The sequence below is a fragment of the Thunnus maccoyii genome, chromosome 17, assembly GCF_910596095.1.
Source record: "Thunnus maccoyii chromosome 17, fThuMac1.1, whole genome shotgun sequence".
Taxonomy (NCBI): domain Eukaryota; kingdom Metazoa; phylum Chordata; class Actinopteri; order Scombriformes; family Scombridae; genus Thunnus; species Thunnus maccoyii.
In genome coordinates, this window is record NC_056549.1 from 1246368 (window position 1) to 1307315 (window position 60948).

Sequence of the window (60948 nt, forward strand, 5' to 3'; positions counted from 1 at the left end):
AGCTGAACATCAACGTGGAACAACAACAACAAAAAGACCAAAACAGCTGATTTACGAAGGCTTCACATCATTTATTTGTCTCGTTGAATTAAATTATTATAAAATGAGATGTTTGCCTTGAGAGTCTGAACGCCTTTTTAAATTTAACTCATCTTCAGTTTATCAGTAAAGTAAATGAGTTTCTTCTTGATAATGAGAGAGTCTCTTAAAAATAATAATCAGACTTCAGAACATTTTTAGAGAAAACTGGTGGAAGTTTTTTTGTTTTTTTTCTGTAAAATGAAATAAATCTGAAGATGAATTATAACAAAGTTCAGTCTGCAGTTTGTTTCTGGATTAAAGCCACACTGATAATCAGCTGATATTCAAATTTTAAACAAACATATAAAAAATATTGTTAACAATAAGAATTTGAGCCTAATTGATTTCGTGGTTCAGATGTAACTTCAGTATCAGTTCTGAGTGTTTTCATGTTTCCTGCATGAAGCTGCATGTTGATGTTGATGTTGATGTTGTTTGATAGTTTGTGTCTCAGTGCTCGTTAACATCTTCGATCGTTAAACTCGTCATCTGCTGTCGTTCACTGAAACGAATAAACTGGATGTTAAACGTTGAAGCTGCTTCCTGACTCTTTTTTTCAATCTGATCACATTTAATGATCTAGACGGATGATGTCATCACGTTCATAACCACGGTGTAAAAGTAGTACAGAAGTATTATCACCAAAGTAGAAGTACTCATTAAGCACAGTGGTCTGTGTATTATCTCACTGTTGATGTATTAACATGTAAACAGTATTTTACTGCTGGAGCTCATTTAATTATTAATCATAAGTTTTATATGTTTGGAAGTTTAATCTATGAATTATAAATCTGAGTTTTTGAGAATAAAGTTCAAATATTGTTAGAAAATAAATATTTTGAGAAGTTTATCAAAGAATCAGTTGAGTTTTACTGTTGTGTGCATTTAAACACCACTAGTGCATTTCAATACAAAACCATTATACATCTATTTGATTTAATATCTATTAAACTATGTTGATTATGTAAATACTCCGTTATAGTGAACATGTGAGAGCGTTCTGTCAGTTATGTGTCAATCAAATCAAATCTCAGTGATTATCGAGGTCATATTTTAATAAAGAGTTTTTCATGTCAGAATGAGGCTCTAAAGATGGAGGAACTGTTGTAAATGATATTAAAGCCTCCGGAGGAGAATTTCTACAGTAATTAAATAAAAAACTTCAAAGTTCTGCTCCAGACATGAAGATACATATAAATACTCTGCTTTTAATAATTTGTGACTGATATTATTTTTTTACAAATAAAGTTCAATTATCTTATTAAAACTCTAAAAACGTCATCTCCTCCTTCTCCTTCATGTAAAAACCCAGAATCCGTCTGTAAATATTGTTGATTGTAAAGTTTTCCTGCTGGACACCAGACGTCTCCTCCTTCACTGTAAATGTAGGATACTACATATACTACATACTAGTATATTTAGGGACGCAGCCAATATTTCAAAGACCACAATCAGTCAACAGCAACAGCTGCCTGTATTTGTTATGTAAGAACTGGCTGGAAAAACAGCTGAAAATGTTCGATACACTAAAAAAATACTCTACACTTGGAATAATATGTGTATATTTAACATTTTCCTAAAAAAAAAGTACAATTAACTTATTAAAAACTATTAAAACCCGTAGAGCTCAGAGAAACTTTGAAAACAAACTCTACACAGAGAAGAAAAACAAACATGTTTTATGACTTTAAACTTCTTCCATAAAAACATATTTTAATGTTGACAGACTTTCACCGCCAGGAGGCGCCAACTCATCACCGTCTGAGACGAGAGGAGGATTTAACTAATCTGATGGAGCTGAAATAAAGATAATAACAAAAACCTCTTTAATGACAAAACAATCTCAACTCAAGGTTCGTTTACTCTCTGTGGTTCCGGAGCTTTTGACCATCTCACACACTCACAAACGTCCTCCAGACACGTGGGAACTTTGAGTGTCTGTATTTTACATGATGGAGACCGTGTGATCGCGGGTCGAAAGCTGCTGAAAGAGTGAGTAAGTGAACCTTGATCTGAGATAGTTTCAACTACTGATCACAAGAATAATATGAAAACTCTGGAAAACTGGAATTCTGAATCGTTCGTCCTTCAGTTTCTTACATCCGGTTCATGTTCTGACTTCTATTTCTCGTAATGAGTCTTTATACCAAATCTGTTTTTCATTCATAAACACCGTCATTCATTATTAAACTGAAGCTCTTAGAAAGCAGAGAGTTTATTATTTATCTGTTTATGGAGTTATTGTCCTTCACAGGGAGGCTGAAGATTTCATATTTTGGAGCTTTCAGACAGTTTCAGCTTTTCTTTGATACCATTTGGATTAAATCAGTTTTGTTTTCGAGACTAAAATCGAATCATTGATGCAAAAATGTCAAACGTACAAACACAGATTCAAATCGCAATGAAGCTGAAAGAACATGTGAGATGTTGAATGTGAGGTAAAATATAAATTTATAAAATGATAAATTAAAAAGTCGACAGTTTCATGTTTTAACATAATTTAGTGTATAAAAGTAAAGTTTACAACAGAGTTCAGTTTTTCTGGACAATGTAAGAACAGAAACTTTTTATAATCAAAACTTTCATCAGGACAGGAAACGCATTCTGCGACCTGTCACAATAAAGGTCAGGTAAGTGCTGTGTTTTCAGAATAAGAGTTTGTCTGCAGGAAAATTACTGAAGAGCAAACAGCTGCACTTCCAGCAGGCTTTTCAAAACAATAACAGATGCATCAACATTCAGCTAACGTTGAGGAAACATTGAGGGAACGGATGATTCTGCCACAACAAACAGGAAGTTTCTACTACCTGTCAAAATAAAAGTGTGTGTTTGGTTTTGCAGAATGAGTTTTATTATTGTTTGTATTATTTATTATCATAAATCACCTGCTGTAACGGCCAAAAAAAGCCTCATTAGAAAATTTTAAAAAACATGTTACAGATTTCAAACAAGGCACCATTTCTCCAGACTTTTACTTTGAAGAGGCAAAGTAGTGCATGTTTCCTCATCTTGTGGTGGCAGCGTTCAAATCTTTGAAGAGCTACTGCACACTAAAACGTGTGTTTTGAGCTGTAAACTAAATGATATGACTGTACTGTTAATATTGACACTGACACCAAATTAATAAAAATCTGCATTTCATGAGAAATTCATTTTGAAACAGCTCAACGTGTCATCTGCTGTAAAATCAGCCCTGAAAAGGCGGGAACGATGCTAACGTAGAGTTGACCGTTTGAGAGGGTGAAAATAAAGCAAGTTAAACACAAACAGGATCATTTAAAGACAACTTCTGGCTTGTTTAAATATCGTCACACTGTTTGTCTTCATCTTATTATTATTATTATTATTATTATCATTATCATCATTCTTCTCTGGCCAGCGGACGTCACTGAGCAGCTCCTGTCCCCCCCAGCAGGTGGTGTTAAGCTCAGACCTGGAGGTGAAGTTACACATTAAAATGTGAGCTGAAAACAGTTTTATCGTCAGACGTCATGTTAGACGAGCAGAAGAGTTTCATTTACATGCACTGATGTTTGGCTTTTATTATGACAGTTCTGCAGGAAGTGCTGCTGTGCTGGAGTCTGTCAAAATAAAATCTCAGGTGCAGAAGTCACGACGTTCAGCTCTAAACTGATGTAAGAACAATGACTCAGCAGATTCTAGCTGCAACGTTTCCTCGAGGAGTTTAACACTTATGAGTCTTTATCAGGACACTGATGATGTGATGAAGACCACCGTAGAGACCCTGATGGTTTCCTGTCGATCTTCACTGTCGCCTGTCAGAAAAGGTAAAAAACACCAAAACAAAACAAACATCCTGATGAAGAAAAATAATCCCAACGTGCTGTTTTAGTCTCGTCAGGTCTAAATGAAGACGTTTCTTCTTCATCAACTCATCAGCTGTTACAGTTGGAGTCGTCCGTGTTGATGCTTTAGGATGAACAAATCCTCCAGCTGGTTGCAGGAAACACAGTCGTCTCCACAGCGAGACAAATAAAACAGTCCGGTCGTCTGCTCCTGCAGCAAGTTTAAAGAAAGAAAAAAAGTCAAACAGAAGAAGAATTCAGTGACGAAGACGGTGGAAACATTCAGAATGAATCTGCAGCCTGAATTTTAGTAGAAACCATCGCTGTGAGGATATTTCTGCTGGTCCTCACTTCAGAGGTTTGAGGTTCAGACTCTGTTTTAATCAATCAATCAATCAATCAATCAATCAATCTTTATTTATATAGCGCCAGATTAAAGGACGACTTCATAATTATTCCAGTGTGTTAAAGCAGCAGTCAGGTGTCTGTAATCATTCCTCCTGTTCATACTGGATATTAAAAGATCCTTCAAATGTGCTTTCAATGGAAGTGATGGAGGATAAAATCCACAGTTTGTCCACACAGTCATTTAAAAGTCTGTGTGAAGCTTCTATTCAGCTTCATCAGTCTGAGTTAGTCATATCAAGTGGATATCTGACACATTTACAGTCTTTTTAGCATCAAATTCCCTCTTTGTGTTTCCTCGGACAGTGTTTCCCTGTTGAGCTGCAGGTGGAAGTATAGTAACAAAAAGAGGAACTTTGGCACTAAAAAGACTGTAACGTTGAAAGATATCTACTTGATTTGACTCATTTGGACGCTGAAGCTTCATATTAGCTTCAGACTGTGGATTTTGTCCTCCATCACTTCCATTGTAAGGTCATTATGAAGGGATCTTCTAATGGTCAGTATGAACAGGAGGAATGATTACAGCAAGAAACACAGGTTTCATGTTCATTTTGGTTCCTGACTGTTGGGTTAAGACTCACTTGAAAAATTTTGAAACTTTTATGGTCGAGAGAATCAGGAATGAATTATGTCATTGAAGGTCCTCACAAGTACAGAAAGACAAACGTGCGTGTGTGTGTGTGTGTTCTCACCTCATTAGTGCAGCAGAGTTCGTCTCTCTTCGTCCTCTGAGTCTTTTTTGTGGAAATCGTTGGACTGAGGAGACAGAAAGAGTCGTGAGGTCAATAAATCCTGCAGTTAATCAACAAGGAGATTATCAATCAATATTTCCTGAAGCAGAGCTCAGACCTCCGTCTCTCTTTAACCTGCTGGAGTCTCAGTTCACACATCAAAGTTTTAGTTTTCTTTACGTGACTGAATAAATATGTAACGTTTATTTCATAGATCAGCATTTTCTCACAGACATTTAATAATAATAATTTTATTTATTTCAAGCAAACACACAAAATGCTTTCCAGGTAAGAAGGAACATTAGAGCTCCTGTATCAAGCAGCACTGAGCTCATAAAACACATGAGAATTCAAACTCAAAGTAAAAGAAATAATCAAACATATAAACAAATAAGATGCAAATAAAAGAGAGGAGCTCATGTAAAGCAGATTAAGTGCCAGTAAAAGAACAAACAACAAATATAAAAACGTGCAAAATATGTGGAAGTGCATATATGACACTAAATAAAAGCACAATTACAATTGTAATGACAATAAAATTAAATAAAACACCATAAAATAATAATATAAACAGGAAATATAGAAGTGATGAGGAGGCGTTTCAGCCAGAGCTGTGATGACAAATATAGTGATACATAGTGATAATTATAGTGATGTTATAGTGATACCTATAGTGATACATAGTGATAATTAAAGTGATGTTATAGTGATGTTATTGTGAAATAGAGTGAGAGTTGTAGTGATATGCAGTGATAGTTATGGTGATATATAGTGATGGTCACAGTGATATATATAGTGATAGCTATAGTGATATATAGTGATAGTCATAGTGATGTATAGTGATAGTTATAGCGATATATAGTGATAGTTATAGTGATATATAGTGATAGCTATAGTGATATATAGTGATGTTATAGCGATATATAGTGATAGCTATAGTGATATATAGTGATAGTCATAGTGATGTATAGTGATAGTTATAGCGATATATAGTGATAGTCATAGTGATATATGGTGATAGTTATAGTGATATATAGTGATAGTTATAGTGATATATAGTGATAGTTATGGTGACATATAGTGATAGTCATAGTGATATATATAGTGACAGTCATAGTGATATATAGTGATAGTCATAGTGATGTATAGTGATAGCTGTAGTGATATTTATAGTGATATATAGTGATATATAGTGACATATAGTGATAGTCATAGTGATATATAGTGATAGTTATAGTGATAGTCATAGTGATAGCTAAATTGATAGTTATAGTGATATATAGTGATAGTTATAGCGATATATGAGTTTCCAGTGTAAGTTAACAGAAAGTTTCTCTGCTGATTGATCACTGAACACCAGAACAAATCCAGTTTCAGATTTGTGAAAACAGGAAAAAAAAAGAGGTTTTACAGTTTTTTCCTCCGACAAAAACCATCAGATCCAAACTGAATATACTGTATATATCATAATATCATGACTATTACCTATATATCATCAATAATCATAATCATCATCATCATCATCATCATCATCAAACCAACAAAAACTGAACACAGAAATTTAAAAACTAAATCCTGATTATTAACTGAAGCTTTGAAAACTACTGGAAACTTTTTGCTTTTAATAAAATAAAAATACACACATACACAGAGACCTCGAGACCAAATCAGCTATCAATACCTGATCAATACTCAGACATAGCGGAGTTGTCACACTGTCTCCTACCTGGCAGGTGAGGAAGTTGCTCCCGGGGCTCCGGCCGCTGTGTGGCCGCTGCAGGCGCTGCTGTAGCCGGTCACAGCTCCTCTCCTCCTCCCGCTGCTCCCCGCGGGCTCCGGCCGGGCAGGAGGAGTCCAGCTCGGTCTGCAGGTCCAGGATATAGTCGATGACGTGCTGCAGGATCTCCACCCTGCTGGCGGTCCGTCCGGCCTGCAGACCGGGCACCAGCTGCCGCAGCAGCCGGTAACACAGGTCCATGTCCCGCAGCAGGAGCACCGGGACCCGCGGCTGCGCCTCCGCCGCCGCCGGGTTCTTGTTCCGGGGGAAGCTCCGTCTCCTGCCCGCACACAGCGCAGGGCTCGCGGCTCTCATGTCGCCTGATGGACGCTGAACTGCAGCTTCACATGAGAAAAGCGTCCTCCGCCCGCCCGGTAAACACCGACCCGACAGCAGCAGATATCCCGGGACAGACTTCACACATCTTCTGCAGAGATCTTCAGTAACAGCTCCACACGCTGACTGAGCTTCTTATAGAGCTGCTGCAGGCTGAGCTGCACGCTCATTGGCTCCCACCTGACGTCACTCACCTGTTCACGCGAGCTGAGGTGGATTCTTGTCTAAAGAAACATGTTGGACTCATTTCAATCAAAACAAACAAGAAAAAACAAGAATATTTCTCTAAATCTCTTTGTGAGACAGACTCAGCTCTACAGTCTGATCGATCCTTTACTCCAGTAAAAGCAGCAACAACTCAACGTAAAAATCCTTCTTTATACTTTAATGTAAGACTTTAATCCAACTAATTAGATTAATATATAAATGTAGTGAATTATTAGTAGCATGAAATGTAAATACTCAAGTTAAGTACAAGTGAAAATTGCAGTTATGTGCAGCAGTAGTGGAAGAAGTATTCAGATCCTTTACTGCAGTAAAAGTATCAATACAGCAAAGTAAAAATACTATGTAATACTACTAAGTATTATGAGCTTGATGTAGTTTAAGTATTGCAGTAAAAGTACATAAGTATTATGAGCTTGATGTAGTTAAAGTATTGCAGTAAAAGTACATAAGTATTATGAGCTTGATGTAGTTAAAGTATTGCAGTAAAAGTACATAAGTATTATGAGCTTGATGTAGTTAAAGTATTGCAGTAAAAGTACATAAGTATTATGAGCTTGATGTAGTTAAAGTATTGCAGTAAAAGTACATAAGTATTATGAGCTTGATGTAGTTAAAGTATTGCAGTAAAAGTACATAAGTATTATGAGCTTGATGTAGTTAAAGTATTGCAGTAAAAGTACATAAGTATTATGAGCTTGATGTAGTTAAAGTATTGCAGTAAAAGTAGTGGTTTGGTCCCTCTGACTGATATATTATTATATATGACATCATTAGATTATTAATAGTGAAGCATCAGTGTTAGAGCAGCATGTTACTGTTGTAGCTGCTGGAGGTGGAGCTAGTTTACACTACTTTATATACAGTTAGCTGGTTTAGTCCAGTGGTTATCATCATAAAAATACCCAGTTTTAGTTTAGTCCATATATCGTCCTTTACTCTCAACAAACACAGATTCTCTAAACAAACAAATGTTGAGCTTTTCATAATTGTAAAAACTTCACCAAACCAAGAGATACAGAACAACATGCACACATCTTCAGACTTAGAACCGATTGTTTTTTAATTTTTTTTACTTTCTTCCAGCTACAATATCTTCCAACGAGCCTCACGTGTTCCCGTCCATGAACATTCCACCGCTGTAGTTGAGATATATTTAAATGTAATCAACACTCAGCTGCTGTTTTATTTCTGACATGTTGCTGCAGTTTGATTTCAGAATCATGCAGCTCTCAGGGAAACATGTAATTTACTCTTTTACAGTCTGACTCGTAAATTTCTCAGAGGAAGGCAGCGTTCCTCCACCTGCTGCGTGTCGTCATGCTGCTGAATGAGACTGTTGTCACATTAATTGCTGCAAACCAACTGCGTGTCGCTCTTCATCACCACATTCTTGTCTTTTATCATCCACGTTCGTCTGTGGATTCACAGCTAATAAAGTTCTTTCATTCAAACTGAATACATGTTTGTAATTGTCCACACTTGCATACTATTTATACTGAGTTCAACTTTACTGCGAAGTAGGAGCAAGTATTTACTGCAAATTCACTGGAAGTATTTTACTGCGACACAGCTGGAAGTATTTTACTGCGATGCAGCTGGAGGGGTACTGTACATTTACAGCTGTTTGAATTAGCCTTAGATGCTAACTTGTTGCTTAATTTCTATGACACCATCTTTCGTATTAATTTCCAACATTTTCATCTGCAAAACACATTTTAAATTTAAATTCAGATTGCAGAGTTGAAAGCTGTCAGACAGGAAGGTTTTAAGGGAATTAAAAAGTACCTTTATGTCTTTTTTCCTCAGTGTTTGTCTCATTTCATGTATTTATTAGCCAGAGGAGGTCAGAGGTCACCTCCTCCTGTATTCACCGTCACTTGTTTTCCATGTAAATCAGCTCATCTCAAGAACTGAGTATAATCACTGATTTTCATATGAATGATGATAAAACACAAAGTGGAGTCATCATCAGCTTGTGAGAGAACAGCTGGACTGATGCTGAAGAGCTCTTCAGCTGTAATGAATCAGCCTCTCACCGTCCAATCAGACGACACTCTGACCTTTCCCTCAACACGTCTGATGTACCGCTCTGTCCCGGGTTAAACAATAAAGTAAAATGAATAAACTCCTTTTTTTTTTAAAAAATATATAGCATCACTGAGGAATCTGATAAGTGGCTGAATTCATTTTAGCCATCCTAATATTTTTGTTCTTATTTAACTTCCATACCATTGTTACCTAGTTTATGCTGTATATACTCCATACTAACTGCATCTAGTATTGTTACTGTAACACCTATCATTTATTTATTTATACACAGGTTTATCTACTGTAATACTGTGAATTCTTTCTCTGCTGTAGTTTTTGTTGTTATTCTTACATTGTATTATTCCTGCGTTACTGTCCGGAGCCTCATCTGAAGCATATCGTTCTACAGATTAACATGTTTTTCTACACAAATGACAAATAAAGTTGAACTTTCTGGAAGTTTTTATGTTCAAGTCTAGACTGCAAAAGAGGTTCCGACCTCAATTGAACTTATGTGGTTAAATTTCAAAAAAACTAAATATAAAACAAGATGCTTTACATGAGCAAAGCAAAATTATGATGTAACAATGAGACAAGTAAAATCAGGTGATTCATTGATCAGTCAAGCTACAGAAAATTAATAACTAACCATTTTGATATTTGATTAATAGTTTAAATAATTTTTTAATGCAAAAATGCCAAAAAATTCTCAGCAGCAGCTTCTCACATGTGAATATTTACTAGTTTTCCAGTTTAGTAAACTCAACATCTCTGTGTTTGTGACAAAACGAGTCATCTGAATATGTTCACTTGGGCTTCAGAGAATAATGATCAGCACTGATCAATCAATGGATTATTAAAGAAAATAATGACCGTATTCCTATGATGGAATAATACGACGTGTCTCTCAGTTTGATAAAAACACAACTTTACAACTAATGAGCTCAGAAACTAAAACTATTAAAACAGAGTCGCTCCTCAACACCAGGACCAGGAGTTCAGACTGGACTGGTTCATCAGATGATGAAGAGCTAAATGATCTGGAGTCACCAGACTGAACCAGTCTGTTCTTTTACTTGACACTGTTCAGATTATTTGTTTTCCTCTGATAAACTGTATCTGTGCTGCTGTTTGTGCTCTCCGTGTGACAGACAGCAGCTTCCTCCTCCTGTTTCTACAACCTCACAGCCTGATAACCTCATTCACGGAGATCTCAAACTTGTGTGTGAAAAACTGAACGGAAACACTAAAAAAATTCAAAAACACAACTAAATATTTGAAATACATTTTGTCTCTTGACTGAGGTGGGAAAGCAGATGCATAAAGAAAAGATTCTGAGTGACTGAGCAGAGTTTGTTATGTTTTCTAATCAGACAGTCTGGGTGGAACCAGCCAGCCGGAGGAGGATTTCCCTCTGATGTTTGGGTTTGAGCAGCACTGTCAAAACATGACTTCAATCCTTTGACATGAACAACAATGACAAGTTGTTCGGCCCTACAAAAAGCATTTAAAGCAAAACATGTAAATCAAGTTCGTCTCTCGTTTTTATATCTTTGAATCTTTATCTGTGATTCATTACAAAGACAGAAAGTCTTATTGACTCGTGTTCTTTAGTACAGCAGCGTAATGCTGCCACCATGACAAACGTATTTAATTAGTTTCTCTATATGATGATAAATGTTCTGATTTGAAGATGCATCGTAGGACCCCAGGTCTCGCTCAGGCGGCCCCACCAGCGTTGATCAGACCCGGCAGCCCACGGATCACTCCCTCTCTGCAGCCTCCATGGTGGACTTCATGGTTTTCCTTTTAGCACCAGTGATGCCGAGTAGAGTGTAGACCTTCCACAGTGAGCAGCCAGCAAAGCCTCGACACCCCACTTCAGTCAGCTCCAGCATCTCCTGCAGCTCTGATCCACCAGCTCTGATCCACCAGCTCTGATCCACCAGCTCTGATCCACCAGCTCTGATCCACCAGCTCCTGCTACTTGAACCGCTTCTGCTCATTTGCCTCCTCCATGCAGGGAACCATCAGCTGTATGAGGAACACCTGCTTCAAAGAGGCTGAGTATCATATCTGGCCTCAACAAAGTTGTCAGAACCAGAGGTCTGCCTGAATAAACAAATAAATAAACAAATAAATAAACAAATAAATAAACTGTAAAATTAAAGGCCACAATATAATCATGCACAAACTGTCCCAGAAATCACATGAATGTAACTTAAAGTGCACAAGTCACAACAAGCAAACAGTGAATAAACTACAGCATTCACTCCCAACCAAGGAACCTTTAATATAATCTGGAACTTATCTTGTCCTTCTCCCACTCAGGCCAGTATAAACAAACAGGGAAAAAGTCTGAGGGCAACTGGTGGAGAACGAGGCACACAGAGCCAGACTGTGACAGGATCAGGACACGACCCGCCTGAAAAATCTGATATTTTGCAGGTACAGAGTTTTCAGAGCTGATTTAATAAAAGTGTTCTAGTTTTCTTGCTCGGTTTGTTCCTTCTCAGCTCGTTCTGCAGAAAGCTGCCGACCTGCTCGTCGCCTGGAGCCTCGTCTGCAGCAGTTCAGTCTGCAGCGTCTCAGTGGGAGTTGAACCTGAACTCCGGCAGCGGTGGCGCGTTGCTTCAGCAGCCGGCTGTCTGAGTGTGTTCAGCAGTTTCTCTGCTGTAAGAAGCAGAAACAGTCAAGACAGAAGAACAAGAACTTTTCCATCTTGCAGCTTCAGTATGTCTCTGTAGTAAAAGTCTGAAGCTGGAGGACCTGAGTGTTTCTATCAGGTGCAGACAGAGAGCTGTGGAGCTGCTGCTAAATCAATATAAAGTGTCAGTAATAAGCAGGTGAATGAGCGAGAGTCTAGACACATTAATGTGTTGCAATTAGTGTAATTACAGCTTTGCTTTTTAATTGTGAGCCTTCAGGTCGTTTCTGTAAGAGAAAAAAGATAATTCTGCAAAACACCTGTTGCCTCTTTATGTAGCATTAAAGTTTACAGCACAATATTGTATAATATTATAATATTTGAATTCAGTCTCATAGTTTTCTTATTGTAAACATGCACAAACTCAAACCACCATGTTTCCTCCTTCCTTCCTCTGTCTGTGTCTTTCAGCTCGAAGCTCATTGGTTCCTACTAAAGAAAACACCTCACAAATGTATATATATAGTTATAGTTATAGTTATATATAGTTTGACCTGCTTTTGGGGTATACCAGGGTCCAAACAGCTGACACAACTCAGAACCAGAGACTCAAGCTGAAAGCATTTTAATTGTTGTATAAATGAACTCCTGCTAGTTTAATAACTGATGTAGGCTATAAAAAGTTGAGTTGGGAGTGGATTTTAAAGTATAAACATATACTTTCTGATTCCTCTACCTTGTGATGGTGTGTACTGCATTGAGATTTTAAAATTGATTAGAGAATAAATCAATGAAACGATGAATCTGATCAGACATTGGATGTCAGCTATCAGTCCTTCAGTAGTCAGTATACAAACACATTTAAGTCAGAACCAAAAAAGTATTAAAGTTTGATATTTTGTATTGTGTGGAGCTTTGTATTTGGTATTTTGTATAATGTGTTCTGTGTGTGTTTTTTGCTTTGTACTGTTAGTTGTTGTGCTGTTGTATGTTTTGATTGTGGGATACAGATGTAAATTAGCTTTGAGCTAACTCTGGAGCAGTGCATCATTTATGTCCTGATAAATAAATACAATCAACAAATGAAGACTTTCTCATTGGAAAATGGTGCAGCTGTGTTTTAAAAGTGTAAACTGCAGTATCTTTACAGATGATTACATTCAGTATAAACTGTGAAATACAGTATGTGAGCAGTAATAAACCCTTTAACCTCTCTGGCAGCCTGTGTGCAGTTAGAGCAGCTGGACTCCTGCAGGAACTCTCACAGCCTCAACATTTGCAAGACAAACAACAAAAGCCGGCTGTGCTGCGGGGAGCAGACTGTGTTCTCTGTTATGAAAATGCTTGTGAGGCCTAACAGTAAAACACCTCTGTGGCTCTGTGGATTTGAATATGTTACCCGGAGCTCAGCGGCGGCTGCAGGCCGTGTTTTGCATGTTCCAGCTGTGTGTTGGTGGATCAGAGCGACGCTGAGACCCGCTGAGCTGCAGGCAGACGCTGATCAGAGATGACGATAAGATGCAAAGTCTTTTATGCAGCTGAAATGATGTCAGAGCTGCTTCACCTGCAGACACACCAGAGATTAAAGCTGCAGTCAAATAACAGATGAATGTGACACCTGTCTGCAACCAGCATGTGATACAGTGATGAGTTATAAAGGTAACTGTAAGACCAGGATGAGAAGAGGAAGGATAACCATCATGAAATTAGGGATGTCGCTACGATTGTAAAAATATTACAATAAACAGTATTATCACAATATTCATCAGTGTCTCCTGAAATCCTGCTGTTCACACCATGATCACCTTGGATTTTATTCATGAACGTCGTTCTGTATGTTGCAGCTTTGTTGGACTCTGCAACAAAATAACAAAAGCAGGTTGTTCAAAGTTTAAAACAATTGTCTAGAAGTCACTTTAAATGTATCTCAGTGTCTTTCATCATGTCTTTGTGTCGAGCTCGAAGGCTCCACAAGTTGTCGTGGTGTTTGGTTGTTTGTCTTTTTTTTTGTCTCAATTTTTGTAACTAGGCGCTGGCTGCCTAGAAAACCTTAAGAAAACCTTAAATACCCCCCCCCCCCCCCCAGTTTATCTTGCAGCTCAGTGGGCTGCAAGATAAACTGAGACATGCAAACTTTTCAAGTCCAAAACACAGAACTCTTCCAGAACCCAGAAGCTGATACATCACCACTTTAAGTGTGAATTGCATGAAAAGCATCAAACCTGCAGCTCAGAGAAACTTAATCTCAAAACAATCTGGTCATAAAAACAAACAAACATTCTCTTTCTTAACCAGGCAAAGGCAAAAGGAAGTTCAGAGGTTGTGATATTTAGTACAACGAGCTAGCAAAGAACCTTATAGCAACACATTAGAGATAAGAGATAAGAGACAAAGCAAAAAAATAAATAAAACAAACCCAGAGAAAATGCTAATACCTTGTCAAAGAATAGTTTCATGTGAATAACAAAAATGTCAGATAGAACCTGATCATTCTACAATTTATGTTTGTATATTAATCAGGTAGAGGTCATCAATAATCCCACCAGGCTTCCTTCTTCTCCCTGCACAGACATTCTCTTGTTTTTTGTGTGTGTTTGTTTGATTTTAAACTGTGCAAATAAATAATCTCTTAATGAACAGTGGTTAAACTGTTTAACAGACTGACAGCCAATCAGAGAGCAGTATTATCTGACCTTGGATTGACTGTATATTTATTTAATCTGAAGTTCACGGTCCTGCTGTGTGTGTGTGTGTGTGTGTGTGCAGATGTTGCAGATGGATGGTTGCAGTGCTGCGACGCTCGGCCCCAGCTGGTGGAGCAGGCAGCTCCTTGATTGGCTGGTTGTAAGCAGGACTCTGTGCTCCATCAGGTAGCCTCCAACTCGCCGGAGGAGGAGGGGGGCGGTGCTTGGGGGCTGAAAGGCGGCCACACAGAAGTCCTTCCTGCTGGGCTTCACTGCACCAGCCAGGAAACGTCATATTCAGCAGCTGTCATGTATTCCTATAGCTGACTATAATGACTTTATGAGCTTCTTTAATGATAAAATTCTAACTATCAGAGACAAAATTAACCACCTCCTACCCTCATCAGGCACCGTTCTCTCCCCAAACACAGGCACCTTAGAAACAGCTGTAAATCCTGACATATATTTGGACTGTTTTTCTCCAGTCGACTTTCCTGAACTAACTTCAATGATTTGTTCAGCTAAACCATCAACCTGTCTCTTAGACCCCATCCCAACTAGGTTGCTTAAGGAAGCCTTACCCTTAGTGAGCACTTCTTTACTAGATATGATCAATTTGTCTTTAGTAACAGGCTATGTACCACAGTCCTTTAAAGTAGCTGTAATTAAACCTCTTCTTAAGAAGCCTACTCTTGATTCAGGTGTTTTAGCCAATTATAGACCTATATCTAACCTTCCATTTCTATCTAAGATCCTTGAGAAAGCAGTCTCTTATCAGTTATGTGACTTTCTACATAACAATAGTTTATTTGAGGATTTTCAGTCAGGATTTAGAGGCATCATAGCACAGAAACAGCACTGGTGAAAGTCACTAATGACCTCCTAACTGCATCGGACAAAGGATTTGTCTCTATACTTGTCCTGTTAGATCTTAGTGCTGCATTCGACACAATTGACCATCAAATCCTTTTGCAGAGACTGGAACATTTAATTGGTATTAAAGGAACTGCATTAAGCTGGTTTAAGTCCTATTTATCAGACCGATTTCAGTTTGTACATGTTAATGATGAATCCTCCGTGAAGGCAAAATTTAGACACGGAGTTCCACAAGGTTCTGTACTTGGACCAATTCTATTCACCTTGTATATGCTTCCTTTAGGTAATATTATTAGGAAACACTCCATAAATTTTCATTGTTATACAGATGATACCCAATTATATTTATCAATGAAGCCTGATGAAACCAGTCAGTTAAACAAACTCCAAGCATGCCTTAACGACATAAAGACCTGGATGACCTGCAATTTTCTACTACTAAACTTAGATAAAGTTATTGTTCTTGGCCCTAAACACCTTAGAAACACATTATCTAATGATATAGCTACTCTGGATGGCATTACCCTGGCCTCCAGCACCACCGTAAGGAATCTGGGAGTTATCTTTGATCAGGATATGTCCTTTAACTCCCACATAAATCAAATCTCAAGGACTGCCTTTTTTCACTTACGTAATATCGCAAAAATCAAGCACATCCTGTCCCTAAAAGATGCAGAAAAACTAGTTCACGCATTTGTTACTTCTAGGCTGGATTATTGCAATTCCTTATTATCAGGCTGCTCTAACAAGTCTCTAAAGACTCTCCAGCTGGTCCAGAATGCAGCTGCTTGTGTATTGACTAAAACTAGAAAAAGAGATCACATTTCTCCCATTTTAGCTTCGCTACATTGGCGTCCTGTAAAATCTAGAATAGAATTTAAAATCCTTCTCCTAACTTACAAAGCCCTTAATAGTCAGGCACCATCATATCTTGAAGAGCTCATAGTACCGTATTACCCCACTAGAACACTGCGCTCCCAGTATGCAGCTTACTGGTGGTTCCTACAGTCTTTAAAAGTAGAATGGGAGGCAGAGCCTTCAGCTATCAGGCTCCTCTCCTGTGGAACCATCTTCCAGATTCAGTCCGGGGTGCAGACACCCTCTCTATGTTAAAGAGTAGGCTTAAAACTTTCCTTTTTGATAAAGCTTATAGTTAGGGCCGACCAGGCTCGCCTTGGATCAGCCCTTAGTTATGCTGCTATAGGCCTAGACTGCTGGGGGACTTCCCATGATGCACTGGGCTCCTCTCTCCTCCTCCTCTCCATCTGTTTGCATTCATGTAACATCAATGCATGTCACTAACTTTGCTTCTTCCCCTGAGTTTTTTTAATGCTTTCTCATCTCACAGGAAACCCTGGGTGCTGGGCCGAGCCTTCACGGTCCTTCACAGTCCTGTTGGCATCCTTCCCTGGCTGTTGCTGTTGCTGATACTGTTGTCGTTATGATTGTTGTTCTTCTGTCCACCCTCCCCCTTTCCCTCTCTCTTTCTCTCTCTCAACCCAACCGGTCAAAGCAGATGGCCGCCCACCAAGAGCCGGGGTCTGCGTGAGGTTTCTACCCGTTAAAGGGGAGTTTTTCCTTACCGCTGTCGCAAAGTGCTGCTCATGAGGGAATTATTGGGTCTCTGTAAATGAAAGAGTTCGGTCTTGACCTGCTCTATGTGAAAAGTGCCCTGAGATTACTTTTGTTGTGATTTGGCGCTATATAAATAAAAATTGATTGATTGATTGATTGATAGCAGCTTTGTGATGCCCTTTGAGTTTGTCAACTATGTTACAGACAAACTATGTGCCATTACAGACTTTAATAAGTCCTACACTTGTAACATATGATTTTAAGGGCTCTTGTGTCTATTCTGTTATATGCACAATTATTTTTAAAAAGGATTGTAATTTTTTTTTTGCAGATATACATGTAATCTGTTCAGTGCTGTCATTAAGGCCAGGAACTTATTTTTTAAAATCATAAATCTGCCATACAAGTCATTTTGATAGCATTAAGAGACAGAAGTGTGAGAGCAGACACATGACGGGAGCTGAACTACTGTGATCTGAACATTTCTGTAAGATCCTGTATCACTCAGAGGAAAAATGTTTTTAATGCAGTCTAATTTAAAGCAGTTGTTACACTTGTCTCAGTAACAACATGGTTAATGCAGATAAACAGGTCTGAATTTAAAACAGACACACCGTGTTTCTGTCTTCAACCTCAGGACCACAGACGTCACAATATCTATCCTCCTGCAGCCAAAGTACCAGCAAGGTCACCTTGACAACCAGAGCTCCTCATCAACCCCCCAGAAAGCCTTTTATCTGAACAATCTACATGATGGAGCCCATTTGTGTGTCTTTTTAAACATGTGATTCAGAGGAGCCAAATGGTTTTCTGTCTGATCAACATTAAAGCAATGCAAGCTATGAAGAAGATGGATATGCACGTTAAAAAAAGAGCCATCAGTCTCTTCAGATAACAGTATATACAAGTAGTCCAGTGGCTAAGATGGTGATTTAAGATGTTGCCACTTTATCGTCCCTTTTAGATCCCAAAGTTGTGAGTTTGATCCCAGTTAAAGGCAGCGTTCACGCAGAAACATACAGGTGCTCCCAGTCTGCTGACTGAGGCTGCATAGACTGTCCTTCTGATAAGACCCTCTCTTTCTCTGTTTTTAGTCACCTCAAACCTTCAGGTTTCATTCACAATTCAAAACTGTCTTTGTCAACAATACATACAAAAACAACATAACATACTGGCAACAACACAAACAAACCTTTTCACCTGTTCTACTCCAGCTCCCTTTCATATTATAAATATGTCAGTTGTGCAAGCCTTACTTACTGAACAATTTAAATTCAACATCTGAAAGCCTGATCATGCTGATGTTTTTCTCAGTCATGAGTCATGATAGTTCAGGCTTAACTCTGCTGTCTATCAAACAGCAGCTCATTAGTTTGATCTCACCTGTGGGCAACTTTAATCTTGGTAGAATCAAAACAATTCAGATTCCAGCATTTTTTCAGTAATCCAACACGATTGCTTTTAATTAACTAGTTAGAGACTGACTCTGAAGTTATGAGGATGTGATGTCATCCTCAGATCAAATGCACACAGAGGAACAGAGTGAAGGGCCCTGCCTGGGATCTGAGGCTCTTTAGATAATTGGACGGTCAGTTAGGACCATCTAGTGGACAGATAGCAGAACTACACCAACTGATGTGTGATTTTTCTGACACAGACTGGTTAAGACTAGTTTTCACATCAGTCTGATGTTGTCATAGAAATGGACCGTGAAGTTATGAGGAAGTGACGGCATCCTCAGCTCAAACCCACACAGACACCAGGACTGACGAGGGAGAACGAGCAGCTTCTTCTCTCCTGATGTTTCCTTGACACATGAAGGTGGAAAGTGTCTGTAAGTTGACCTGAAGTGAGTTCAGCAGGTGAGAATCATACCAGAGAAATCTGTAAATGTCAGATGAACACGATCACTTTGATCACATTGTGTTGTGTCACTGTTTGACTGAACAGCTGAAATGTTTCTTAATGTTGATCGGCTGTTTCAAAAATGTTTATTTGATGCTTGCAGGTATAAATATTTTTAAGTTTTCCATCTAAGTTAAACTATATTTTGACAATGATTTAAATGTATCACTGTTAGTGATTAACAGGTAAAATCCGCAGCAGCTTGACTTTAATCGCCATCATCAGTGAAAAATGCAGGAAGTGTCAGAACTGGTTGGACAGTTTTTATCAACTTGACTGAGGTTCAACAGTCATTTTATATAGGGGTTTCAAATCAGGGTATATTAAAGATGTTCACACCAAACGCTGAGGCGAGAGAGAGGAGCAGACAACCAACGGGAGTTTATTTCATTACAAACGAACATACACAACTCAGAAAATCACCAATGCAGCCACACCCAATCCCAGATGTTTCCTGTTTGTCTGGCAGCTGGACATTTTTTGAGTGTGTCAATGTCCGGCTTTGCTTCCTCAGAGATTGTAGCTGGACCTTTCAAAAACAAATACAATAGTACAATTCCATACGCTATCACATTTCTTCGCTTCTACACTTACAACACTGAGACTGACTCTGTTTATCTGAAGCTCATTTTAAACAGTCCATGTCTCAACTGTTCCAAAGGCTGCAGAATCATTTCTAGACGGACCAGATCCAGCCCAGACTGGAAGAACTTAGAGGCTGCTTAGGGCCCCTCAGCCATCAGGGGCCCCAAACTAACAGAAAATGTGAACTATCCTTTGGTTTCTCCGTTCAACTTTTGTCATAATTTAAATATAAGACAAATGTAAAGATTTAAAACCTTCATTTTCTCTTGGTGCTAACTAACACACTTAAATCCCAACATTGCCTTTTATTGGATCGGGATATAAATGAGCACAAATTTAGAGCAAATTTGGACATTATAACAATTTTTGAAGATTTTAACAAATAACAGTTTTGAAGGGCACATTATGTTTTTGGGATTGTAACTAAAAAATGTGAAGGCTCTTTAGCAAAATTTAGGATTATGAATTTTGGGATTGGAAAAATATATTTTGGACATAGAAATTCCAACTTTTGGAAATAGAATAATGACATTTTTTGGGTGTACTATGACAAATTTTAAGAAATAAATGTGGTCCTTATGTCATTTTGTACTTTGGGGTTGTGTAACAAATTCTCAGATTAATCTCTTTTTAGTGCCTCACCAATGTTCAGATCGCCCCTGAATATTTGTGACATGTTATTGAGATGAATAAGCACTAATGTGTGGGTCTGTGATGTGCAGCTTGTTGTAATGAATGAGCTTGTTGTTGTGTTTGTGTGAAGGTGTTTCTCTGCTATGGATCAGTGTGAGGACAGAGAGGAGGGAGTCCCTCCCTCTAAAAGCTCTCTGTGTGGGGAACATGACAGCCAGACCAAAGCTCAGAGGTGAGATGAGGATCTCTAACTGTCCATCACTGTTCTCCACTCACATCACTGCACCATCATTATTCACACTCAAAGCTCTGTGTGTGTTGTGTTGAAGCCCAGACCAGCAGCACAGACCAGACTCTGCAGGACCTGGACCTGGACCTGAACCTGAACCCAGCTGTGTGTCCATGAAGAGTGACCGGTCTATGGATCGGCCTGTTTACTTCACACATGGACCCCGGTCCGATGATCAAAGCTACATTTTTTAAACTGAAAAGTTTTTCATTATTATTATTGTGTTTTGTTTCCATCAGGATTCAACAGAAGAGACCAGACTACCCTGAACCAAGCTGTGTGTCCATGAAGAGTGACTGGTCTATGAAACAGCCACTTCACTTCAAAAGTGGACAACAGTCTACTGATCACACGTAAGTGTTTTAAACTGAAAGTGATTTATCTATTATTTATTCATTCATTTTTTAAATATTTGTATGAAATAAATATTTGTAAAAAAAACCCCCCACTATTCATGCTTTTTCAAATAACATATTCGGATTCGGGTACACTTCGTTTTTGTGATAGATTTGTTCCAAACAGGCATGTTTGGTGTCATGGTGGCGTTTTGCATTCCCACTCTTCATTATGGCCACTGTTTGATTGCAATTCAAGCACAATGGTCTCATATTTCTCTCAGGCAAAATGAACTTGTGTTTTTCAGTCCAGTCGTCCTTAAATGCATGTTTTTCACTGTCAACATCTTTTTTTCTTTTTGGTATCGGCTACTTTTCAACAAGAAATTTTATGTTATCACCTGCAGCTCCTACAGACGTTCCATTTAGAATATTTAACACAGAAGAAGTATGATGTCTTTGCTATTAACATGTTGACAATAAAACATTCTTTGTCTAAGAAGAATTATATTGAACATGTGCATTTATCAGTGTTTTGTTTCCATCAGGACCCATCAGAAAAGACAAAGTTACCCTGAACCCAGCTGTGTGTCCATGAAGAGTGACTGGTCCATGGATCGACCTATTTACTTCAGACATGAACATCAGTCTGCTGATCAGAGGTCAGACTGTAAAATGTTTTCTGTTATTATCCAACTCTCCTAATAAGTTTGATTGATTGTGGAGATTAATTCTTGACCTTAGTGACTAATGTTTTTACACACAATGTTCTCATAAATACAAACACACACACACACCCTACATACACTTTTCAAAAACCACAAACTTTATCTGTATAACAGTTTTTAAAACAGAGGTACAAAGTCTTTACAGAGACAAATGATCAGAGGTAAGACAGAACAGCCGAGTGTTTTATGTGGATCCACTGTGATAGAACACAACACCTTTAACACTGATGCCATTATTTATTCTAAGACTTCATCTTTTCTTCACAGAGTTCATCAGCAGAGCTCAGAGGTTCTCAGTGGTCAGTCTGTCCAGCAGCATCAAACACACCTGGACTCCATATTTATGGTGTGTAAATGTAAAGCACAGCTACTACTGCTAACTACAACAGCCACAGACTAAATACTAAACTACCATTCTGGTCCTAACAGTCTCCATGCTGCACTCTGTAGACCAGCAGGTTTTCAGTCTGTCACAGATGATCTAATGTTGACTTCTACCAGTTAAATTTACATTTTATTCTGTTCCAGCTGCTGGAAGAGAACATTGTCAGTTTTGTGAAGAACGAGATGAAGAAGATGCAGAAGGTTTTGAGTCCAGATTACCCAGAATGCTTAGAGAGTCAGAGGGAGGATGAGGAGATGTTGGATGGTGAGGATGAAGAGCGGAGGAGGAGCAGCAGAGAGGCATTTCTGAAGATCACACTGCACTTCCTGAGGAGAATGAAGCAGGAGGAGCTGGCTGACCGTCTGCAGAGCAGTAAGAGGATTTTAACAGATTTAACATGATGGAGAGGAAATGGAGGCAACATGGGAGAGGTTTATATTTCAAACTCTGCTGTTAATATGATGCACACATCTGCATCAGATCTATGAATTCTTCTGAGCTGAAAACAGTCAGAAACTGTTTGTCAACAACTGATGAGCTGAATAGATTTCATAGTGGAGGAAAATATAAACATCTGCAGTTTAATGTTTACATTCTACCAATTTACTGTAAAATCATCTGAACGATTTAATTTGTTTGTTCATTCAGGAAGTCACGCTCCAGAGTGTCAACGTAAACTCAAGTCTAACCTGAAGGAGAAGTTCCAGTGTGTGTTTGAGGGGATTGCTAAAGCAGGAAACCCAACCCTTCTGAATCAGATCTACACAGAGCTCTACATCACAGAGGGAGGCACTGCAGAGGTCAATGATGAACATGAGGTCAGACAGATTGAAACAGCATCCAGAAAACCAGACAGACCAGAAACAACTATCAGACAAGAAGACATCTTTAAAGCCTTACCTGGACGAGATGAAACAATCAGAACAGTGATGACAAAGGGAGTTGCTGGCATTGGGAAAACAGTCTTAACACAGAAGTTCACTCTGGACTGGGCTGAAGACAAAGCCAACCAGGACATACAGTTCACATTTCCATTCACTTTCAGAGAGCTGAATGTGCTGAAAGAGAAAAAGTACAGCTTGGTGGAACTTGTTCATCACTTCTTTACTGAAACCAAAGAAGCAGGAATCTGCATGTTTGAAGAGTTCCAGGTTGTGTTCATCTTTGACGGTCTGGATGAGTGTCGACTTCCTCTGGACTTCCACAACAATGAGATCCTGACTGATGTTACAGAGTCCACCTCAGTGGATGTGCTGCTGACAAACCTCATCAGGGGGAAACTGCTTCCCTCTGCTCGCCTGTGGATAACCACACGACCTGCAGCAGCCAATCAGATCCCTCCTGAGTGTGTTGGCATTGTGACAGAGGTCAGAGGGTTCACTGACCCACAGAAGGAGGAGTACTTCAGGAAGAGATTCAGAGATGAGAAGCAGGCCAGCACAATGATCTCCCACATCAAGACATCACGAAGCCTCCACATCATGTGCCACATGCCAGTCTTCTGTTGGATCACTGCCACAGTTCTGGAGGATTTGTTGAAAAGCAGAGGGGGAGGAAAGCTGCCCAAGACCCTGACTGAGATGTACATCCATTTCCTGGTGGTTCAGTTGAAACTGAAGAATGTCAAGTATGATGGAGGAGCTGAGACAGATCCACACTGGAATCCAGAGAGCAAGAAGATGATTGTGTCTCTGGGAAAACTGGCTTTTGAGCAGCTGCAGAAAGGCAACCTGATCTTCTATGAATCAGACCTTACAGAGTGTGGCATCAATATCAGAGCAGCCTCAGTGTACTCAGGAGTGTTCACACAGGTCTTTAAAGAAGAGAAAGGGCTGTACCAGGACACGGTGTTCTGCTTCGTCCATCTGAGCGTTCAGGAGTTCCTGGCTGCTCTTCATATCCATCTGACATTCATCAACTCTGATGCCAATCTGCTGGAAGAAGAACAAACAACAACCCAGTCTTCTAAAGTCTTTAAAAACCAACATACACTAAAACATCTCTACCGGAGTGCTGTGGATGAGACCTTACAGAGTTCAAACGGACACTTGGACTTGTTCCTCCGCTTCCTCCTGGGTCTTTCACTGCAGACCAATCAGACTCTCCTACGAGGTCTGCTGACACAGACAGAAAGTAGCTCACAGACCAATCAGAAAACAGTCGAGTACATCAAGAAGAAGATCAATGAAAATCTGTCTGCAGAGAGAAGCATCAATCTGTTCCACTGTCTGAATGAGCTGAATGATCGTTCTCTAGTGGAGGAGATCCAACAGTCCCTGAGATCAGGAAGTCTCTCCACAGATAAACTGTCTCCTGCTCAGTGGTCAGCTCTGGTCTTCATCTTACTGTCATCAGAAAAAGATCTGGACGTGTTTGACCTGAAGAAATACTCTGCTTCAGAGGAGGCTCTTCTGAGGCTGCTGCCAGTGGTCAAAGCTTCAAATAAAGCTCTGTAAGTGGATGGATGACTAGAAAAGTACTTATACACTATTTGATTATAAACAAGACTAGTCCTAGTATATGGATGGACTGTGTATGGTCAATGTGTGAAACTGTGGCCAATTTTTTTTACAGTCATAGTCAGTGGTAGTGTCTATAATGTGAATTCCTGGATATTAAATGTCCATCTGCAATTTTCTGTGGTGGTCCCAGTAATATTTGTTGTTAAAGTGTACTGAAGTAGCATATCACATGACATGATTAAGCTACATTTGAGTAAAAAAAAAGGTATAAATGCAGTTGTAAGAACATTACTTTCCACTCATATCTTGGGATGTTTCATTTGAAAAATAACTTATTTTAACATCAATTGTAACTATTCTAATTATTTTTATTTCACTTTCATCTGTTTCAATCTTCGGATGTCTGTAAACATATGGTCTTATTCATATGTTAATGTAGGATTAGCATGCTAAGCTAACAGTCTATCATCTTGTGACTTCCACTGTGACGTCTTTCAGAGCACAAAAACACTGTAAACACACCTGTCACCTACCCAGCACAGTGCTGTCAAACTATAAACGTCACTGCAACAACTTATCTTTATACAGTCTATAGGCTACACACACACACAGCACGACACAGCTATGCTAACAATGCTAGGCATGCTAATTAGCTGCTAGCTGCAGTGCAGGCTGGTAAAATGGATCTACTGCATTTGTTTGTATCCATGGGTTTGTGCTCCTGTCAGTGTCAGAGCCTCCATGTGAGGTGCTTGGTAAATGTGTGTTTTTAAAACTTATTTTGGGGCTGTGCTGAGAATGACATGTGACTGCTACTTCATCACTCAGTCAGTGAGTCAGTGATAGACATTCTGGGTTATAGGGCTGGTCCATGGCAGGTCCAGCCAAAAATATCAACAAACCTTTAATATTTTATGGAAGGGAAATAACATTTCTTTATCATGTTAATCACTAATTCTTCTTCAGGCTGAGTGGCTGTAACCTCTCAGAGAGAAGCTGTGCAGCTCTGTTCTCAGTTCTCAGCTCCCAGTCCTCTAGTCTGAGAGAGCTTGATCTGAGTAACAACAACTTGCAAAATTCAGGAGTCAAGCTGTTGTCTGCTGGACTGGAGAGTCCACACTGTACACTGGAAACTCTCAGGTCAGGATACAGCATCTATAATTTTGTTATCTTGAACAATGAGAATAAAGCTGACTCTGAGAGAGATTTTAACAGTTGATCATTTGCATGCTGCTTTATATTCAGATCAATGTCAATTATTCTGCACAACATCTGTAGGACTCTGATACTTATGATTAAAAAACACTGTGTTATCAATCTTTTTATATTTCAAGTCTGTCAGGATGTCTGGTCACAGAGGAAGGCTGTGCTTCTCTGGCCTCAGCTCTGAACTCCAACCCCTCCCATCTGAGAGAGCTGGATGTGAGCTACAATCATCTAGGAAATTCAGGACAGAAACTTCTGTCTGCTGGACTGAAGGATCCACACTGGAGACTGGACACTCTCAGGTATGGACAGACGGGTGGACACTCTCAGGTATGGACAGATAGGTGGATACTCTCAGGTAAAGAACTTTTATGCTGAACATAAAAGTTCATTCTTGATCATGGATGTAATAGTTTGAAGGTCATGTAATGTGAGTGAAACCTCTGGAAAAAGCTAGTAAGTCGACATAAAGTTATTCCTTTTTTAAACTTTCATGTTCTCATGGTGTTGTAGGAGCGTTAATACTTTATTAATGAATTACCTCGTCATTAGGGCACCACCTCCTTTTTGGTTAGGATTTATTAGTGCCAGGAGGAAGCACTAACCCTTGTTCAGTTTAATCAGTGAATCAGTCTTACAGTCGTAAGTTCTTGTCCCAATCAGTGACCTCTGTTTACTGCAGCTCAAAGAAACAACCAAACACTTTTAGGATAAATGAAGACATTTATTAATAGCTAAACGTCTTGAGGATACATGATAAAGCATAGATAATATAATACATACAGATAATATACAGAACATTATAAATAAAAAGAAAGTAAAATAAATAAGCCTAAGAATGATAAAAATTAATAAAGAAAATTATTCAGTTAGAGTGACTCGAGGCTTAACGTGTTGTACCGGGGAATGCTGAGGGGAAAAGCTAATTCAACTTCTCTAAATAAATTCTTTCATTTTAACGTTATTCGACATCAACCCTTGATCACAAAGCCATGTTATGCCTTACTATTGAGGTGTGTCGTCGTGGTAGAGGCGTCATCTTGGCAGGTCCAGCGTTGTTGGTGCAGCATCATCAGCGGTGTTGCAGTGGTGCAGCTGTGGGCTGTGGTGCATCTCAGTGGATGCAGAGGTGTTGAATGCCGGTAAAGAATCAAGCTGTTTCAGGCTGCTCTGAAAGAGTCTTTAGGCCGGCTTCACTTCTGGTTTTCAATATTGCTCTCAGAGAGCAGGTTCAGTATCAAGCCTTCTTCTTCTTCTTCTTCTTCTTCTTCTTCTTCTTCTTCTTCTTCTTCTTCTTCTTCTTCTTCTTCGGGAGCTTACGTTCAGGCTCTATTTGGCTTGTAGTAACTTGAGTTAAGTCTGACTACGCTAAAGTCTTCAGCGGCGTCTACTTCAAAATAAAATACTGTACGTGTTTACTTCAAATTAAATTACTATACGTGGAAATACGAGACTTAATGTTACTAATAAAACAAAACAAATTAACTTGTTGCGATAAAAGATTAAATTCGGATACATTTGATTGAAAAACAAATAAAAGAGATGTCTTAAGAATTTTCTTGAGTTCTTGGAGGCCAGCTCAAAGAGGAATCTCTTTGAGGCTGTTTTTATAAGTTAGAATAAGATGGGAGGAGTTTTGGGGATGTTCTAAAGGGGTTCGCGCCGAACTATTGATGAATATTCAATTTCTTTGTACTAGGGGCTTTAGGTGTGGCTGGTGATCTGCAGCCTGCGTCTCCTGAAGTAAAGGAATTTGGGAAAATCTAATTCTGAGTTTTTACACGCAAAAACGCACACTTTAAGTCACTGTTGCCTATTATTTCACATTAAGCTGTAAACACATTCCTGTTATAATGTCCAAGCATTCATGATATTTCTGATTAATAACGGTCCTGTCAGCTTGTATCATATTTATAAAACCATTAAAGAAACAGCTGAGCAGTTCACGCAATTCATGATAAGTCATTTGTTCTAATAACAAACATTGACCTTCATATTAACACTTCATGATGTCTAAGCATACAACCTTCACTAGGTCAACTTTCTCAAACTATCTACACATCTTAAACCATCTACTGAAATAAAGTTTAATACTAAAGTGATTAGATTAGATTTTCAGAAACATATTTAAATATAAGTTGACATAACTCCTACTTCATAATATAAAAACATTCAACGTGACTATTGTTTAACAATAAAAGAAAACTTCAAACTCAAATCCTTCAAATATTATCTTTACATTTCTATTATTTTAGAAACTTCAATCTTTGAGCCAAACTTCTCGTCTAATTTAACTACTAAAATATGATTGTCTATGAGGTTAATAGATCACAAGTTAAACACTTAAAATACAAATACATGGTTATTAAACATTCATGAACTCTTCACATAAGGAAATTTAACTCTTGTCAATAGAGGGCAGTGTTGTTACCTGTAGTCTTACCTGAAGTCTTAGATCTCTTTAGTAGATAGTCATACATATATAAAAGTTATACCATTCTTCTTGTATTTACACGACAAATAACATGATATAAGTTGCATAATGATTAGACATTTAATTTACATGAATGTCAGGTTTGCCTCAGATTTGCAAAGGGGGCTTCACAAAGTCCTCAGGGATGTGGATTAGTTTATGGCTTTGTTGATAAGAGCCTGTCTTCCATCTATAAGGTGGGAGTTGTTTTCCTCTGGTCCAAGTGGCCTTTAGGGTCATTTCATGCTTTTGGTTCGTGTCATAATTCAACATATCGAAATGGTTTCAAGGAGGTCTTCCTGTGCCTATAGGCATCACTGATCGAACCCCCACTTGGAGGGTTACAAAGGTCAGTTCTGTAGGCCAAGGGTCCGCTCTTACAAACTTAGGAATCCAGAGAGTCTGTCTCTTATCAGTAGTGTTTTCTCCCAGAAGCCAAAGGAAGCCAGTAGACTGCAGTTGTCATTTCAATAAAAACACTTCGTTTTAACAGTTTTGGTTATTCTGTGCTGTTGTTGTCATCTCTTCCCCATTTCTCATTGAGTATTTTACAATGAGTGAAACAGCGCCCCTCTAAATGTTATGTGGTGAATGTGTGGTTAAACACTATATTGCACTTCTACTGTAGATTAATATCATGTCCGTGGGGAGGCCAGACTGAAATTGGCATCCCTTGGTGAAAAAAAATTGAAGGATTAACCAATCAGATGAGGCTACCCTCATGCCACTGCCAATCTGTGACTAGTCAGGACTATACCAAGGGAAGCCAGCCAACCTTTGGCCTCTCACCAATCAAATCATAGCATGTTATCAACGTCATTGAAGGGGGGATAACCGTTAGCCATTTGATATCACTGGTAGCAACATTAGCAAGTGTAGTGATGGAGGGTGGAGATTTGGAGTTTTTAGTAAAAAACAATTTTACTAAACTACCACTACAGCAGCAACTCAAAATTATATCTGACGGCAGGCCAACACCCAAACTAGGGCTGCATATGGAGAGGAAAAAAGGAGGGATTCAGACATTCAATGAAGAAAATTATGTTCGCAAGGAGTGGCTAGCTGGTAGCACTAAACTTCAGCGGTTATTTTGCTGGCTGTGTCTTTTCGACAAGGATTCGTGCTCACTGAATAATCCATGGGCCACTACAGGATTCATGGACCTTGCCAACCTGTCACAGCAATTGAGAGGCACTGTAAATCAAAGAGTCACATAGATTGTGCCGTGAAATTGAAGCTTTTTGGGCGCGTCAGGATTGACGAGGCTCTGGACTTGGTGAGAACCATTAGCACAAAGAAGCACAATGAACAGGTGAAGAAGAACCGGGATATTCTGATGAGACTCATTGTTGCAGCCTTGTACCTTGCGCGCCAAGAACAAGCATTCAGGGCAATGAGGCCGCTGGCAGCTCAAACGGGGGCAATTTTGTGGAGCTGGTACATACATTTGCAGAGTTTGACACTACACTTTCAGAGCACTTGGGATCGCCTTCCTCTTCAAATAGGGTGAGTGAAATGCACACCCCCTTCTCCCTCTATGGCTTTACTGTTGACTGAACTGCCCATGTACCTATGTGTGCAGTTTTTGATGTGGTCATATTGCTTAATGTGCCATGCTTGCCTGGGTTTAGCTGAATGTGTTAGTGAGTCCGTGGAAATAGACTGAAGTTTTATTGTGGTTGTTAACGCATATAAAATCAGCACCACGGACAGCACTCATAGGGCCAGGTTACCTGAATAGAAGCTATTTGTTTTGATTGTTTATGGCCTCTGCAGGTCTGTTACTGGGTTGTTATGTGTTTTAGGTCATGTTGTATAATGAACATTTGGTCTAGTTTTAAATGATAAGGGAGTATGGAGAGTATTTGTGTATTTCAAGCACATACAACGGGGCTTATAAGTCATGTGTTTGATACATGTAGACTACTGATACTTTATGATGTAGCCTAAAAAAAAAACTTTAAACGTCTCCTGATTTAATTTGTGAATGAATGCTTCTTTTATCCATTATCGGATCTGTACTGTGCATTAAGCGGCCGGTTATGCATTTAGTGGGGGAGGGAGGGGGGGGGACATAAATTAATAAGAACATGCATAAATTGTTAAGATGTTTAGGACTGTGTGTTTGAGAGAGAGAGAGAGAGAGAGAGAGAGAGAGAGAGAGAGAGAGAGAGAGCGAGAGAGCGAGCATGTCAGTAAACGCAAGTGTCGGCTGTTGTGTGTGTGTGTGTGAGTGTGTGTGTGTGTGTGTGTGTGTGTGCGCCGGGGCGCGTGTCGGTGATACAATTTGATACAGTTTTGTGTAAAATGACAGCGGCGTGCTAATAGCTCATCTGGTTACATTACACTGGCTGTTAAAGCAGCAACGTAGTCTTTCATGTCTCTCTTGTCTCACTTGGCTTCCTCAAAAGTTTTCCCCGCGCCACTGTCTCTTATTTTCCTTAAGAATCAAAGATTGGTTACCAGAATTAAAGAACAAGCGGTTGTCCTCCTACAGTGTCCCTGAACTCATCAGAGGAGAGTCCATCTATTATTTTATTAAACATGTATTTGTTGTTCATTCTAAAGAAGTTCACGTGTATCATTTAGAACTTTCTAACTTGTTGTTGTTGTTTCTTATTGTGTCTTTCAACTATTATTGTTATTATAATTATTATATATTCAAACCAAATAAATGAACAGCCTTAAAGGTTCATTTATTCTCTGACTCCGACATTACACCTTAATATTCATCTTGATATTGAATTATTGAAGTCAAGTCAGTTTTATTTATTCAGCCCCAAATCACAGATTTCCTGTTTGACTCCCTCAGAGCCTCAAGTTGGATTAAATGACAAATTACAAATTGAATTTTGTAGTTTGACTGATCTGTTAAGAGGTTACTGTAGTTATGCAGTGATGTTTAAAAGAACTTTATTACTTGTCACTGATGTTTTATTTAGATATTATTATTATTATTATTATTATTATTATTATTATTATTATTATTATTGTTATTGTTATTATTATATTTTTTATAATTGCATTAAAATGTTTTGCTGTCTTATAGCTGCATTTATTCTCTGATAACTTAATTTTCACCTTGAAGTAAAGTCTCCTTTAATATTGAAGTCATGACAGGCTCTATCCTCAGCACAACATGCAGAGGTCAATATTTAATATTCTGATTCATCATGTCTGAGGACATATTTGTACATCACATCTTCTTCTTCACGTCTTTTCCTCTCAGACTTCAGTGAAAGAATCCAGCAGACAGTTGAGACAGATGAGTTGCAGCCTGTTTCTGTGTCACTCTGACAAACTGAGGAACACTGCTTCATGTTGAACAGCAGTTAGGACTCATGTTGGATAGAAAATCATTCTGACTGTGTTTCTTCCTCCAGGTTGGACCATGGTGGAGAGCAGTGGTTAAAACCTGGTGTGAAGAAGTGTAAGTGTGGATTTAATTTGATTCATGACAACTAAACAGCACACAGTCAGTTTCTCTTTAAATACAAAGTTGGTCTTTGTGGTTTTTATTCATTAAAACATTACTGACAAAATGTGTCATTAAACTTTATAGAAATGAACAACAGATCAGAACTTAATCAGAGAATAAATCCATCAGGTGTGTCAGATGATAAACTGCTGCTGTGTTGTTTCTTCTTCTCTTCATCAGATTTCTGTGAACTCACACTGGACACAAACACAGTAAACAGAAACCTCAAACTGTCTGACAACAACAGGAAGGTGACATGTGTGAGAAAGAATCAGTCATATCCTGATCATCCAGACAGATTTGACTGCTACTGTCAGCTGCTGTGTAGAAATGGTCTGACTGGTCGCTGTTACTGGGAGGTCGAGTGTAGAGGAAGAGTTCATATATCAGTGACTTACAGAAGAATCAGCAGGAAAGGAAACAGTAATGACTGTTTGTTTGGATTTAATGATCAGTCCTGGAGTCTGTTCTGCTCTGATGTTTATGGTTACTCTGTCCGTCACAATAAGATCAAAACATCCATCCCCTCCTCTTCCTCCTCCTCCTCCTCTTCCTCCTCCTCTGTCTCTAACAGAGTAGCAGTGTATGTGGACTGTCCTGCTGGCACTCTGTCCTTCTACAGAGTCTCCTCTGACACACTGATCCACCTCCACACCTTCAACACCACATTCACTCAGCCTCTGTGTGCTGGGTTTGGGCTCTGGTCTCTTGGTTCCTCAGTGTCTCTGTGTCCTCTGTCTGAGGAAGAGTCTCCTCCTGTGTAGACAAACAGTCACACTGCTGACTGAAGACAGCTGCTGAAATCACTGTTCACTCTGTTCACCAGTGAACAACAGAAACTGGAAGTGACAGCAGCTTCCTGTGTTTAAATGTTGATGGTGGACGAGGTTTCACTCTGGTTTCATTTGGATCACTGACTGTGCTTTAATGTCAGAATATTGTTTCTCTTAGAAGTAGTGAAATGATCTCCTCTGGGCTGAATTGATGTGTAAAAACTGTGTTGACTCTGATTGACTTCAGTAAAGTTTTCTTGGAGCAGCATCTAGTAGCTGTTAGTGGCTGTTAGTTATTCCATTTTATCAGGATCTTAAAGTGAAGTTTTTCCTGAAAATGTCCAGCAGACATCCCAGTCTGTTTGACATCAGCTCAGTTTGTGTTAAATCATGAACATCAACGTATGTTTCTATCTGATGTAATGTGTCTGACATGTATGTATATAATAACATGTATGGGTTGCTTTCCTTTAGTTTTTCTTGCCTCTGCAGGTGATGTAAATATTGTCTTGTAAGCTCATGTTTGCTGGGCAGCTTTGGCTGTTTTACACTTGAATAAAAATATTCATTCACTACTTATTCAGAGAACATCACTTGTTTTTTACATGGATGTGTAATGTTATACTACTTCTACTTCTACTACACTACTTGTGTTTTTCTCTCATTAGAACATTTATGACAGAATGAATTCTGGGAATTCACGATCTCACAACAAAACAGCAACACTCCTCTTCCTCCTCCTTCACCTTCTCCTCTTCTTCCACCTCCTCCTCCTCTCTCCTGTGTCCCCCTTCTCTTTCTCCTCCTCTTCCCCTTCTTACTCCTCTCTCCTCCTCTTCCTCCCCCTGCTCCTCGTCCTCTATCCCCCCTCCTACTTAACCTCTTCCTCCTCCTCCTACTTCACCTCTTCCTCCTCTTCCTCATCCTTCTCCTCCTCCTCCTCCTCCTCCTCCTTTTCTTCCTCCTCCTCCTCCTTTTCTTCCTCCTCCTCCTCCTCCTCCTCCTCCTCCTCCCCCTCCTCTCAGCAGCTGGTGATCACAGAGTGTAAATAGTAAACACTCCTCTGCTCTCTGTAATGCAGATAAACAGTGTTTGTTTGGTTCTGAGCTGCAGCTGATGATGAAAACTCCGACGCTCCCTGAAGAGACCTGCAGGCTGAGCGGCTGTCAGTCAGTCACAGCTGGACAGATGTTGCTTTGTTCCCGACATCTGAAACCTTATTCATCTGAAATTATTTCTCAATGAAAACATAAAACTAACTTCCTTGTTAGTGCCACAGAAACAGAAACAAACAGTTTCCCTCTGAGCAGTAAACAGCTGTTGAAGCAGTTTTCCTCTCAGTTCTGGATTATGGAGATGTTATATATCAACATGCTGCTGCCTCCAACACACATCACAATCATAACTGGTGACAAATATGCAAAAATATAATAAATTCTCAGTGTCACTTAACACCCAAACCCAGTTAATACAGTACAAATTCCTGCACATCACCACAGAAAAACTTTATTTAGAGTTCTCTTAACTTTTTATACATTTCCTGGAACTTTCCTGAGTAATTTGCAGGTATGTAACTGTACATTTTAGGACATTTTACAGAAGGTGGTGAAAATTTAGTACAAATTATAAGAAAATATATTAAGTTGGTAAGTAGCCACTCATTATATTTGGGCAGTGATGGAGGAATTATTAAGATAATTTACTTAATTCACATTTAAGAAGCTGGAATCAGAGAATTTGGACATTTTCTTCTTAAAAAATGACTAAAAATCATGAACCAATTATCAAAATAGATTAATTTTATCCTTGGCAACTAATCAATTAATCGACTAATCATTGCAGCTCTGCTATACGGTATACTCTAAACATAAATAGCAACTAGAAAGTCTTTTGAGACACAAATTATCACAAACAAAATGAGGAGATAAAGTTGGAATAATTAATTAAACATTGAAAGTGTATCTGAGGGAACAGAACTTATGTACTTTTACTTCAGAGAGGATGATGGGAGATTGAGTCAGTCCTGGTATTATCAGGACATCTGGTGGCTGAAACAGTTTCTCACATCATGTGATCAAACAGACTGTAATGTGGAAAAGTCTCCACCAGGTAGAGTCACAGACCAGCTGACATCCAGGTGTGTGTGTGTGTGTGTGTGTGTGTGTGTATGTTCTGGTATTACTCATGTTGTGAGGACTCGCCTCCCTTTTGAGCACAAAACCATAATAAAAATTATTAAATTTTAGGGTGAAAACAGGTTAAATTATTTAAGAGCTTTTTTGGGGATTTTTAAAACTTTTGTGAATTACTATATATTTTACAGTTTCCTGTATTTTGTTTGGTTTTTGTCTGTTTTTTTTTTCTTACTTTGATGCCTTGTGTCATTTGTCTTTTCAGCCTCAGCCGAAAAAAATGGTCACATTGCCAAGTGCATGGTTCAAAAGGGTTGTACTTAGTCTCTTAATTAATCCTGGGTATGTTTTGGGCATAACATGCAATAAACCAATCAGAGTGTCATCTCCCATTCCCTATAAAAACCAGGTGCACTTGCACTTTGGTGGACTGCTATTATAATGGTGGATTTAGCCAAAGCCTTTATGGGACCCTAAATAGAATTTGTCTCTGGACCCCAACACTATATACTAATTTTATTAGTTGTAGCTGTGTTGCTTACATCATACCAGTGTCAGCCTGGCATGTTTTTACCCTTCTATGGTTTCTTAAATTTTAAGATTTAAAACCATTGAGGTGGTCTTCTTCTTTGGATTTCTTGGGTTTGTCATCTCGTTTCTGCTTCTTATCTGAGATTTTGACACATTATAGTCCAGGTAGCCTGCAAGACAAGAGAAAATGAATATTAGCTTTGAGTTGGATCTTATTTTTGTACACTTACACAAGTACTGTACTGAGATACAATTTAGAGGTACTTGTACTTTACTTGAGTATTTTCATTTTCTGCTGCTTTATATCTGTGCCACATTTTAGAGGGAATTATTGAACCTTTTACTTCACTGAATTTATTTGCCAGTTTAAATTACTAAGGATTTTACAGATCAATATTTTACATCTAAAACATGGAATCAATTTATTAAATATTATCACTTTACAGATTAAATTACCCAACAGTACATATTAGATATTAGTACATATTACATCAGAATGCTTCTTACATGTTCATGCAACAGTAATGATAACATTAAGAGCAAACATTCAATTGTATTTCAGAGTATTTTTACTTTTAATACTTGATTTTGCTGATAATACCTCTGTACTTCAGTAAGATTTTGAAAGCAGGACTTTTACATGTACTGGAGTGTTTTTGCATCCTTGTATCGTTTCTTCTACTTGAGAAAAGATCTGAATACTTCTTCCAACACTGCTTGTAACTAACTTAGCAAGCTAATAACAGTGAGCTGCTGTAGCTTCCTCAGGTTACCTTGGGTGCTGCCCGGATTTGACAACTTGTTTCCCTGACTCGTTCATTTTGTTCTTCTTATTCTTCCCCATGTTATTGCAGGTTATTTCACTACTTTACGTGTTATATTAACAAAACAATAACACATATGGAGCAGCATGTATAGGTTTTAACCTATAAACCTCAAACTCAGAAGAGAGGATGTTTCACTTGTAAATGCCTCTGGTTGGGGACATCAAGCTCACAGATGTATTTTCATAAGTCTTTCAAGCTGCCATTTTAATGTCCATCACCCAGTGATGCTTAAATCTGTCTCACCCTCTTGTGGGACATTTCAAACGCTCTTGGAGGCCCTCTGGTGGCCCTCTGGTGGCCATGGGCGAACTTAGCAGGCTTTGTTTGCTTACTTTGTTTATCATACTGGCTCTGATTTCAATGAGGTTTTCCTGGTTAAACAGAGTTTAATGTTTGTCTCCAGTGTGTCTGAGGACACAGATGTTATAATAATGAATCACAACAATGAAGAACAGAAAGAACAATTTATTTGTCTGTTTTGCACATATCACAGAGATACAACAGACTGCATTAATGCATCTCAACACTTTTTATTTCCTTGTTGGAATAAAAGTCAAACATCAGACTTTATGATCCAACTGATAAGGATTTATACTGTTAATATTTAACTTTTGTTGCAGGTTTTTCGTTCCAAAGTTCAGAGCTGCTGTTCTGTTATCAGATTTCCTTAAAGATCACTTCAGGTTAAAGATTAATACAGAGAGTTGAGACTGTTTGTGAATCAAAAGACCTTAAAAACTTCCTGCTGTCAGTTACATGTTTGTTCTTCTTCTGGTTGGTTTCCTGTTGAAGCTGCTGATTAATTTCATCTTCACTCATCAGCTTCATTCAGATTATTTTCAGCATCTAAAGGTAACGTAACCAACAGTTTTCATCATGTTTGTGTTAAAATGATCTGATAACAGTAGAGATGGTTGTTATAGTGATGAGTTATGTTGATTTGTTCGCTGCATTGGTCAAATGAACGAAACTCCAGAAGAAATAAGAAAAGCATCATTTTGCCAAAACTGAAATTCAACCTTCAAATGTTTCTTTAATTCTGTGGTTCATGTTGAGGCTCCACTTTGTGTTGGTTTATTATTTGTCTAACTAGATTATTTTCTCTGCCTATTTTACGTAGAATATAGAGGAAAATAATATTAGAAACACCTGTACAATAAAATACAGTCCAGTACATCAACACTATGAACCTAAAAAATGTCAACATTGTCAACAAATTCACATTCACAAAGGTTGGATTAATTAGACGACTGTTAATAACACTGATTCATTGTTGGATTTAGTCTCTTAAAACATTAAGATACATTAATGATATTATTTAATGTATTTTTGGGTCACTAATTTTTTTGGTCAGTTACAACATAAGAGATAATAATATACGTCAATGTGAATATTATCTCTTTACCTCCCGCTGTTCCACTCTTCACCGCTCCAGCTCAGACTACTAGTTTGATGAAGAGTTACATGAATATGAACATGTACTATGTGTAGTAATAGATATACATTTTTGTTTTATTAGCTTTCAACTGAACACTGAATGTACTGTACAAAGTAATGTGATTATTTACCAACATATTTCAGATAAAATTAACTCAAACTGTTTCAAACTGTTTTAAGTTTGTTTTTTAAAAACCTTTCCTTGAAACCAGGAATTGTGTCTTCCATTAATTTCATTGTCAGAGTTTTATGGCTGTATGAAGGGTCACCCCCTTCAGTCACCTTAACCCTTTCATGCATAGTGGTCACTAAAGTGGACAGCTATTCAAAAGCTGTTTTCTTATATATGCATGGGTTTTGATGGTATAGCTGCACATTAGCCACCGTAATGGACTCTAGTGTGTCATCCCATACATTCCCATCCATTGGCCAGCCTTTGTAAGTGCAACAAAAACTTTCTCAAAATCAAGATGGCCACCGGCTGGCTGGAAACACTCAGCAGCTAAGGAATATCTTGCCAATCCTTCTATGGTAGTAGACCCTTGCAGGTAAATAAAATTTTGTAACATCAAGTAACAACTAAGGAGTAATACAATTGTTAAAATTTTTCAAAAGTATTGATTGTATGTTGGGAGAAAATGACAATAATCATCTGTCCACTAAGTTGGACATCAAGCAATATATTACTATAGTTCTATATTTCAACTACAATTATACTATTACTGCGACTTTGTTGTTCTTGAAAATACCTCATCTGCTGTAACTTTTTTGGCTGTAAATGAATTGATTTATGTTATTAGAATGTAACTTGCAGTTTTGAGGGGATTAAGGATCCTGAGGATGCTGAGGAGGATAAGTATGCTGAGGGAGCTGAGGATACTGAGGGAATGCCTGGCACCTCAAAAGAATGTCTGGATTAGAACTTCTGCATTTCAAGTCATTTGTAGCTCATGTGCTAATAAATGCATTAAGACAGAGGGGAGAGGCTGAGGAGTCAGGAACAAGGTACAATGTTTTGCATTGCACTGAACAGTATTAGAATATGTTAAAACATTAGTTTAACAACTTTGAAAATATATATTATTTTATAGTTTTCAAATAATACATAATTTTATTCATTGGTTTGTTAAATACATATTCCTAAAGTTGAAAACTCAAACGCATGCTGTCCACCTGAGTGGACATGTGAAAAACTCCTTGTGCATGTTCAAAAAATGAAGTTCAAATATTTTTTTTCATGCCTAAAGAGGAATAAAAACGCTAAGGAAAAAAATCCTGACTGAGGTTATCATAATTCATGCATGAAAGGGTTAAAACTTACAAACATTATTACAGTTATTATAACTTTATAGTGGTGTCATTCAGTTAGTGAAGGACAGTTGCTGGTCACAGCCCAGCAGAAACAGTTTGAATGTTTTATAGGTAACCTGGTTTGTGATTAACTGTGATTAAAAGTCATAAAATATATTACACTAAGAGATCTCTGACAATGTTTCTTGTCACAGATATATTGTTTAAATCATATTTTCATTTATGATATTCAGTTATTTAACCAGGCTGAGAGCTGCAGCAGCAAGTAAAAGTACAAAAGCAGCAACATGTTTTTCTACTGTAGCTCTGCATTTAGTGTTTAGTTTGACAGATTTTACATGTTCACTCTTGTTATCTCAATGGTTCATTTTTTGTAGATGAAGTGAAACATCAAGGTTCAAAGTTCTGTTCATTCAGTCATATAATCTTCTGAACTAACTTCCTTATTATCCAACACTGGCTAAAGGGCAAAATATGACATGACTATAACAAATAAAAGAACAAAGAATATATACATGTTCATGCTCTTTCAATACAACATCCTCTCTTATCTCTAAGTCATGGAACAAAGGTAGTCTGACAGTAATTTTAGATTAATAGTTCTGAACAGCAGTGAGGCAGAAAGACATCAGTTCCATCAGACTATGAGAACACAGATAATAACACTGATTCATTGTTGGATTTAGTCTCTTAAAACATTAAGACACATTAATGATAATCATAAAGAGATAAAATAATGATGTTATCAAACAGTCCCCGACTCCTCCACATACAACATATGTTACATATCCTACAATCCATATCCTATCCTCCTTTAGGGTTCTGTTTACATCAGACAGACAACAATGACATTAGTTTGTGGACAGATGAACATCAGTTTCCAGGTAAATCAGAATACTGCGGCACTGTGAGATTGTTTAATGTCCTCACAGAGAGTCTTGGCAGGTTCCTCCTGTGTGTTTGGAGCTGAACTCTGCTGCAAGGTTCACTGGTTTAATATCATCTTTATGGTTTTGGACTTTGACTGTGAAGTTATGAGAGAGTGACAGCGTCCTCAGATTGATGATGAAGGACTGATGAAGGAGAATCAGCTGCAGCTTCTCTCTGTGTTTCCTCTACAGGTGAAGGTAGAACGACTCTGTGACCAGATGTAGATCTGAATTCACCTGGTGAGTATTTTCTTCTTTCTGCCACACAGCTGAATAAAAATATATCATGTCATCAGTTTTTAAACAGAAGTGAACTATAACTTGCTGCATATGAGTCTCTAGTGGACAAAAATACAACTGCATAAAAAGGATTATAGTTAATGCAGTTTCTTCAACATGTGTCCACAGTGGAAATCTTAAAGTAATGACTGACTTTGGCTCCATCTGGTGGTAGAATAAAGAATGACAGTGTGATAGACAGCAGTGTGGCTCTGTGATGTGCAGCTTGTTGTAATGAATGAGCTTGTTGTTGTGTTTGTGTGAAGGTGTTTCTCTGCTATGGATCAGTGTGAGGACAGAGAGGAGGGAGTCCCTCCCTCTAAAAGCTCTCTGTGTGGGGAACATGACAGCCAGACCAAAGCTCAGAGGTCAGATGAGGATCTCTAACTGTCCATCACTGTTCTCCACTCACATCCCTGCACCATCATTATTCACACTCAAAGCTCTGTGTGTGTTGTGTTGAAGCCCAGAGCAGCAGCACAGACCAGACTCTGCTGGACTCAGTCAGGTGTCTGTCAAGAATCTCAAGTTGATGTTTGAACCTACTGAGTTCACCGATGGACATAAATCTGCTGATCAGAGATAAGAAATGTTTGTGTCTGTTACTCTCCATCTCTCCTAAGAAGACATATCATGTCATGTCATGACATGTCCTACAGGATCTCACAATGGCCTCAGAGATCCTGTAGGACTTCCACATCAACATTGACAACTGGTGATGGCTAACCGACTGGACATCATGTTGATTGACAAACAACAGAAGAAATAATATAACATACATATCAGTGGAGGCTGGTCCATAGAGGGAGATGTACTTCATTTTTGAAGTACATTTATATATTTCTGTATACTAAGAAAATACACAGGAAACACATGTAAATCATGTGATATGTTGTCTGTTTTTGATGAGAACATAAATCTGTTGTCACAATAGAACAATACTATAAATTTGAATTTCACTTTGTTGGTAAAATGACACATTGTGAACCACTGCATGGCTAAAATGAGCTCTTCTTTGTTTAGAAACAATATGTATATGCTAAATGTCTTTAAAGAAGCAGCCTTTACACCACTTAGGGGTTTTTGTTTTTGAAAGCAACTTGTTTTATTGGCATATAAAATTGCCCCCCACCCCTCCGATTTCATCAGGTTGGTTTTCCTCCTGTCCTCCCCAATGTTTTGAGTCACCAGCAGCCACTTGTATATATATATATATACAGTACAGACCAAAAGTTTGGACACACCTTCTCATTCAAAGAGTTTTCTTTATTTTCATGACTATGAAAATTGTAGATTCACACTGAAGGCATCAAAACTATGAATTAACACATGTGGAATTATATACTTAACAAAAAAGTGTGAAACAACTGAAAATATGTCTTATATTCTAGTTTCTTCAAAGTAGCCACCTTTTGCTTTGATTACTGCTTCGCACACTCTTGGCATTCTCTTGATGAGCTTCAAGAGGTAGTCACCTGAAATGGTCTTCCAACAGTCTTGAAGGAGTTCCCAGAGATGCTTAGCACTTGTTGGCTCTTTTGCCTTCACTCTGCGGTCCAGCTCACCCCAAACCATCTCGATTGGGTTCAGGTCCGGTGACTGTGGAGGCCAGGTCATCTGGCGCAGCACCCCATCACTCTCCTTCTTGGTCAAATAGCCCTTACACAGCCTGGAGGTGTGTTTGGGGTCATTGTCCTGTCGAAAAATAAATGATGGTCCAACTAAACGCAAACCGGATGGAATAGCATGCCGCTGCAAGATGCTGTGGTAGCCATGCTGGTTCAGTATGCCTTCAATTTGGAATAAATCCCCAACAGTGTCACCAGCAAAGCACCCCCACACCATCACACCTCCTCCTCCATGCTTCACGGTGGGAACCAGGCATGTAGAGTCCATCCGTTCACCTTTTCTGCGTCGCACAAAGACATGGTGGTTGGAACCAAAGATCTCAAATTTGGACTCATCAGACCAAAGCACAGATTTCCACTGGTTTAATGTCCATTCCTTGTGTTCTTTAGCCCAAACAAGTCTCTTCTGCTTGTTGCCTGTCCTTAGCAGTGGTTTCCTAGCAGCTATTCTACCATGAAGGCCTGATTCACACAGTCTCCTCTTAACAGTTGTTCTAGAGATGTGTCTGCTGCTAGAACTCTGTGTGGCATTGACCTGGTCTCTAATCTGAGCTGCTGTTAACCTGCGATGTCTGAGGCTGGTGACTCGGATGAACTTATCCTCCGCAGCAGAGGTGACTCTTGGTCTTCCTTTCCTGGGGCGGTCCTCATGTGAGCCAGTTTCTTTGTAGCGCTTGATGGTTTTTGCGACTGCACTTGGGGACACTTTCAAAGTTTTCCCAATTTTTCGGACTGACTGACCTTCGGTTCTTAGTGTAATGATGGCCACTCGTTTTTCTTTACTTAGCTGCTTTTTTCTTGCCATAATACAAATTCTAACAGTCTATTCAGTAGGACTATCAGCTGTGTATCCACCTGACTTCTGCACAACACAACTGATGGTCCCAACCCCATTTATAAGGCAAGAAATCCCACTTATTAAACCTGACAGGGCACACCTGTGAAGTGAAAACCATTTCAGGTGACTACCTCTTGAAGCTCATCAAGAGAATGCAGAGTATGTGCAAAGCAGTAATCAGAGCAAAAGGTGGCTACTTTGAAGAAACTAGAATATAAGGCGTATTTTCAGTTGTTTTACACTTTTTTGTTAAGTATATAATTCCACATGTGTTAATTCATAGTTTTGATGCCTTCAGTGTGAATCTACAATGTCAATAGTCATGAAAAGAAAGGAAACTCATTGAATGAGAAGGTGTGTCCAAACTTTTGGTCTGTACTGTATATATATATATATATATATATATATATATGTACACACACACACACACACACACACACACACACACCACACACACACATTTATCAGTGTTTTGTTTCCATCAGGATCCATCAGAAAAGACAAAGCTACCCTGAACCCAGCTGTGTGTCCATGAAGAGCAACCGGTCTGTGGATCGACCTATTGACTTCAGACATGAACATCAGTCTGCTGATCAGAGGTCAGACTGTAAAATGTTTGTGTCTGTTAATCTGATTTCTCTGGGTTTGAAAATTGTTGTCAACATTTGGGTTAATGTAAGTACACAACTCAACAACATATATAACGTAGGTCTAGTTCTTTTTAGACATTTTAATGCAGAATAGTTACATATTATACATATTATAGCTTTAACATTCTGCATATTTTTCAGCAGTATTTTATCCTGGATTATTTTTACTGAACATTTGATTTTATCAGCGTTGTGTTTCCATCAGGATCCATCAGCAGAGACCAGATTTTCCTGAACCAAGCTGTGTGTCCATGAAGAGCAACCGGTCTGTGGATCGACCTATTGACTACAGACATGGACATCAGTCTGCTGATCAGAGGTCAGACTGTAAAATGTCTTCTGTTATTATCCAGCTCTCCTAAGAAGATATATGATTGATGTAGAGATTAATTCTTGACCATGGTGACATACAGTATATCTGTGGTAAATATTCTTAACACAAGGACTGCCAATTTAGTTAATCCCAGAACTTTCTATTGTATCCCATGGCCTTCATCAGTGAAAAATAGCTGCTCAGGTGTCATCATGTGAATAAAGTACAAAACTTCAATCACATGATATCAGATGATTGTACTGGAAAACATGAAGAATACACACACACACACACACACACACACACACACACACACATATATATATATATTTATAGATAGATAGATAGATAGATAGATAGATAGATAGATAGATAGATAGATAGATAGATAGATAGATAGATAGATAGATAGATATACTAACCGGTCACTTCATTAGGAACACCTGTGCAATCTAATGTAATCCAATACAACAGCTCTGCCATAAATTCTACTTTATGTTTATTATTGATGTGGTGGTGGTTGATGGTGCACTGCAGGGCATTTTATTGAAAAGTGTTCCCAATATTTTTCCCCCCTCATGTATGTTAATGAAGTAGACAAAATATTAGGAACACCACTCAATGTAATGCACTCCAGTACATCAACACCCACTACAACCTCAATAATAAACATAAGTAGAATTTATGGCAGAGCTGTTGTAATGGATTACATTAGATTGCACAGATGTTCCTAATGAAGTAGCCGGTTAGTATATATATGTATACATATACACATATTCTTTCTTAATTTTTGTGATAGATATGTTCAAAACAGGCATGTTTGGTGTCATGGTGGCATTTTGCATTCCCACTCTTCATTATGATCACTGTTTGATTGCAATTCAAGCACAATGGTCTCATATTTCCCTCAGGCAAAATGAACATGTGTTTTTCAGTCCAGTCATCCTTAAATGCATGCTTTTCACTGTCAACATCTTTTTTTCTTTTTAGTATCGGCTAGTTTTGAACAAGACATTTTATTTTATCAACTGCAGCTCCTACAAACGTTCCATTTAGAATATTTACCACAGAAGAAGTATGAAGTCTTTGTTATTAACATGTTGAGAATAACACATTCTTTGTCTGAGAAGAATTATATTGAACATGTGCATTTATCAGTTTTGTTTCCATCAGGATCCATCAGAAAAGACAAAGCTACACTGAACCCAGCTGTGTGTCCGTGAAGAGCAACCGGTCTGTGGATCGACCTATTGACTTCAGACATGGACATCAGTCTGCTGATCAGAGGTCAGACTGTAAAATGTTTGTGTCTGTTATTATCCAGCTCTCCTAATAAGTTTGATTGAATGTGGAGATTTATTCTTGACCTTAGTGACTAATACTGTTTTTACACACAATGTCCTCATAAATATAAATACAAACACACACACTCCTCCTACATACACTTTTCAAAAACCACAAACTTTATCTGTATAACAGTTTTTAAAACAGAGGTACAAAGTCTTTACAGACACAAATGATGAGAGGTAAGACAGAACAACTGAGTGTTTTAACTGGATCCACTGTGATAGAACACAACACTGATGTCATTATTTATCCTAAGACTTCATCTTTTCTTCACAGAGTTCATCAGCAGAGCTCAGAGGTTCTCAGTGGTCAGTCTGTCCAGCAGCATCAAACACACCTGGACTCCATATTTATGGTGTGTAAATGTAAAGCACAGCTACTACTGCTAACTACAACAGCCACAGACTAAATACTAAACTACCATTCTGGTCCTAACAGTCTCCATGCTGCACTCTGTAGACCAGCAGGTTTTCAGTCTGTCACAGATGATCTGATGTTGACTTCTACAGTTAAATTTACATTTTATTCTGTTCCAGCTGCTGGAGGAGAACATCATCAGTTTTGTGAAGAACGAGCTGAAGAAGATGCAGAAGGTTCTGAGTCCAAATTACCCAGAATGTTTAGAGAGTCAGAGTGAGGATGAGGAGGTGTTGGATGGTGAGGATGAAGAGCAGAGGAGGAGCAGCAGAGAGGCATTTCTGAAGATCACACTGCACTTCCTGAGGAGAATGAAGCAGGATGAGCTGGCTGACCGCCTGCTGAGCAGTAAGATGATTTTAACAGAGTTAACATGATGGAGAGGAAATGGAGGCAACATGGGAGAGGTTTATATTTCAATCTCTGCTGTTAATATGATGCACACATCTGCATCACATCTATGAATTCTTCTGAGCTGAAAACAGTCAGAAACTGTTTGTCAACTGATGAGCTGAATAGATTTCATAGTGGAGGAAAATATAAACATCTGCAGTTTAATGTTTACATTCTACCAATTTACTGTAAAATCATCTGATTGATTTCATTTGTTTGTTCATTCAGGAACTCGTGCTCCAGAGTGTCGATATAAACTCAAGTCTAACCTGAAGGAGAAGTTCCAGTGTGTGTTTGAGGGGATTGCTAAAGCAGGAAACCCAACCCTTCTGAATCAGATCTACACAGAGCTCTACATCACAGAGGGAGGGACTGCAGAGGTCAATGATGAACATGAGGTCAGACAGATTGAAACAGCATCCAGGAAACCAGACAGACCAGAAACAACCATCAGACAAGAAGACATCTTTAAAGCCTCACCTGGAAGAGATGAACCAATCAGAACAGTGATGACAAAGGGAGTGGCTGGCATTGGGAAAACAGTCTTAACACAGAAGTTCACTCTGGACTGGGCTGAAGACAAAGCCAACCAGGACATACACTTCACATTTCCATTCACTTTCAGAGAGCTGAATGTGTTGAAAGAGAAAAGGTACAGCTTGGTGGAACTTGTTCATCACTTCTTTACTGAAACCAAAGAAGCAGGAATCTGCAGGTTTGAAGAGTTCCAGGTTGTGTTCATCTTTGACGGTCTGGATGAGTGTCGACTTCCTCTGGACTTCCACAACAATGAGATCCTGACTGATGTTACAGAGTCCACCTCAGTGGATGTGCTGCTGACAAATCTCATCAGGGGGAAACTGCTTCCCTCTGCTCACCTCTGGATAACCACACGACCTGCAGCAGCCAATCAGATCCCTCCTGAGTGTGTTGGCATGGTGACAGAGGTCAGAGGGTTCACTGACCCACAGAAGGAGGAGTACTTCAGGAAGAGATTCAGAGATGAGAAGCAGGCCAGCACAATCATCTCCCACATTAAGACATCACGAAGTCTCCACATCATGTGTCACATGCCAGTCTTCTGCTGGATCACTGCTACAGTTCTGGAGGAAGTGTTGAAAAGCATAGGGGGAGGAAAGCTGCCCAAGACTCTGACTGAGATGTACATCCACTTCCTGGTGGTTCAGTTGAAACTGAAGAACGTCAAGTATGATGGAAGAGTTGAGACAGATCCACACTGGAGTCCAGAGAGCAGGAAGATGATTGAGTCTCTGGGAAAACTGGCTTTTGAGCAGCTGCAGAACGGCAACCTGATCTTCTATGAATCAGACCTGACAGAGTGTGGCATCGATATCAGAGCAGCCTCAGTGTACTCAGGAGTGTTCACACAGATCTTTAAAGAGGAGAGAGGGCTGTACCAGGACAAGGTGTTCTGCTTTGTCCATCTGAGCGTTCAGGAGTTTCTTGCTGCTTTTCATGTCCATCTGACATTCATCAACTCTGGAGTCAATCTGCTGAAAGAAACAAAGACAACCTCCAAGAAGTCTAAAGTCTTTAGAGACAAACCTAAACTAAAACAACTCTACCAGAGTGCTGTGAATGAGGCCTTACAGAGTCCAAACGGACACTTGGACTTGTTCCTCCGCTTCCTCCTGGGTCTTTCACTGCAGACAAATCAGAATCTCCTACAAGGTCTGCTGACACAGAAAGAAAGTAGCTCACAGACCAATCAGAAAACAGTCAAGTACATCAAGAAGAAGATCAGTGAGAATCTGTCTGCAGAGAGAAGCATCAATCTGTTCCACTGTCTGAATGAACTGAATGATGATTCTCTAGTGGAGGAGATCCAACAGTCCCTGGGATCAGGAAGTCTCTCCACAGATAAACTGTCTCCTGCTCAGTGGTCAGCTCTGGTCTTCATCTTACTGTCATCAGAAAAAGATCTGGATGTGTTTGACCTGAAGAAATACTCTGCTTCAGAGGAGGCTCTTCTGAGGCTGCTGCCAGTGGTCAAAGCTTCAAATAAAGCTCTGTAAGTGGATGGATGACTAGAAAAGTACTTATACACTATTTGATTATAAACAAGACTAGTCCTAGTATATGGCTGGACTCTGTATGGTCAATGTGTGAAACTGTGGCCAATTTTTTTTACAGTCATAGTCAGTGGTAGTGTCTATAATGTGAATTCCTGGATATTAAATGTCCATCTGCAATTTTCTGTGGTGGTCCCAGTAATATTTGTTGTTAAAGTGTACTGAAGTAGCATATCACATGACATGGTTAAGCTATATTTGAGTAAAAAAAAAGGTATAAATGCAGTTGTAAGAACATTACTTTCCTCTCATATCTTGAGATGTTTCATTTGAAAGATAACTTATTTTAACATCAATTGTAACTATTCTAATTATTTTTATTTTCTCTTTCATCTGTTTCAATCTTTCAGAGCACAAAAATACTGTAAACACACCTGTCACCTACCCAGCACAGTGCTGTCAAGCTATAAACATCACTGCAACAACTTATTTTTATACAGTCTATAGGCTACACACACACACAGCACAACACAGCTATGCTAACAATGCTAGGCATACTAATTAGCTGCTAGCTGCAGTGCAGGCTGGTAAAATGGATCTACTGCATTTGTTTGTATCCACGGGTTTGTGCTCCTGTCAGTGTCAGAGCCTCCATGTGAGGTGCTTGGTAAATGTGTGTTTTTAAAACTTATTTTGGGGCTGCGCTGAGAGTGACATGTGACTGCTACTTCATCACTCAGTCAGTGAGTCAGTGATAGACATTCTGGGTTATCGGGCTGGTCCATGGCAGGTCCAGCCAAAAATACCAAGAAACCTTTAATATTTTATGGAAGGGAAATAACATTTCTTTATTATGTTAATCACTAATTCTTCTTCAGGCTGAGTGGCTGTAACCTCTCAGAGAGAAGCTGTGCAGCTCTGTCCTCAGTTCTCAGCTCCCAGTCCTCTAGTCTGAGAGAGCTGGAATTGAGTAACAACAACTTGCAAAATTCAGGAGTCAAGCTGTTGTCTGCTGGACTGGAGAGTCCACACTGTACACTGGAAACTCTCAGGTCAGGATACAGTATCTATAATTTTGTTATCTTGAACAATGAGAATAAAGCTGACTCTGAGAGAGATTTTAACAGTTTATCATTTGCATGCTGCTTTATATTCAGATCAATGTCAATTATTCTGCACAACATCTGTAGGATTCTGGTACTTATGATTAAAAAACATTGTGTTATCAATCTTTTTATATTTCAAGTCTGTCAGGATGTCTGGTCACAGAGGAAGGCTGTGCTTCTCTGGCCTCAGCTCTGAACTCCAACCCCTCCCATCTGAGAGAGCTTGATCTGAGCTACAATCATCCAGGACACTCAGGAGAAAAACTTCTGTCTGCTGGACTGAAGGATCCACACTGGAGAATGGACACTCTCAGGTATGGACAGACAGTTGGTTACTCTCAGGTATGGACAGATAGGTGGACACTCTCAGGTAAAGAACTTTTATGCTGAACATAAAAGTTCATTCTTGATCATGGATGTAATAGTTTGAAGGTCATGTAATGTGAGTGAAACCTCTGGAAAAAGCTAGTAAGTCAACATAAAGTTATTCTTTTGTTAAACTTTCATGTTCTCATGGTGTTGTAGGAGCATTAATACTTTATTAATGAATTACCTCGTCATTAGGGCACCACCTCCTTTTTGGTTAGGATTTTTTAGTGCCAGGGGGAAGCACTAACCCTTGTTCAGTTTAATCAGTGAATCAGTCTTACAATTGTATGTTCTTGTCCCAAACAGTGACCTCTGTTTACTGCAGCTCAAAGAAACAACCAAACACTTTTAGGACAAATGAAGACATTTATTAATAGCTAAACGTCTTGAGGATACATGATAAAGCATAGATAATATAATATATACAGATAATATACAGAACATAATAAATAAAAAAGAAAGTAAAATAAATAAGGTCTAAGAATGATAAAAATTAATAAAGAAAATTATTCAGCAAGAGTGGCTCGAAGTGCGTGACTCGAGTGCTTAATGCTGAGGGGAAAGCTAATTCAACTTCTCTAAATAAATTCTTTAATTTTAACGTTATTCGACATCAACCCTTGATCACAAAGCCATGTTATGCCTTACTGTTGAGGTGTGTCGTTGTGGTAGAGGCGTCATCTTGGCAGGTCCAGAGTTGTTGGTGCAGCATCACCAGCGGTGTTGCAGTGGAAGAACCCGGATCAGCTGTGGGCTTTGGCGCATGTCAGTGGATGCAGAGGCGTTGAATGCCGGTAAAGAATCAAGCTGTTTCAGGCTGCTCTGAAAGAGTCTTTAGGCTGGCTTCACTTCTAGTTTTCAATATTGCTCTCAGAGAGCAGGTTCAGTTACAAGCGTTCTTCTTCTTCTTCTACTTCTTCTTCTTCTTCTTCTTCTTCGGGAGCTTACATTCAGGCTTTATTTGGCTTGTAGTAACTTGAGTTAAGTGACAAATAAAGTTTAGTCTGACTACACTCAAGTCCTCAGCGGCGTCTACTTCAAAATAAAATACTGTACGTGTTTACTTCAAATTAAATTACTATGCGTGGAAATACGAGACTTAATGTTACTAATAAAACAAAACAAATTAACTTGTTGCGATAAAAGATTAAATTCGGATACATTTGATTGAAAAACAAATAAAAGAGATGTCTTCAGAATTTTCTTGAGTTCTTGGAGGCCAGCTCAAAGAGGAATCTCTTTGAGGCTGTTTTTATAAGTTAGAATAAGATGGGAGGAGTTTTAGGGATGTTCTAAAGGGGTTCGCGCCGAATTATTGATGAATATTCAATTTCTTTGCACTAGGGGCTTTAGGTGTGGCTGGTGGTCTGCAGCCTGCGTCTCCTGAAGTGAAGGAATTTCGGGAAAATCTAATTCTGAGTTTTTACACGCAAAAACTCACACTTCAAGTCACTGTTGCCTATTATTTCACATTAAGCTGTAAACACATTCCTGTCATAATGTCCAAGCATTCATGATATTTCTGATTAATAATGGTCCTGTCAGCTTGTATCATATTTGTAAAACCATTAAAGAAACAGCTGAGCAGTTTATGCAATTCATGATAAGTCAGTTCTTCTAATAACAAACATTAACCTTCATATTAACACTTCACGATGTCTAAGCATACAACCTTCATTAGTTCAACTTTCTCAAACTATCTACACATCTTAAACCATCTACTGAAATAAAGTTTAATATTAAAGTGAAAGGAAATAAAGTTCTGCAACACTTATGTGATTAGATTACTTTCAGAAACATATTTAAATATAAGTTGACATAACTCTTACTTACTTACTTAAAAGCATTCAATGTGACTATTGTTTAACAATAAAAGAAAACTTTAAACTCAAATCCTTCAAATATTATCTTTACATTCCTGTTATTTTAGAAACTTCAATCTTTGAGCCAAACTACTCGTCTAATTTAACTACTAAAATATGATTGTCTATGAGGTTAATAGATCACAAGTTAAACACTTAAAGTACAAATACATGGTTATTAAACATTCATTAACTCTTCACATAAGGAAATTTAACTCTTGTCAATAGAGGGCAGTATTGTTACCTGTAGTCTTACCTGAAGTCTTATATCTCTTTAGTAGATAGTCATACATATATGAAAGTTATACAATTCTTCTTGTATTTACACGACAAATAACATGATATAAGTTGCATAATGATTAGACATTTAATTTACATGAATTTCAGGTTTGCCTCAGATTTGCAAAGGGGGCTTCACAAAGTCCTCAGGAATGTGGATTAGTTTATGGCTTTGTTGATAAGAGTCTGTCATCCATCTATAAGGTGGGAGTTGTTTTCTTCCGGTCCAAGTGGCCTTTAGGGTCATTTCATGCTTTTAGTTCGTGTCGTAATTCAATTTATCGAAATGGTTTCAAGGAGGTCTTCCTGAGTCTGTTGAGCATCACTGATTGAACCCCCACTTGGAGGGTTACATAGGTCAGTTCTGCAGGCCGAGGGTCCGCTCTTACAAACTTAGGAATCCAGAGAGTCTGTCTCTTATCAGTGGTGTTTTCTCCCAGAAGCCAAAGGAAGCCAGGCTTCCCCTGCTTTTTTAGACTACAGTTGTCATTTCAATAAAAACACTTTGTTTAACAGTTTCGGTTATTCTGTGCTGTTGTTGTCATCTCTTCCCCATTTCTCATTGAGTATTTTACAATGAGTGAAACAGCGCCCCTCTAAATGTTATGTGGTGAATGTGTGGTGAAACACTATATTGCACTTCTACTGTAGACTAATGTCATGTCCGTGGGGAGGCCAGACTGAAATTGGCATCCCTTGGTGAAAAAAAAATTGAAGGATTAACCAATCAGATGAGGCTACCCTCATGCCACTGCCAATCTGTGATTAGTCAAGACTATACCAAGGGAAGCCAGCCAACCTTTGGCCTCTCACCAATCAAATCATAGGATGTTATCAACGTCATTGAAGGGGGGATAACCGTTAGCCATTTGATATCACCGTTAGCAACATTAGCCAGTGCAGTTATGGAGGGTGGAGATTTGGAGTTTTTAGTAAAAAACAATTTTACTAAACTACCACTACAGCAGCAACTCAAAATTATATCTGACGGCAGGCCAACGCCCAAACTAGAGCTGCGTATGGAGAGGAAAAAAGGCGGGATTCAGACATTCAATGAGGAAAATTATGTTCGCAAGGAGTGGCTAGCTGGTAGCGCTAAACTTCAGCGGTTATTTTGCTGGCCGTGTCTTTTCGACAAGGATTCGTGCTCACTGAATAATCCACGGGCCACTACAGGATTCATGGACCTTGCCAACCTGTCACGGGCAATTGAGAGGCACGGTAAATCAAAGAGTCACATAGATTGTGCTGTGAAATTGAAGCTTTTTTGGGCGTCAGGATTGACGAGGCTCTGGACTTGGTGAGAACCATTAGCACAAAGAAGCACAATGAACAAGTGAAGAAGAACCGGGATATTCTGATGAGACTCATTGTTGCAGCCTTGTACCTTGCGCGCCAAGAACAAGCATTCAGGTCAATGAGGCCGCTGGCAGCTCAAACGGGGGCAATTTTGTGGAGCTGGTACATACATTTGCAGAGTTTGACACTACACTTTCAGAGCACTTGGGATCGCCTTCCTCTTCAAATAGGGTGAGTGAAATGCACGCCCCCTTCTCCCTCTATGGCTTTACTGTTGACTGAACTGCCCATGTAGCTATGTGTGCAGTTTTTGATGTGGTCATATTGCTTAATGTGCCATGCTTACCTGGGTTTAGCTGAATGTGTTAGTCAGTCCGTGGAAATAGACAGAAGTTTTATTGTGGTTGTTTACGCATATAAAATCAGCACCATGGACAGCACTCATAGGGCCAGGTTACCTGAATAGATGCTATTTATTTTGATTGTTTATGGCCTCTGCAGGTCTGTTACTGGGTTGTTATGTGTTTTAGGTCATGTTGTATAATGAACATTTGGTCTAGTTTTAAAGGATAAGGAAGTATGGAGAGTATTTGTGTATTTCAAGCACATACAACGGGGCTTATAAGTCATGTGTTTGATACATGTAGACTACTGATACTTTATGATGTAGCCGAAAAATAAAACTTTAAACGTCTCCTGATTTAATTTGTGAATGACTGTTTCTTTTATCCATTATCGGATCTGTACTTTGCATTAGGGGGGGGGGGGGGGTGCATGAATTAATAAGAACATGCATAAATTGATAAGATGTTTAGGACTGTGTGTTTGAGAGAGAGAGAGAGAGAGAGTGTGTGTGTGTGTGTGTGTGTGTGTGTGTGTGTGAGAGAGAGAGAGAGTGTGTGTGTGTGTGTGTGTGTGTGTGTGTGTGTGTGTGTCGGTGATACAATTTGATACAGTTTTGTGTAAAATGACAGCGGCGTGCTAATAGCTCATCTGGTTACATTACACTGGCTGTTAAAGTAGCAACGTAGTCTTTCCTGTCTCTCTTGTCTCACTTGACTTCCTCAAAAGTTTTCCCCGCGCCACTGTCTCTTATTTTCCTTAAGAATCAAAGATTGGTTACCAGAATTAAAGAACAAGCGGTTGTCCTCCTACAGTGTCCCTGAACTCATCAGAGGAGAGTCCATCTATTATTTTATTAAACATGTATTTATTGTTCATTCTAAAGAAGTTCACTTGTATCATTTAGAACTTTCTAACTTGTTGTTGCTTCTTATTGTGTCTTTCAACTATTATATATTATTATTATTATCTTTATAATATTTAAAGCTAACAAATGAGCAGATTTATATAATTGCATTAAAATGTTTTGCTGTCTTATAGCTGCATTTATTCTCTGATAACTTAATTTTCACCTTGAAGTAAAGTCTCCTTTAATATTGAAGTCATGACAGGCTCTATCCTCAGCACAACATGCAGAGGTCAATATTTGATATTCTGATTCATCATGTCTGAGGACATATTTGTACATCACATCTTCTTCTTCACGTCTTTTCCTCTCAGACTTCAGTGAAAGAATCCAGCAGACAGTTGAGACAGATGAGTTGCAGCCTGTTTCTGTGTCACTCTGACAAACTGAGGAACACTGCTTCATGTTGAACAGCAGTTAAGACTCATGTTGGATAGAAAATCATTCTGACTGTGTTTCTTCCTCCAGGTTGGACCATGGTGGAGAGCAGTGGTTAAAACCTGGTGTGAAGAAGTGTAAGTGTGGATTTAATTTGATTCATGACAACTAAACAGCACACAGTCAGTTTCTCTTTAAATACAAAGTTGGTCTTTGTGGTTTTTATTCATTAAAACATTACTGACAAAATGTGTCATTAAACTTTATAGAAATGAACAACAGATCAGAACTTAAACAGAGAATAAATCCATCAGGTGTGTCAGATGATAAACTGCTGCTGTGTTGTTTCTTCTTCTCTTCATCAGATTTCTGTGAACTCACACTGGACACAAACACAGTAAACAGTTACCTCAAACTGTCTGACAACAACAGGAAGGTGACACATGTGGAGGAGGATCAGTCATATCCTGATCATCCAGACAGATTTGACTTCTGGCCTCAGCTGCTGTGTAGAAATGGTCTGACTGGTCGCTGTTACTGGGAGGTCGAGTGGAGAAGAAGAGTTGATATATCAGTGACTTACAGAGGAATCAACAGGAAAGGAAACAGTGATGATTGTTTGTTTGGAAGAAATGATCAGTCCTGGAGTCTGAGATGCTCTGATGATGGTTACTATGTCATTCACAATAGCAGAGTAACATCCATCCCCTCCTCCTCCTCTTCCTCCTCCTCCTCCTCCTCCTCTGTCTCTAACAGAGTAGCAGTGTATGTGGACTGTCCTGCTGGCACTCTGTCCTTCTACAGAGTCTCCTCTGACACACTGATCCACCTCCACACCTTCAACACCACATTCACTCAGCCTCTGTATCCTGGGTTTGGGCTCTGGTGGTCTGGTTCCTCAGTGTCTCTGTGTCCTCTGTCTGAGGAAGAGTCTCCTCCTGTGTAGACAAACAGTCACACTGCTGACTGAAGACAGCTGCTGAAATCACTGTTCACTCTGTTCACCAGTGAACAACAGAAACTGGAAGTGACAGCAGCTTCCTGTGTTTAAATGTTGATGGTGGACGAGGTTTCACTCTGGTTTCATTTGGATCACTGACTGTGCTTTAATGTCAGAATATTGTTTCTATTAGAAGTAGTGAAATGATCTCCTCTGGGCTGAATTTATGTGTAAAAACTGTGTTGACTCTGATTGACTTCAGTAAAGTTTTCTTGGAGCAGCATCTAGTAGCTGTTAGTGGCTGTTAGTTATTCCATTTTATCAGGATCTTAAAGTGAAGTTTTTCCTGAAAATGTCCAGCAGACATCCCAGTCTGTTTGACATCAGCTCAGTTTGTGTTAAATCATGAACATCAACGTATGTTTCTATCTGATGTAATGTGTCTGACATGTATGTATATAATAACATGTATGGGTTGCTTTCCTTTAGTTTTTCTTGCCTCTGCAGGTGATGTAAATATTGTCTTGTAAGCTCATGTTTGCTGGGCAGCTTTGGCTGTTTTACACTTGAATAAAAATATTCATTCACTACTTATTCAGAGAACATCACTTGTTTTTTACATGGATGTGTAATGTTATACTACTTCTACTTCTACTACACTACTTGTGTTTTTCTCTCATTAGAACATTTATGACACAATGAATTCTGGGAATTCACAATCTCACAACAAAACAGCAACACTCCTCTTCCTCCTCCTCCTCATACTTCATCTCTTCCTCCTCCTCCTCCTCCTTTTCTTCCTCCTCCTCCTCCTTTTCTTCCTCCTCCTCCTCCTCCTCCTCCCCCTCCTCTCAGCAGCTGGTGATCACAGAGTGTAAATAGTAAACACACCTCTGCTCTCTGTAATGCAGATAAACAGTGTTTGTTTGGTTCTGAGCTGCAGCTGATGATGAAAACCCTGACGCTCCCTGAAGAGACCTGCAGGCCGAGCGGCTGTCAGTCAGTCACAGCTGGACAGATGTTGCTTTGTTCCCGACATCTGAAACCTTATTCATCTGAAATGATTTCTCAATGAAAACATAAAACTAACTTCCTTGTTAGTGACACAGAGGCAGGAACAAACAGTTTCCCTCTGAGCAGTAAACAGCTGTTGAAGCAGTTTTCCTCTCAGTTCTGGATTATGGAGATGTTATATATCAACATGCTGCTGCCTCCAACACACATCACAATCATAACTGGTGATGAATATGCAAAAATATAATAAATCTTCGGTGTCACTTAACACCCAAACCCAGTTAATACAGTACAAATTTCTGCACATCACCACAGAAAAACTTTATTTAGAGTTCTCTTAACTTTTTATACATTTCCTTGAACTTTCCTGAGTAATTTGCAGGTATGTAACTGTACATTTTAGGACATTTTACAGAAGGTGGTGAAATTTTAGTACAAATTATAAGAAAAAGTATTAAGTTGGTAAGTAGCCACTCATTATATTTGGGCAGTGATGGAAGAATTATTAAGATAATTTACTTAATTCTCATTTAAGAAGGTGGAATCAGAGAATTTGGACTTTCTTGTTAAAAAATGACTCAAAATTATGAATCGATTATCAAAATAGATTAATTTTATAGTTGGCAACTAATCAATTAATCGACTAGTCATTGCAGCTCTACTATACAGTATACTCTAAACATAAATAGTAACTAGAAAGTCTTTTGAGACACAAATAATCACAAACAAAATGAGGAGATAAAGTTGGAATAATTAATTAAACATTAAAAGTGTATCTGAGAGAATAGAACTTATGTACTTTTACTTCAGTAAGATTTTCACTGCAGTACTTTTACCTGTAACAAAGTATTTTTATACTTGAAATAAAGGATGTGAACTCTTCTGTCACTGCAGGTAGACACAGAAACAGAGAGGATGATGGGAGATTGAGTCAGTCCTGGTGTTCACATCATGTAATCAAACAGACTGTAATGTGGAAAAGTCTCCACCAGGTGGAGTCACAGACCAGGTGACATCCAGGTGTGTGTGTGTGTGTGTGCGTGTGCAGATGTTGCAGCCGGATGGTTGCAGTGCTGCAGGGGCCTCAAGGGCCCCGGGGGCAATGCTCGGCCCCAGCTGGTGGAGCAGGCAGCTCTTTGATTGGCTGGTTGTAAGCAGGACTCTGTGTTCCATCAGGTAGCCTCCACCTCGCCTGGGGAGGAGGGGGGCGGTGCTTGGGGGATGAAAAGCGGCCACACAGAAGTCCTTCCTGTTGGGCTTCACTGCACCGGCCAGGAAACGTCATATTCAGCAGCTGGCGTGGAGCAGCAGCATCCTCTTCATCATCCTCATCACACAGCAGCTGAACAAAACCACACAAACACTCAGAGAAGGAGGCAGAACAACACGTTTATCTGTATATCACCTGTAAACAACAAGACAATTTAAAGTGCTTTACATGAAACATAAAGAGCACTGAAACAAAAACTAAAAGAAACACAAAACATTATAAAAACACATTTAAATAGAATTTAAAACAATTAAATAGAAAATAAAAACTAGCTAAAATCATTAACCTGGAGAGTCCGGCTGCAGTTCACACTGAATAAAAAGCGATTTAAACTGCTGACAGCTGAACGTTATTTGACATCAGTGAAGATTTGAGTTCATAGCAGCTTTGAGATGCAGAAGCCTGCAGGCAGACAGATACAGATCAATGGATGCAGATCATTAAGAGATCAGCTGTCATTCTATAATTTTGAGTACATTTCACTCCAATGAAAAGGTACAGAAACAATGTGCTTTCTCAATAAAAGAATCAAAGCTGAAGCATCAACAGCCTTTTTGATATTTAAAGGGAAAGGATGTTTGCATGTTTTGTCAGTTGTGCAAGCCTTATTTACTGAGCAATTTAAACTCAACATCTGAAAGCCTGATCATGCTGATGTTTTTCTCTGAGTCATGATAGTTCAGGCTTAACTCTGCTGTCTATCAAACAGCAGCTCATTAGTTTGATCTCACCTGTGGGCAACTTTAATCTTGGTAGAATCATAATACAATTCAGATTCCAGCAATTTTTCAGTAATCCAACACGATTGCTTTTAATTAACTAGTTAGAGACGGACTCTGAAGTTATGAGTATGTGATGTCATCCTCAGATCAAATGCACACAGAGGAACAGAGTGAAGGGCCCTGCCCGGGATCTGAGGCTCTGTGGTAAACAAAAAAGAATGCATCCTTATTATACTTGTATTATTAGAAGCAGTATTTGTAGTAAGGACTCTGACAGAAAAAGGCCAGTCCGTCATGGTTAGGAACCAGGACTGAGGAACACAATGAAGGCTGGTAGATGGTCAGTTGGCACCATCTGGTGAAGAGATAGCAGAACTACATCAACTGATTTGTGATTTCTCTGACACTGACTGGTTAAACTGGCTTTGTCGTCATACTGATGTTGTTTTAGACTTGGACTGTGAAGGTACGAGGAAGTGACAGCGTCCTCAGATCAAGCGCAAACCAGGACTGACGAGGTAGAACGAGCAGCTTCTTCTCTCCTGATGTTTCCTCTACACATGAAGGTGGAAAGTGTCTGTAAATTGACCTGAAGTGAGTTCAGCAGGTGAGAATCCTACCAGAGAAATCTGTAAATGTCTGATCAACACGATCACTTTGATCACATTGTGTTGTATCACTGTTTGACTGTACAGCTGAAATGTTTCTTAATGTTGATTGGCTTTTTCAAAAAAGATGTATTTAATGTTTGCAGGTATAAATATTAAGATTTTTTAAATCTAAGTTAAACTACAATTACTTTAGAAAGACTTACATGTATCACTGTTAGTGATTAGCAGGTAAAATCAACTGCAGTTGTATTTTAATCTTCCATCAGCAGTGAAAAATGCAGGAAGTGTCATAACTGGTCGGACAGCTTTGATCAACTTGACTGAGGTTCATTTTTTAACCGTTAATCCTTCTAATGTTCAAACAGCCATCTTACAACACTGAGACTGACTCTGTTTGACTGAAGCTCATTTTAAACAGTCCATGTCTCAACTGTCCCAAATGCTGCAGAACCCTTTCTAGATGGACCAGATCCAGCCCAGACTGGAAGAACTTAGAGGCTGCTTAGGGCCCCTCAGCCATCAGGGGCCCCAAACTAACAGAAAATGTGAACTATCTTTCTCTGTTCAACTTTTGTCATAATTTAAATATTTAAACACAAATGTAAAGATTTAAAGCCTTCATTTTCTCTTGGTGCTAACTAACACACTTAAATCCCAACATTGCCTTTTAGTGCCCCACCAATGTTCATATCGCCCCTGAAAGTTTGTGACATGTTATTGAGAGGAATAAGAACTAATATGTGGCTCTGTGATGTGCGGCTTGTTGTAATGAATGAGCTTGTTGTTGTGTTTGTGTGAAGGTGTTTCTCTGCTATGGATCAGTGTGAGGACAGAGAGGAGGGAGTCCCTCCCTCTAAAAGCTCTCTGTGTGGGGAACATGACAGCCAGACCAAAGCTCAGAGGTGAGATGAGGATCTTTAACTGTCCATCACTGTTCTCCACTCACATCACTCCACCATCATTATTCACACTCAAAGCTCTGTGTGTGTTGTGTTGAAGAACAAAGAAGAAGCACAGACCAGACTCTGCTGTATTCAGTCGGGTGTCTGTCAAGAAGCTCAAGTCGATGTTTGAACCTACTGAGTTCAACAATGGACATAAATCTGCTGATCAGAGGTAAGAAATGTTTGTGTCTGTTACTCTCCATCTCTCCTAAGAAGACATATCATGTCATGTCATGACATGTCCTATAGGATCTCACAATGGCCTCAGAGATCCTGTAGGACTTCCACATCAAGATTGACAACTGGTGATGGCTAACCGACTGGACATCATGTTGATGGACAAACAACAGAAGATAAATATAATATAGAAGATGTTTAGAAGAGGAAGGTATCATGCCTCATATTGCAATAACTGAGCATTGAATATTTTATATATTTTATTTTATTTTATTGAAACATTGGACATCTTAAATGTTGTTTCCATTTAAGACCATGGGCAAAAGTTCCTTGCTGTTTCTGGCTGTAAGTGTGTTACAGAATAAATAGAAAACAAAGTTTTATTTGTCTCCCCCCTTTTTTTTCGCTGATCCTAATAATGATCTGATCCGTGACTCAAATCCGTGATACGATCCGAACCGTGAGTTTTGTGTCATGTTAACACCCCTAGTGTTAACATGTCAGCTTTGTAGACTATATTTTGTATGTCGTGCACATAGATCAGAGTCATGTATTTGATTCATGCATTAATACTTTCTGATGTGAACCTACACTTTTAGATCTGTCAATGTTTTTAGTGTTCAGTCTTTCTAGTTTTCAGCACTGATCTGAACCTGTATAACATTATAAGCTTTGTGCTACTTTATATATTTCTGTATACTAAGTAAATACATAGGAAACATGTGTAAATCATGTGATATGTTTTTGATGAGAACATAAATTTGTTGTCACAATAGAACAATAATATAAATTTGAATTTAACTTTGTTGGTAAAATGACACATTGTGAACCAGTCCATGGCTAAAATGAGCTCTTCTTTGTTTAGTGACAATATGTATATGCTAAATGTCTTTAAAGAAGCAGCCTTTTCACCACTCAAGCAAATTGTTTTATTGGCATATAAAATTGCCCCCCACCCCTCCGATTTCATCAGGCAGGACAATGATATAGTTTGATGCAGTTTGTTGTAAGATTCCATGTTGGTTTTCCTCCTGTCCTCCCCAAATTTTTGAGTCACCGGCTGCCACTGATGTATATGTATATGTAAATTTTTTTCCCTTCATTTTTGTGATAGATATGTTCAAAACAGGCATGTTTGGTGACATGGTGGCATTTTGCCACTCTTCATTATGACCACTGTTTGATTACAATTCAAGCACAATGGTCTCATATTTCCCTCAGGCAAAATTAACTT

General features: G+C 38.9%; 4 protein-coding genes across 4 annotated transcripts in view; 3 read left to right on the plus strand and 1 right to left on the minus strand.

Moving 5' to 3' along the window:
- Nucleotides 1–616, plus strand: part of kidins220b (kinase D-interacting substrate 220b) — a 29357-nt gene extending 28741 nt beyond the window's left edge. Inside the window, exon 29 of the mRNA XM_042389665.1 lies at nucleotides 1–616. This exon is cut by the window's left edge and continues 2382 nt beyond it. The gene's annotated coding sequence lies outside the window, so the exon portion shown is untranslated.
- Nucleotides 617–2278: 1662 nt separating this feature from the next.
- Nucleotides 2279–7256, minus strand: id2b (inhibitor of DNA binding 2b). The gene is made up of 3 exons (XM_042389804.1): nucleotides 6753–7256; nucleotides 4988–5051; nucleotides 2279–4098 (listed from the first exon to the last, which is right to left on the minus strand). The coding sequence occupies exons 1-2, from the start codon at nucleotides 7116–7118 to the stop codon at nucleotides 4992–4994; spliced, it is 426 nt and encodes a 141-aa protein (XP_042245738.1). The 5' UTR covers nucleotides 7119–7256; the 3' UTR covers nucleotides 2279–4098; nucleotides 4988–4991.
- A 13549-nt stretch (nucleotides 7257–20805) lies between these two features.
- Nucleotides 20806–33004, plus strand: LOC121881894 (NLR family CARD domain-containing protein 3-like). Its single transcript, XM_042389702.1, has 9 exons — nucleotides 20806–20942; nucleotides 21473–21586; nucleotides 21920–21998; nucleotides 22181–22409; nucleotides 22701–24489; nucleotides 25466–25639; nucleotides 25834–26007; nucleotides 31562–31608; nucleotides 31837–33004. Exons 1-9 carry the CDS (start codon nucleotides 20875–20877, stop codon nucleotides 32418–32420), a joined length of 3258 nt encoding a protein of 1085 aa, XP_042245636.1. The 5' UTR covers nucleotides 20806–20874; the 3' UTR covers nucleotides 32421–33004.
- Nucleotides 33005–40387: 7383 nt separating this feature from the next.
- Nucleotides 40388–55566, plus strand: LOC121881895 (NLR family CARD domain-containing protein 3-like). The gene is made up of 9 exons (XM_042389703.1): nucleotides 40388–40466; nucleotides 42827–42940; nucleotides 44928–45006; nucleotides 45188–45431; nucleotides 45714–47493; nucleotides 48373–48546; nucleotides 48741–48914; nucleotides 54127–54173; nucleotides 54402–55566. Coding segments are annotated over exons 1-9 (3195 nt in total). The 5' UTR covers nucleotides 40388–40464; the 3' UTR covers nucleotides 54983–55566.
- Nucleotides 55567–60948: the final 5382 nt, after the last annotated feature.

Bases quoted from the DNA above. Each gene is read 5' to 3' on its own strand.
- LOC121881895 (XM_042389703.1), top strand. The intron at 45,007-45,187 runs GTGTGTAAATGT...ATTCTGTTCCAG, and splicing joins ACCTGGACTCCATATTTATG to CTGCTGGAGGAGAACATCAT. The intron at 47,494-48,372 runs GTAAGTGGATGG...ATTCTTCTTCAG, and splicing joins AAAGCTTCAAATAAAGCTCT to GCTGAGTGGCTGTAACCTCT.
- id2b (XM_042389804.1), bottom strand. From the start codon at position 7,118: ATGAGAGCCGCGAGCCCTGCGCTGTGTGCGGGCAGGAGACGGAGCTTC. The intron at 5,052-6,752 runs GTAGGAGACAGT...CTGTCTCCTCAG, and splicing joins GCAACTTCCTCACCTGCCAG to TCCAACGATTTCCACAAAAA.
- LOC121881894 (XM_042389702.1), top strand. From the start codon at position 20,875: ATGAAGAGTGACTGGTCTATGAAACAGCCACTTCACTTCAAAAGTGGA. The intron at 26,008-31,561 runs GTATGGACAGAC...TTCTTCCTCCAG, and splicing joins TGGAGACTGGACACTCTCAG to GTTGGACCATGGTGGAGAGC. The intron at 31,609-31,836 runs GTAAGTGTGGAT...TCTCTTCATCAG, and splicing joins AAAACCTGGTGTGAAGAAGT to ATTTCTGTGAACTCACACTG.